This window comes from Tursiops truncatus, chromosome 1 (assembly GCF_011762595.2).
Source record: "Tursiops truncatus isolate mTurTru1 chromosome 1, mTurTru1.mat.Y, whole genome shotgun sequence".
NCBI classification, from domain to species: Eukaryota; Metazoa; Chordata; class Mammalia; order Artiodactyla; family Delphinidae; genus Tursiops; species Tursiops truncatus.
The window spans coordinates 164,520,343-164,591,402 of record NC_047034.1 but is presented as its reverse complement, the minus strand read 5'-3'; the positions used below and the strand labels follow the sequence as shown (position 1 = coordinate 164,591,402).

Genomic DNA, 71,060 nt, shown 5'->3' with positions numbered 1-71,060 from the left:
GAATCCTCTTGTGTTTTATTCACGACCAGGTGAGATTGGTGCCAGTAGCATCCTCACTTTAGGGATGAGAACACAGGCTCGGAGAGGTTCAGTTATTTGCTCAAGGCTGCACTGCTCATAAGGGGCTGAATCAGGGCTCTGCCCTGAGTCTGTTGGTTCTTGGGACTGTACCTTAAGAACTGTGCCCCACATGGCATTGTCAGGGGGCCTAGGAGCCCCATTCAGGGCCAGGGCATCAGGGATTTCGTTTAGTAGATCTGCAGTGGGGTCTGAGCAGTCAAATTTCAAATGAGTCCCCCCAGCCACCCTGGGGGATCTTGGTTCCTGATGTGTCACTCACCGCACACCCGTTAGTAACCACTGGGTGGCAAGAGCATCCGGAAATCCAGGGCCCCAGCCCTCTCTTGGTCACAGTTGATGGCTGTTTGCTGACCTGTAGGTCCCCAAGGCAGAAGTCCCGTCACCTGGAGGTGCAAAGAGCATCAGGAGGCATTGGGAATTCTGTGACTGCAGCCACCAAGGGCCCCAGTCTTGTCACTCCCTCTCCCTGGGGCGTCAGACATGGGGCAGGATTGGCAGGAAGGAGGCAAGGTTGGGTGTGACCCACAAAGGCACCCAGCTGTCCTGGCGACCCTGCCAGCTGAGCAGCCCCTGATGGTGAGACAAGCTGGAACCTGGAACCCTTTGCTTCAGTGCTTGCACCTGAACGCACCTCTCCTCCAGCAACAAAATACAAAGAAACTGCATGGGACTAAAAATAACTGTGTGCATGCGCAGTTGGGGCAAATTCTGGACAAAACATACAAAGAGACCAAAAAACCCAACTGCAACTTTTGAAGCGCCTGGAGCAAGAGCAGGGGGTCGGGAGCAAAACCAGGGTACTGCGCATGCCCCCTGCACACACCACCACTAAACGGGTGGGCAAACCCCCTAGGCCACCCCTCCGGCCAGACCCCTGGACACACCCCTACCCTCACCCCATATAAGGAACAAGCTTGACCGCACCCCCCCCCCCCCCCCCGCCATCGGGGGGCCAGCAACCAAGGGAAACTGTTGTTTGTTCTCTCTTCCCGCTGCTGCTGCAGAGGCCCCAGTAAAGCCTTGCAGGAATTTCTTGTCTGGCTTCTGATCAATTTCTATTGATTAAGGAGGCCAAGAACCCTGGTCGATAACAATGGACTGGGGAACATGACTTGCCCTGGGCTCCCCCAGAAACGGGGTGATGTTGCTGGCTTCCCTAACCCTGGCCATGACCACAACTGGGGTCTGGGGAGCCCTGGTGGAGCTGTGGGGGCGGATGGGAGGGCTTCCCGAAGCCTCCAGCTCACAACTCTTAAAGGAGCAGCAGAGCATGGAGGCGGGGCTGGTGCGGAGGTCTCCGGCCCTGGTACCACCCCCAAGCCGTCCTTCAGACAATGGACAATTTACCGCCCACCTGCCCAGAAGCTGGCCCCGGGGCTTCGGGCTCTGACCGGCACTCCCTCCTGGCAGAACCCGTTGTTAACCCGTAGCATTCACTACGGGCCCTCCACAGTTTGGGTATGTGCTTAGGGCTGGGGTGCGGCCTTGAATAATTTCAATTCTGCACTCACCAGTCTACGACTTGCCAGATTACCTGCTGTCCGCAACAAACATCAGAACCCAGTTCTCTTTCTCAATCGTCAGATAAAGTAGCATTTTGTATAACTGGGCCTCAAGGAAATCGGGCAGGGCTTCAGGAAGACCAGCAGCAGACCCAAAGCGCGCTTGGATCGTGACTCCTTCTGGTTTGTTTTGGAGGGAGAGACAGTTAGTAGAACTTCCTGGCCGCTGCCTGAGCTATGGAGGCTCAGGGCGAGGCGGGGGGTGCAGGGAACACTCTTGGTGGGGCCAGTGGGCAGCGTCAGACTGAGCCATAAATCTGTGGGGAGGCGGGATCCTGAGATTCCCAGAGAGGAAACTGAGGCTCAGAATGATCAGGGGTGAGCCCAGGGTCACACAGTTTGAGGCGAAGCTTCTATGTACAACTGAGTGGACACCGGGCATCTTTCCAGGACACCCCCTGTCCCTCCTCCTGGTGACAGAGCCCATATTCCCCCCTCCCCCCGCCCACGCTCAATGGTAGATGCTCAGACCCCATCCTCAGGGGACCCGCTTTGTCCCTGCTCTCATTCACATCCAGTTTTCCTTTCTGACTGCCAGTCTGGGTGACCTTCGGTGACTCTGGCCTCACACCAGCTCCCTAACCCTACTGCAGACCCTAGCTCGGGCCCTCGGGACAGGCCTGTTCTCTGGCGGGACACTGCTCGGCAGTCCCTCCCCGACCACGCCTGCTCCAGCTTCCTTGGTCCTCTGCTTCTCTCCCCCTTACTCCCGACCCCCGACACAGGCTCTCCCAAGGTCCCTGCTAATGATAATAACATGACATGAAAAATAATACCTCCCATTTACCAAGACTGTACGTAGCCCTGTGCTAAGCTCTTCCAAGCCTCATCGGGCCCTCATCCAACCCCACGTGGGGAAAAACTGTCTCTTCCTGCAGCGGTGGGGGGGGGGGGGGGAGGGGGGAGGGGCGGTGGGGGCCGGGTGGGGGGAGGGGGAGGGGAGGGGGAGGGGGAAGGGAGGGACGCGCTGGCGATTTTGCCCCACTCGCACCCCCATGGAGGACCTTCTGATGGTCTTGATGGTTGGTCAAGATGTTTCCCCCAAGAGGAAAAGAAAGTGGTGTGTGTTTAAATGAGTGTGCGAGTGTGAAGGAGAGATGTGTCTTCAGCCAGGCCCAACACCTACGCCCTATGGGAGGGGCAGGAGGACGATAAAGTAAGACCCGGTTCTCCACGCAGGTGACCATGACCCTGGAGGGTTCTAACAAAGGGACTCTGCTGGGATGGTTCCAGAGTTCTTACCTTGCAGGTGTGTTGTCTCCCCAACCCCTTTTTTCTCGGAGCAGATACGTGTGTGTGGCACATGTGCATTTGTATTCACCGTGATCCGATTTCCTGCATCTCCCCCGACTCCCTGCATCTCCCCCCACTCCGTCCCCTAGACTTTCCGGAGTCGTCTTCTTAGCGGCTGCGTGCTTCATCGTGTGAGGGGATTTAATGCCGCTTGTAAAACACGATGTTTTCTTTCCCCCCCTGACTCTCTCTCAGCCCCTCCGCTCGGCAGCCCGGTTTCTCCCCTGCGTTTGGCCAGCTCCATAAAATAAATACATCTACTGCACAGGAGGAAATGACCTTCGGGTCTGGGGGCCTTTTTAATGGGGCCTGAGCTCCCGCTGACAGCTCCACGCTTCCCGGCTTTACCTGCTCAGCACCTAAGGCTTTGCTGGGAGCCCGGAGCTCTGGGGCGCCTCGCGGAGTCCTCCAGTCACCCATTTCTCACCCGGCTTTACCTGCTGAACCTCTGTCACGACTTCCGCCCACTTTGTGCTTGCTTTTTTTTTTCAAGTAACGAAAGAAATGTGTGTTTGTCTTTAAGACTGTAAACGGCACAGACACAGACACGAAGGTCCTCGCCTCTTCTTGTCTGAATCGCCTGCACTGTCTCCGGAGCGGCTATGGATTTCTCACCCCTCATTTGGAGTGGAAATTGCTCGAGGCCCCTGTTGGAATCCCTACCCCAGCGGGAGGCCTGGCTTGTGACAGGCCCTTGGTAAAGGCTGAATGAATGAATGAGTGAACGAATGAGTGAATGAAGATGTGCTGAGCAGTCTGTCCCCGCCTGGGTGGTTCATCTCAGGAGGCACCTGTTCAGCCTTCCTGCTTTGGGATGTGGCCCCACTCCTTCCTCCTGTGTGACCTGGGGCAATTGTCATTTACTTTTTGGAACTTCAGTTTTTTCATCTGCATAATGGGGATATTGCCTGCCCAGCTCCCATCACAGGCCTGTGAAGTTCAAGGTAGAAGGCGGGAGGGAAACACTCCATGAAAGATGAAGCATGAGGACATCTCTGAGACGAAGTGCTGATGGGAAAATCAAGTTCAGGCTGAGCCACACAGGATGGTGATGTTCATTATTTCAACTGTCCCCCCCCACCCCCACCCCGTCCCATCTCTCCAGGTGAGGAGAAAAGTGTCTGGAAATTTCTCACCAAACCAACAGCGGTTGCTAGGAGCTCTTTAGCTTTATTTACAATGTTTTAATATTCTTGTAACAGAAATGTACTGAGGTTCTACTTTTGTATTGAAAATATTTTAATATATTTGTATATGAATAAATAACAATAATAGTCTCCATTTATTGAACTCTGGTTCTGTAGCAGGCTGTGAGGATCTGTAAGATGCCCATTTTACAGATGAGGAAACTGAAGCCCAGAGGAGTGGGTGACTGGCCCAGGCTCACACAGCCAGGAAAGGTTGAGGCCGATTCTGACCCCAAGAACAGCTGACCCCTGTGGGAGATTATTAGTCCCTTAGTAGATATTGATCGCAACAGCCACTGGGCAACTGGCTCGGTAGGACAGGATGCAGAGCGGCCTCCTCACACAAGGGGAGAAACAGCCCAAAGAACATGTTACCAGGGACAGAATTTATGACATCGTGTTGAAGAGCAAGGGTTTTGGCGTCAGAAAGACATGCTTGTGTCCAAGCTCTGCCACTTCCTGGCTTTGTGACCTCAGGCAAGTCCCTTCACCTCTTTGGGCCTCAGTTTGCTCATCTTCGAAAGGGGGTGAGAAACCACCTACCTGCCAGGCTCTTGTGGATTGAGCGTATTGTGGACATGACAACACCGTGTAAACTGTAAAGTGCTGCTTATTCATTGCGGAAAAGAGCATTTACAATGCACCTGCTTTCATGCCAGGCAGGCCCTTCTCATGACAGACGAGGTCCTGGTCCCCCAAGGTGGCCTACAGGGCTGGAACCAGACAATCAACAGGGAAACCAGTGAGAGGATTCATGGGTGGTGGCGCGGCGGGGGGCGGAGGGCTGGTGCTGGTGGGATGGAGCCGCCTCAGAGGTTGGGCCCTGCGCGGGTGGCTGGTGGAGGCCTCTCTGGGGAGGTGACATCTGACAGCGGCCAAGACGTGGGAGGTCCATGTGTCACGCTCTTTAGGGGAAGTGCCCTGGGCAGAGGGACAGCCCCAAGGAAGGGAAGAGCTGGTGTGGCTGAGGGGTGAGGAAGGCCAGGGCGGCGAGAGCAGGGAAGGAGTCGGAAGGACTCCTGAAGACAGTAGGTGGCTTTCCCAGGGCTGTGCACGTGACTTCTCGCGCCGCCCGGCCGGGGGCCCATCAGGTGGGGTCTGTGTACACGTCTCAGGAGGTGGGCCCGTGTCAGAGGACATGTGTCCTTTCCTTGAAGCCGAGAGAGGCTTCCGCACTCAGAGAGGGGAGAAAGCAGGAGCCCTGGGCAGGGCCACTGGGGAGGCGGGAGGAGGAGGCCCCTGCCCGGAGCCCCTGGTCCCCTGGAGCGGCTCCAGTGGGAAGATGAGAGGCCAGGCAGGATTAAATGTCAGAAATGGGGCCTGGGAGCAAAGCAGGGGGGACCAAGGCGCAAGAGGAGCCTGATGTCCCCAGATGCGGGGAGATGTGCACAGGCCCAGAGGGGAGCCCAGAGAGCGGAGTCCAAGGCGGTCCAGAGGCGGGTCCGGGGGGTGCCCAGGGAGGCTCTGGAACGCATCTCCAAGGCAGGTTTCCAGGTGCCCTGGGCAGAGGCAGACGTCTAATGCCCAGCCACTGATCATGATCCTTAGCAAGATGGATCTTTCCAGAAATGTCATTTTCTCCCCAGGGCAATTGGTTTGATTAGGGGTGCCCGTGGGACATCTCAGGAAGGTGGTTAGTGCCATCCACTGCCCTGCAGGGGTGGAGTCTGACAGTGTCACTCTGGCTCCCTGAGTCGTTTCCTCGTCTGGAAGACAGGAAAGCAGTAGCATCCCACCTGCAGCTTTGCTGTGAGGCTTGAGGTGCTAGTGTTTGCACAGCCCACTGCTCAGCACGTGAGCCAAAGTGAGGAAGCAGCAAAGGGGGCTGTCCCGGCCCTGGGTCCTCCAGTCACAGGATCACGGACTCTCAGGGTGGAAGGAAGGTCGAAGAATCCACCCCTCCATCCTGTAATTGATCACTTCTGTGGTGTCCTGCTGGGCAGTGCCAACCTCAGCTTGATCTCCTCTGATGACAGGATGCTCACTCCCCACCCCTCAAAGTAGTGTATTCCATCTTAGGCAGGTCTGTTGGAAGTTCTTCCTGATGTGGAACCCAGCTCTATATCCTGGGGGGTCTCCTCCCATGGGTTCCAGTCCTTTCTCTTGGGATCGCATGGAGCACATCGCACGTCTAATCCACATACGAGTTACAGTTATCTGGGTCTGCTCTCTGGTCCCCCCAGCCATTCTCCATCAGGATGCTCCAGGCCCCCCACTCTTCTTATCTCCCACCTCCCACCCTTCTCGTTTGTCCAGATCCTTCTTCCATGCAGGGCTGAGCACAAGACTCTGGCTGCAGAATGCAGAGAAGATACAGGGGCCTCCGGCATCCTCATATAGGGTGGGCTTACCTGACATATGACCTTTGCCAGCTCTCTCTCGCTCTCATTCTTTTCTTTCTCTGGGCGTCCTAAAAGCACAGGCACAGCTGTCTGAGGCCTGGAGGTCTTAGCCAGAGGAGGGTCAGGCTGAGTCAGCCTTGTGCCCAGAGACCAGAGGAGACCCTGGCAAACCACCGTCATTTTTAACTGAAAACATGTTTTCTTCCTCTCATCTTTATTTTTATTAATTTATTTTTGGCTGCATTGGGTCTTCGTTGCTGCGCGCGGGCTTTCTCTAGTTGCGGCAAGCGGGGGCTACTCTTCGTTGTGGTGCGTGGGCTTCTCATTGCAGTGGCTACTCTTGTTGCGGACCACGGGCTCTAGGCACACGGGCTTCAGTAACTGTGGCACGTGGGCTCAGTAGTTGTGGCTCGCGGGCTCTAGAGCACAGGCTTAGTGGTTGTGGTGCACAGGCTTAGTTGCTCCGTGGCATGTGGGATCTTCCCAGCCAGGGCTCGAACCCGTGTCCCCTGCATTGGCAGGTGGATTCTTAACCACTGCGCCACCAGGGAAGTCCTTCCTCTCATCTTTAAATGACAAAAATGAAACAAGCTCACTGTAAAAATGTGAAGCAATTCCAAAGTGTATAGAGTAAAAAGCAAAGCCCTTTTTCATTGCTCTCTTTCTCCCCAAATCTTAACCTCTGTCGACAGATTGGTGAGTCTCCTTCAAGGCATTTTTCTTTCCACATGGAGAACCTTTTTTCCTCCCAAAGGTAGCACTACACATAGTGATCGTTCATTTATCAGGGACAGGTTTCCATGTCGGCACATAGAGCGCAAACTCATTCTTTTTTATTTTTTAAACGAAATATGAAAAACAACTTTATTAACTCTTCTTAGAACAATGCTGTCCCTGAGGCAGCCACGTAAATAGCATAAAAGCTTTACTGTGAAAAACGAGTTATCTTCAGTCCCACCCCCCACACTGACCCCTGCTATGAGTTCTCTGAACCCCCAAACACCCAGGGGAGGGCAGGTCATACTGCATTTGGTCTAACGGCTACCCCGGGGGGCTAAGTGTGGGCGTGCCATGCTCTGTGACCGACCTCCTACTAATGTCACTTAGCTTATCTTCAGCTTTTCACTTTTAAACAAGGCTTCAGTGACCCCACTGCACTGATACGCTTAGGCTGGCGTAGGAAACCTTCCCAAGGGTGGACTGGCCGGACCACAGCATCACCAGTCACAATCAGGGTACCAGCAGACCTGAGACCCTGATTCCTGGGAGGTGGCTGGGAACAGGATGACGCAGGAGGGGAAAGAGTCCCGGGCCAGGAGTCAGGAGGCCTGGGCTCTTAGAGAGTCACTTCCCCTCTCTGAGTCTGTTTCCTCTACCTCAAAAGAGGATGCCGGCCAGAGGGCACGGGCAGCCTTTCTTGGCTTGCATCAGATGCCAGTCCACAAAACGTGGCAAGGACTCTTCTCCAGCGCCCTGCAATTCTTCCCTGCTGTCCGAAAGGACTCTCTCTGCTCTGGTGACAATGAAAGGCTCCTGGACTTTTCTGATGGCTTGGGGGTGGTTCAGTTTCTGCTCTAGGACCTCTCTGGGTGGAGCCAGTCTGTCCAATGCCCCATCAGAGGGAAGTGGGCACTGGGATGGGCAGGGGGCTGTGGACTCCTGGGTGAGAGTCGCAGGCTTACAAAGGACCTCCCGGCTCAGCCTCTGTCCATGACTTGTCAGGACAAGGCTCTTCCTGTGGCTTCAGGAAGAACTTGTGTCCTTTCAGACCCAATCGAGTAACAGACACGCTCTAGGTATTTCAGATAGAGGGACTTAAAACAGGGAGTTGGTCACCCAGGTGTATAGGAGAGCCGAGAGACCAGAGGGGTGATGAGTCAAACCAGAGGTCATCCACCGTGGGAAACTGCCACCACCCAGTGGTGGAGGGACCAGGGGAGGTGGTGGGGTGGGCAGAAGCCAGGATCCTGGGCTACCTGGTGCCAGCTGGAACCTTGCTGGGTGGAGCACAGAGGAAAAGCAGCTGCCGCCAGTGACCCCACCTGGGGCAGACTTGAACGGGGGAGGAATAGTCCAGCTTCTCTCTTCACGCCCCCCTCCTCCAGGTCCTCACCCAACTGGAAACCAGCTGGCAGGACAGCCTGGGCAATGCAGCCCGCAGGCATCAGCCCCATGCAACACAGACAGGGAGGCATTTGAGAATGGAAGCCCAGGACTGGCCTGTGACTATCTGTGCTTAAATGCTTCAGGTGCTGGGGAGCTCACTCTCTAATCCTAGAGGGAGCAGCAACAGCTCATTTCACTGCCTGCTGAGTATGAACGTTGGCTCAGGATAAGGAAAAGACGTTTGCGACTCCCACCCTGAAGATGAGGGTTTGTCTTTGGAGCAGGAGCCCTTTGTGTAAGACAGTCGCCTCATGCCTCCCGGCGTTGCTCATGCTGTCATAGCTGCCAGGAATGCCCTTCCCACCCTCCACTGCCCAGCTGACTTTCGCCCACCTGATGAGATTCAGCTCTTCCAGGAAACCTCCCAGCACACCCATCTTGGGTGACGCTACCCTTGTGCCCGTTCAAAGCACCTCGTGCCTCCTTCTCTACTTAGCACTAATTGCATCACATCACACATGAATTTCCACGTTTGTCCACCTGATTCAGCGGAGCACAGAGCTTGATGGACACGACTTTGCCTCCCCAGTGCTAACCTACTAAATGCTTTGCATGCATTGTTTAATTCTCCCAATAACCTGAACTTAGGCACTATTATCCCCATGTCTCAGCTGGAGAATCTGAGGTTCAGAGAGGAGAGGGTCCAAGCCCACTCGGCTCTGGGGGGCAGACAGGGATTTGAACCCTCTTCCCTGGCTGTGAAGACCTGGGGCCAGTCCACATGGTCTTGGCACAGCATAGCTGGGCAGTGGGGCGGAAATGCATGGGATGCCTCCCTGGGAACGTTTTCAGTTCATCTCTGGTGCCTCATTCCCCGCCCTCTGTCCAAGCCCCTACGTCAGTCCCTTACAGACGAGGAGGCCGTTCCCATGGCCACTTCTCCATTCTGAAATGACCAAGAGACCAGGCTGGGACGGGAGGTCTAACCACAGATTGACAGATGTTTCCACATGTGGAAGTGAGTTTGAGCCTTGACGTGTATTTTCACGGTTCCCTTTTCACTCTCTCCCTTGGGTGATGTGTTCCAGTCTGGTCTCGATGCTCTGATGTGTTTCATGTCCATTGCACACACTCCTTAGACTGCTCTTAACAATCTTTCTCGTTAGCAGAACACTTTCTAGTTTGCATAGCACTTACATATGCAACAGCTCAGGGGATCTTCCCAGCAAACCTGGGACTTGGGCCCATTTGATAGATGGAGGCTCAGAGAAGCTAAGAAATGACAATGACACCAATTTGCTGCCCTTTGTTGAGCTCTTTTATGCCTCACTAAAAGCATGAGACTCAATCATGCTGCACACAGCATCTCCTTTAATCTTCCCAGGAGCTGGAAGAGGTAGACAACATTATCATCCCTATTTTAGAAGTATGGAAACTGAAGCTTGGAGAGGATAAATGACTTGCCCAAGGTCACAGAGCAGCAAATCCAGACTTAGAACTCATCTCTTGATTCCTGGCCCAGTGCTCTAAACAGTTCTTGAGAACAGCTGTAAAACTGAAAAAAATACATTACTATATTTCAGTAAATCCACAACATCACTGAACATAGATACACCAGTATTTTATATACCCTAGGATATAAAAATGCTGTCAGTTAAACCAAGACACAATACGTTATCACTTAGGAATTTTTTTGTTTCCTACTTAGTGAAAGAGCTCTTTTAGACTTAGATGCATATCATATATATGTATATATATACATATATATACATATCACTCTTGTGCATAATAAAAGGAAATTTATATGAAACTAAATTTATGTGAAAATAAACTTCTTCACATTCAAAATCTGACTCTGACTCAGAGTGGCCAAGGCTGGTGCTTTTTCACACGACATCATGCTCTGTGTCGGCCAGCGCTGGTGACGCAGACCTCACTCTCTCTTTCTATTTTTAAAAACATTTTACTGCACTAAAGCTTCCATATAATAACATGCACAAATCAGAAGTATATCTGGTGAGTTTTTTTTTTATATCTTTTTTGGAGTATAATTGCTTTACAATGGTGTGTGAGTTTCTACTTTATAACAAAGTGAATCAGTTATACATACACACATGTTCCCATATCTCTTCCCTCTTGCGTCTCCCTCCCTCCCTCCCACCCTCTCTATCCCACCCGTCTAGGTGGTCACAAAGCACCGAGCTGATCTCCCTGTGCTATGCGGCTCCTTCCCACTAGCTATCTATTTTACGTTTGGTAGTGTATATATGTCCATGCCTCTCTCTCGCTTTGGTCACAGCTTACCCTTCCCCCTCCCCATATCCTCAAGTCCATTCTCTAGTAGGTCTGTGCCTTTATTCCTGTCTTACCCCTAGGTTCTTCATGACATTTTTTTTTCTTAAATTGCATATATATGTGTTAGCATATGGTATTTGTCTTTTTCTTTCTGACTTACTTCACTCTGTATGACAGACTCTAGGTCTATCCACCTCATTACAAATAGCTCAATTTCGTTTCTTTTTATGGCCAAGTAATATTCCATTGTATATATGTGCCACATCTTCTTTATCCATTCATCTGATGATGGGCACTTAGGTTGTTTCCATCTCTGGGCTATTGTAAATAGAGCTGCAATGAACATTTTGGTACATGACTCTTTTTGAATTATGCTTTTCTCAGGGTATATGCCCAGTAGTGGGATTGCTGGGTCATATGGTAGTTCTATTTATAGTTTTTTAAGGAACCTGCATACTGTTCTCCATAGTGGCTGAACCAATTCACATTCCCACCAGCAGTGCAAGAGTGTTCCCTTTTCTCCACACCCTCTCCAGCATTTATTGTTTCTAGATTTTTTGATGATGGCCATTCTGACTGGTGTGAGATGATATCTCATTGTAGTTTTGATTTGCATTTCTCTAATCATTAATGATGTTGAGCATTCTTTCATGTGTTTGTTGGCAGTCTGTATATCTTCTTTGGAGAAATGTCTATTTAGGTCTTCTGCCCATTTTTGGATTGGGTTGTTTGTTGTTTTGTTATTGAGCTGCATGAGCTGCTTATAAATTTTGGAGATTAATCCTTTGTCAGTTGCTTCATTTGCAAATATTTTCTCCCATTCTGAGGGTTGTCTTCTCGTTTTGTTTATGGTTTCCTTTGCTGTGCAAAAGCTTTTAAGTTTCATTAGGTCCCATTTGTTTATTTTTGTTTTAATTTCCATTTCTCTAGGAGGTGGGTCAAAAAGGATCTTGCTGTGATTTATGTCATAGAGTGTTCTGCCTATGTTTTCCTCTAAGAGTTTGATAGTTTCTGGCCTTATATTTAGGTCTTTAATCCATTTTGAGCTTATTTTTGTGTATGGTGTTAGGGAGTGATCTAATCTCATACTTTTACATGTACCTGTCCAGTTTTCCCAGCACCATTTACTGAAGAGGCTGTCCTTCTCCACTGTACATTCCTGCCTCCTTTATCAAAGATAAGGTGACCATATGTGCGTGGGTTTATGTCTGGGCTTTCTATCCTGTTCCATTGATATATCTTTCCGTTTTTGTGCCAGTACCATACTGTCTTGATTACTGTAGCTTTGTAGTATAGTCTGAAGTCAGGGAACCTGATTCCTCCAGCTCCGTTTTCGTTCTCAAGATTGCTTTGGCTATTCGGGGTCTTTTGTGTTTCCATACAAATTGTGAATTTTTTTGTTCTAGTACTGTGAGAAATGTCATTGCTAGTTTGATAGGGATTGCATTGAATCTGTAGATTGCTTTCGGTAGTAGAGTCATTTTCACAATGTTGATTCTTCCAATCCAAGAACATGGTATATCTCTCCATCTATTTGTATCATCTTTAATTTCTTTCATCAGTGTCTTATAATTTTCTGCATACAGGTCTTTTGTCTCCTTAGGTAGGTTTATTCCTAGATATTTTATTCTTTTTGTTGCAGTGGTAAATGGGAGTGTTTTCTTGATTTCCCTTTCAGATTTTTCATCATTAGTGTATAGGAATGCCAGAGATTTCTGTGCATTAATTTTGTATCCTGCCACTTTACCAAATTCATTAATTAGCTCTAGTAGTTTTCTGGTAGCATTTTTAGGATTCTCTATGTATAGTATCATGTCATCTGCAAACAGTGACAGCTTTACTTCTTCTTTTCCGATTTGTATTCCTTTTATTTCCTTTTCTTCTCTGATTGCTGTGGCTAAAACTTCCAAAGCTATGTTGAATAAGAGTGGTGAGAGTGGGCAACCTTGTCTTGTTCCTGATCTTAGTGGAAATGCTTTCAGTTTTTCACCATTGAGGATGATGTTGGCTGTGGGTTTGTCATATATGGCCTTTATTATGTTGAGGAAATTTCCCTCTATGCCTACCTTCTGCAGAGTTTTTATCATAAATGGGTGTTGAATTTTGTCGAAAGCATTCTCTGCATCTATTGAGATGATCATGAGAGATTAATACAGGCAACTCTATGCCAATAAAATGGACAACCTGGAAGAAATGGACAAATTCTTAGAAATGCACAACCTGTCAAGACTGAATCAGGAAGAAATAGAAAATATGAACAGACCAATCACAAGCACTGAAATTGAAACTGTGATTAAAAATCTTCCAACAAACAAAAACCCAGGACCAGATGGCTTCACAGGCGAATTCTATCAAACATTTAGATAAGAGCTAACACCTATCCTTCTCAAACTCTTCCAAAATATAGCAGAGGGAGGAACACTCCCAAACTCATTCTACGAGGCCACCATCACCTTGAAACCAAAACCAGACAAGGATGTCACAAAGAAAGAAAACTACAGGCCAATATCACTGATGAACATAGATGCAAAAATCCTCCACAAAATCCTAGCAAACAGAATCCAACAGCACATTAAAAGGATCATACACCATGATCAAGTGGGGTTTGTTCCAGGAATACAAGGATTCTTCAATATACGCAAATCAATCAATGTGATACACCATATTAATAAATTGAAGAAGAAAAACCATATGATTATCTGATAAGTTGTTGTCCACGTATGTATACATCAGTGGTGGGCTCATGGTTAAATATCTAGGAATTTTGCACACTGGCTTTTAAACTCTTGGTCACTTAAAATGAGCCATGGTGAAAATATTTACACCATGGAAATTGGCAAGCGCTACAATTCAGGGTCTCCCCTCCCCCCCTCAGAGATTGGTTTACGAGCACCTCATTGAGTGTGACCACTGTAGGGGTCAGGAGAGAGTTTTCCAGCAGCCTAAAAGGCCCCTTTGTGCTCTCCCTAGCCCACCTCCGCCAAGGAGCCTCTCTGAAGCAGCATTTCTTACAAGAATTCACAGATAAATTGAAAGCCAAGGGTCCTTACACTGGCCTTGCGTTTGTGGCTCTTCCCACATTTGATCTCCGCGTGAGGAATGCGGCTGAACACGTCTGCTTTACTGACTCCTCCACCCTCTACCCACAACCGGTTGGTTCCTAGAGGTTAAAAGAATACTCTTTTATTGTCTCTAGGGTTTTCTTCCAAGCCGCAGAAACCCATACCAGAGTGCTGGGCAGGCAATAATGACTCCATCCAGAGGGCCCCCGGCCAGCAGATACTGGGAGACGCACCCTCATTTCAGAGCTATTAAAATGTGAAAAACCATGCCTCTTAGAATGGCTGAGTTACAGTGTATTGTTACACTTTTGAACATCTTTCCTTGCTGAAGCAGTTTCCTTTGAGAAGCAGCTCGTCTTCATGATTAAGCTCCGTAAAGCAGATGTGCCTCCGTTTCCTCACGGCCAGCAGTCTCACTGGTCATCCCATCCCTAAACAGGTGGCATCTGCCCATATCTTCAGGGTGTTACTACCTCTGGCCCTGACCTGGAAAGAGAGGGAAACCGTGGCTCTGACACCAGGCTGCTTCTGGACCATCTTTTCTGGGTGCAGACGAAGGTGGGGCTTGTGCTCTCTGGGGATGGTTCAAGGTGTTCTTTATGGGGTCTCACCTCAGACAGACCCCTCTAATGACTGTTTCGGGGTCAGTGTCGTCTTCCCAACCTGGCTGTGACCTTCTGCAACTTTGTGTTCCCTCAAAACCCAGCACCGGGCTTCCCTGGTGGCGCATTGGTTGAGAGCCCGCCTGCCGATGCAGGGGACACGGGTTCGTGCCCTGGTCCAGGAAGATCCCACATGCCGCGGAGCGGCTGGGCCCGTGAGCCACGGCCGCTGAGCCTGCGCGTCCGGAGCCTGTGCTCCGCAACGGGAGAGGCCACAACAGTGAGAGGCCCGTGTACCGCAAAAAAACAAAAACAAAAGCAAACAAACAAAAAACCCCAGCACACCCCTGACACGGAGCAGGTGCCCCGGAAATATTTAAATGAATGAGCCAATGACAGACCCTGGTGGAGGGACGTCATCCTGCATCCTGTAGCCTGCCTGACTCCCTGCCCTTGAGAAAGTCCCTTTTTGTGAAATTGACAGGCGCGACTAGGATGGCATGCAACATGGCTTCGCAGGAACTCTGAGGGGTTCACTGAGAGCATCGTTATGTGACCCCTTTGGAGATCTCAGGACCACCCCTCCTTTCTGTGACTTGGTTCAGGCTGCTCTACCCCAACCCTGCCTGCTGGGACCAAGGACTGGGTCTCTGGTGGGTAGGGCAGGGAGGATAAGGCTGAGACCTGGTCTGGGGCTGGCGGAGGCGGTGGCCGGAAGCAGCATCCAGATTGAAGGGGATTGAGAGCAGAGGGTTTAGATAAAACCCCAGAATAGCAGGGAGATTGCAGTGAGTTTGCTGAAGATGGAGCGAGTGGATTGGATCACTGGGAGTCTGGAACAGACCTAGCATGTGCTTCAGGAACGGTGGGGAATTCAGAGGGAAGTACACGGACCAGAATATCTGGGCTCGAGTCCCAGTCCTGCCACCTCCAGTCCTCATGACTCCAGGTGGTTACTGCTTTCTCTAAGCCTCAATTTCACCACCACGATAATAGCCCTGGTCCTGCAAACCTCCCAGTTATGGTTATGGGAATAATTAAAATGTGCTTACGTGATAGTGAGTCCTTGCTCAGAGGCCAGACCCGGAGCGCTTTACAGGAATTAATTCAGTGCTTCTCCAAGTGTGGTCCAGGGACAGCAGCATCATCAGCGTCACTTAAGAACTCATTAGAAATCAAATCCTTGGGCTCCTTCGGAATCTGAAACCCTGGGAATGTGGCCAGCAGTTGGTATTTTAACAACCTCTCCAGGAGATTCTGCTAAAATGTAAAATTTGAGAATCACGCATTAGCTTATTAGCCTGCTCATCCCTCCTGTGAGGTAGGTGCCGTTATCATGAAGAGTAGAAGCCTGTCATGCCAGATTGTCCCCAGTTTTTCCAGACTCAAAAGCATTTTTCTGAAAAAAGCTATGATTCATATATCATACAATTAACCCTTTTACAAAGTGTACAATTCAGTGGTTTTTAGTATAGTCATACAGTCATGCAGCCATTACCACTAATTCCAGAATATTTTCATTGCCCCCCATAGAAATGATGTACCTTCTAGCAGTCACTCCCCATCCCCCTTTCTTCTTAGCCCTTAGCAACCACTCATCTATTCTGTTTCTATGGGTAGACATTTCTAAACATTGTGAACAATAGACAACGTTAATGTCAATGTCTCTTCTGGACATTTCAGATAAATAGAATCATATAGTATGTGCTGGTTTGTTTTACTTAGCGCATAATGTTTTCAAGCTTCTTCCATGTTGTACTTGATTCATTTTCATGGCCAAATAATACTCCATTGTATGGATACAGCACATTTTGTTTATCCTTTCAACCACTGATAGACGGTTGGATTGTTTCCATTTCTTGTTAATTTCATTGTATACTGAATGTACAATTCAGTGACATTTAGTTCATTTACAAGGTTGTGCAACCGTCACCTCTATCTAGTTCCAAACATTTAATCACTCCCAAAGGAGACCCTGTACCCACTAAGCAGTCACTCCTCAGTCCTTCCCCCCCAAGCCCTGGCAACCACTCGTGTGCTTTCTGTCTCTATGGATTTAATTATTCTGGATATTTCATATAAAAGGAATCATATAATATGCGATCTTCTTTGTCGGACTTATTTGACTTAACATAACGTTTTCAGGTTCATCCATGTTGTAGCATGTGCCAGTCCTTCACTCTTTTTTATGGCTGAATAATAGTTTATTGTATGGGTAGACCACATTCTCTTTACCCATTCACCCACTGATGGACATTAGGGTTGTTTCTACCTTTTAGCTAATGTGAATAGTGCTACTACGAACATTCATGTACTTGTTTGAATACCTGTTTTCAATTCTTTGAGGTATACATCTAGGAGCAGAAATGCTGGGGCATGTGGTAACTCTGTGTACAACTTTTAGAGGAAATGCCAGTCTGTTTTTTCAAAGTGGCTGCACCATTCTACATTCTCACCGGTAATGTATGAGCGTTCCAATTTCTTCACATCTTTGTCAACACTTGCCATTTTCTTTCTTTTTTAAACATTTTGGCCATTCTGGTGGATGTAAAGTAGTATCTCATTGTGGGTTGGATTTGCATTTCCCTAATGATTTTTTTTTTTTTTTTTTGCGGTACGCGGGCCTCTCACTGTTGCGGCCTCTCCCATTGCGGAGCACAGGCTCCGGACGCGCAGGCTCAGCGGCCATGACTCACGGGCCCAGCCGCTCCGCGGCATGTGGGATCTTCCCGGACCGGGGCACGAACCCGTGTCCCCTGCATCGGCAGGAGGACTCTCAACCACTGCGCCACCAGGGAAGCCCTCCCTAATGATTTTTGATGTTGGGTATCTTTTCATGTGCTGGTTGGCCATCTGTATATCTTCTTTGAAGAATGTCTTTTAAGTCCTTTGCCCATTTTTGATTTGGTTTGTTTGTCTTTTTGTTGTTGAGTTTTAGGAGTTCTCTATATATTCTGGATATTAATCCCTTATGAGATATGTGATTTGCAAATATTTTCTCTCATTCTGTGGGTTGCTTTTTTATTCTCCTAGTAGTGTCTTTTGATGCACAACATTTTTTATTTTGAAGAAGTCCAGTTTATCTACTTTTTTCTTTTGTTGCTTGTGCTTTGGTGTCATATGTCTAAGAAGTCATTGCTAAATTCAAGGTCATGAAGATTTAACCTCTATAAGCTTTAGTGCTTACATGTAGGTCTTTGATCCATTTTGAGTTGGTTTTTGTATATGATGTGAGGTAGGGGTCCAACTTCATTCTTTTGCATACGGATATCCAGTTGTCCCAGCACCATGTGTTGAAGAGACTAGAAAGAGGCAATATTTTATTTTATTTTTTTGCGGTACACGGGCTTCTCACTGTTGTGGCCTCTCCCATTGCGGAGCACAGGCTCTGGACGTGCAGGCTCAGCGGCCATGGCTCACAGGCCCAGCCGATCCGTGGCATGTGGGATCTTCCCGAACTGGGGCACGAACCCGTGTCCCCTGCATCGGCAGGCGGACTCTCAACCACTGCGCCACCAGGGAAGCCCCAAGGCAATATTTTAAAGAAAAATGTTAAGTAAAACACCTGTGTAGCTGATATGGGCCAGATATGGGAAAAAGTGGAGAGACAATACTTGAGTGAGTGAAGTTTGGGAGATGCTGTTTCTAGTGGATTTTTGTTCCTTGAAGATTTCCTCTGGCCTGGGAAGATGCTCTGTTTAGTGAAAGATGCCAGGTCTGAGGTGATAGGGCTGTTGGTCTCCCACCCAGAGGGACAACTTGGCAAGGTCCCAGCCAGGTTTCACCTCCCCTGCTCTTCCTAGACCTGCATTCATGGACAAGGGGTCTCCAGGAGCAACGAAGAGCCATCCCTCTTGCTTGCTCACCAGGTGCCCGTCTGCTCCCTCCTCTTCCCCCAACTGGGCCTTGGTCCAGCTGCCAGGCCCAGCACCTCTCCCATCTGGCCAATGTAGTTCCAAAAACAACCTCAGGAGCATTTGGATGTGTTTCCAGCCCAGACTAATGGTGCTCCTGTCCACAGCTCAGACCCAGGTTCCTGTCGGGTGGGGTGGCAGTTCCTCACCTCCTGGAAGGTGATGGAAGCGTGTGGTTTTTCCTTTGCTCGTTTTGCTTTTGGAACGTAAGTCTCTTTCCAAGTCTCTCTGGCCAGATGATGACAGTGCAGGCCTGCTGGCCTCCTCATCAAAGACCCGGGCTTCCATGTGCTGCTTCTGCTGCCCGTCACCCAGGCGCTTCCAGGTGCATTCATTTCCTAGGGCCGCCGTAACAAAGGACCACAAACTGGGTAGTTTAAAATGGCCGAACTGTGTTCTCTCACAGTTTCGAAGACTAAAAATTCGAAATCAGGTTGTTGGCAGAGTTCGTTCCTTCTGGAGGCTCTGAGGGAGAATCTGTTCCGTGCTTCTCTTCTAGCTGCCGGTGGCTGCTGGCGAGCCTTGGTGTCCTTTGACTTGCAGATGCATCATTCTAATTTCCGCCTTCATCTTCACCTGCTCTTCTCCCTGTGTCCCTGTCTCTGTGTCTTTTCTCCTCTTATAAGGGCACCGGTCATAGTAGATGAAATGCTCACCCTACTCATCTGATGATGATCTTACCATCTCGTCTTAACTAATTACATCTGCAGTGATCCTGTTTCCAAATAAGGTCTGAGGTTCCAGGAAGGACATGAATTTTGGAAGGGACACCGTGAAACCCAATGCTTGAGGTGAGAAGTTGTCGCTCTTGGGAAGCTGGCTAGAGCTGACACAGGGAAGGAGGCTGGAGCTGACATTCTCTTTCTGTGACCCTCCCGGGTGCCTTTGCTTCTAACAGCCTGCACCTGTGGCTCTCTTCAGGGGCCTCCCCTTGAGCTACTAGAGCTGTTTTGCTGACACACACATACACACACACACACACACACACACACACACACACACACACACACACACACACACACACACACACAGAAGTGCCTGGGCATTTTTGTCCCCAGGGCAGCCTTAGCATGATAATGACTGGCTGGTCCTCATGCAGGAGTATGAAAGCCCAGTTCACTGGCCTCCAGTTGGGAACAAACTCTGAGGTGCAGCTGACACTTCAGAGGCCTCCATAGGTCAGGGTTGAGCTGACTAGTTCACTTTCCAGGTCCAGATACCCCCACTCTGTTCATGGCTTGTCCTGGGAGCACTTCTTTAAGAAATTCACTTGCACATAGAACCTCTTCTAAAAGTCTACTCTGGGCAGCCCTACCTGAGACAAGTACCCATACCTTGAGCCTGCTGTGGCCAGGACTGATGCAGGAACCCAGCCCAGGGGAGCCACGAAGGGACCCACCTCACAGGGTCCCAAGATCCAGTGATTTGTGGCTGGTGACGCTTTGTAAATGGACTCACCCACTGGGGCCCCTGAGGAGCCTTCCACACATCCTGCTCAGGCCAGTCTTCCCAGCCGTGCCATCTGAGATCTTCTAATTTTGCAGTTTCAGGCTGCTGACCACCCAGCTTGGGAGTTAGTGCCAACGGGTAGTCCTTCTTCCTCCACATGAAGGGGACAACCACATGCATCGCTCATTGCTGTGTGCCAGCCCATGACCCAGACTTGAGTCCTTGACTCCTCTGACAGTTGACCATAGGGAACTATGACCATGAAGTCACAGGAGGGACAGGTATAGATGCAACACAAGTGGGCAGCATGGGCCTGGCACACCTCTTCATGGAACCTGCTTGGATCTTCGGGACCTGATCAGTCCCAATTCCAGATATACCATTTCCATTCTATAATGGATTGATGCTGGGCCCTCCTAATATTATGACTTGGTGGATTTGATAATACCCAGCTCACAAGGGGAGCTCAGATGGTATAGTTGCTGGGTGTCTCATGGTCAGGCATGCAGTCTCTATTAGGATCCAGGAGAATGCCAGAAATTATCACAAAACAAGAGTAGTTCTCTGCTGCAGAAAACCCAAGGAGTGTGCACCAGCACTCTTCTACTGGGGATTGCCAAAGACTCTGCCCAATATCCTTATCTAGCACCGTGGAATCTTCTTAGTTACATGGCTTAAATAACAGGGCAGCTTGCATTGCAGACTGAACCTCCGCAGAGTTATCTCTCTTTTTGTCTCAAAAGTGATAGTTTTATTTTTTTTAATAACAAATGTTGGTGAGGATGTGAAGAAATTGGAACCTTTGTTCACTGTTGGTGAGAATGCAAAATGGTACAGCCACTGTGAAAAACAGTATGGCAGGCCAAAACAATCTTGAGAAAGGAGAACAGAGCTAGAGGTATCACATTCCCTGATTTCAGACTATACTACAAAGCTACAGTAATCAAAATAAATGGTACTGTCACAAAAATTGACATATAGATCAATGGAATAGACTAGACAGTCCAGAAATAAACCCACACAGTTATGATCAACTAATCTACAACAAAGGAGGCAAGAATATACAATGGAGAAAGATAGTCTCTTCTATAAGTGGTGCTGGGAAAACTGGACAGCTACATGTAAAAGAATGAAATTAGAACATTTTCTCACACCATATACAAAAATAAACTAAAAATGGATTAAAGGCCTAAATGTAAGACATAAAACTCCTGGAAGAAAACATAGGGATAACACTCTTTGACATAAATTGTAGCAATATTTTTTTTGATCTGTCTCCTAAGACAAAGAAAACAAAAGCAAAAGTAAACAAATGGGACCTAATTAAACTTAAAAGCTTTTGAACAACAAAGGAAACCGTTGACAAAATGAAAAGACATCCTATTGAATGGAGGAACATATTTTCAAATGATATGACTGCTAAGGGGTTAATACCTAAAATATATAAACAACTCACACAATTCAATTAAAAAAAAAAACAAAAACACCCGATTGAAAAATGGGCAGAAGACCTGACTAGACATTTTCCCAAAGAAAACATACAGATGGCCAACAGGAATATGAAAAAATGCTCAACATGGTAACCATCAGGGAAATGCAAATCAAAACCACAATGAGATATCACCTGACAGATGTCAGAATGGCTATAATCAAAAAGACCACAGATAACAAATATTGGCAAGGATGTGAAGAAAAGGGAACCCTTGGACACTGTTGGTGGGAATGTATATTGGTGCAGCCACTGTGTAAAACAGTATGGAGGCTCCTCAAAAAACTAACAATAGAGCTACCATATGATGCAGCAATTCCGCTCCTGGACATACATCTGAAGAAAATGAAAACACTAATTCGAAGAGACACATGCACCCCAATGTTCATGGCAGCATTATTTACAACAGCCAAGATACGGAAGCAACTTAAGTGCCCACCAACAAATGAATGGATAAAGAAGGCTTGGTGTATATATACAATGGAATACTACTCAGGCATAAAAAAGAATGAAATTTTGCCATTTACAACCACGTGGATGGACCTGGAGAGTATTATGCTTAGTGAAATAAGTTAGCTACAAGGATATATTGTACAACATAGGGAATATAGCCAATATTTTATAATAACTTTAAATGAAGTATAGTCTATAAAATTTTTGAAACACGATTTTGTACGTCTAAAACTAATATAATATTGTAAAGCAACTTAAAAAATACCCACCCCCTCCATCCCCACTATGGCAGCTTCTCAAAGAATTAATAATAGAATTACTATATGATCCAGCAATTCCACTTCTGGGAGTATACTCAAAAGAATAAAAAGCGGGGTTTTGAAGATATATTCTACACCCATGTTTATAGCAGCATTATTCACAATAGCTAAAACATGGGAGCAATCCAAGTATTCATCGACGGATGAATGGGTAAGCAAAACGTGGTATATCCACACAATGGAACAATATTCAACCTTAAAAAAGAAGGAAATCCTGTCATATGCTGCAACATGGGTGAACCTTGAGGACCTAATGCTAAGTGAAATCAGCCGTCATAAAAAGACAAATACTGTATGATTCCACGTATATGGGATACTTAGAGTAGTCAAAAATCATAGGGACAGAAAGTACAGTGGTGGTTGTCAGGGGCTTGGGGGTTATCATTTAATAGATACAGAGTTTCTATTGTGCAAGATGAAAAGAGTTACGGGGCTGGATGATGGTGATGACTACACAACAATGTGAATACATTTAATACAACTGAACCGTATACTTAAAATGGTAAAGATGGTAAATTTATGTTATATGTATTTTAACACGCACACACACATACACACAAAGCTGGTAGCTTTCTGATCACCTAATAAATAGGTCAGAGTAGTATTGCCAAGTGTGGAATATGCTGCTTCAAAATTTAGAGAGGCCAGAGATGGTGGCTTAAAACAATAAGAATTTGCTCTCTCAAAGTTCTGGAGGTTAGAATCCTGAAATCAAAGTGTTGTCAGGGCCTTGCTCCCTCTGAAGGCTCCAGGGGACGAACCATTCCTTGCTTCCTCCAGCCTCTGGTGGTTCCAGACATGCCTTGACCTGTGGCTTCTCTACTCCAGTCTCTTCCTCTGTGGTCACATTGCTTCCTCCTCTGTGTGTCACTTATAAGGACATTTGTCATTGGATTTAGGATCTGCTCGGATAACCCAAGATTATATTCTCACCTCGAGATCCTTAACTTAATTACATCTGTAAAGACCCATTTTCCAAATAAGGTAATAATCGCAGGTTTCGGGGATAAAGACGTGGATGCATCTTTTGGTGGGGGGACTTTTTTGCCTGCTGCGTGGTAGAAGGTGCAGAGTGCAGCGACTTCTCTTAGAGGTGAAGGCGTGGCATGCCTCAGCTCCCTTTCCCTTACTGTCTTCATTAACATGTCGGACCCCTGAATCCTCACGGGGTGCATCTTCCACCCTCTGGCACCCATGTTCTTGCCACTCCCTGCTCCTCAGGTTCACAGCGGCAGGGGAATGGGGCACCGGCCCAGGGAGGGGGGTATGGGTAATGTTCTGGAGGCATCGACACACTATGGTGTGTCTGATCCTCTAAACATTCCAGACACCACCCTGGGCCACCAGGTTGGCTCTAGCAGCTTATAGATGCCTCCTTCCCTGGAGAATTGCTCTCCTCCCAATAGTAGGGATCTTACCAGGGGGGTTACTCCCCTCTGGCGGGGGCAGGTCAGCCACACCGGCTGCCTGGGAGGCAACTCAGTGGTGCAATTCACACTTCAGAGGCCCCAGTGAGATCAGAAGGAGGCCAGTCTCCAGCCCAAAGACATCACGAATTAGCTTTCTTCCCCTGCTCTGTCCTACTTCCTTCATTCCACTTCTGAAAGCCCACCCCACAGAACTCCCTACCTCTGGATCTGCTCCTAGGGAACCTGAGCTAAGACAGCCCCTGGCAGTGTTATTATGATGGGGCTCAGGCAGGGCCGGGAAGGGGGTTCTGTGGTCCCTGCCGTGTAAAGGCAAACTGCTTTGTCTCCTCTCTGCCGCGGGACATCATGAAGAGAGTTTGCCAGATCAATAGCTGTCTGCCGGACTCCAGACACGCTGACCTGCCCCAGGGAAGATGCCACCTGTAGCGGAGATTCAGCCACACCTGGCCGAGCTCCTGGCAGGCTGTGTCCCCTCCTCAGAGGGCCCTTCCCTGACTACGTTGTCTTCTAACACTCCGTCTTCCTCCATCATAGTCTCCCATTTTATTTTTTGTAGCCCTTATTCCTTTCTGAAATCATGGCATGTATTTGTTTGTTTACAGTCTTTCTCTCCTACTAAGGGCGTCAGCTCCATGGGGCTCAGGATTTTGGCTTATTCACGCTGCCTCCCAAGCCCCCATCACGGTAGTAGGTGCTGAACCAATATGTGTCGAATGAATGAAAGAGCGGGCCTGTGTTCTTTCCCTTGAAGTCGACAGAAGTCAAACGACAGGGTTTTCTACGGAGGTTTTAAAGTGGAGGCCACTTCTGGGGGTCACCGGGGTGGGAGAAAGCAGGTCTAGGTGGGCTGTCTTCCAGGTGGTGAAAATCCCCTTGGCCTGGTGAGCCCCTCCCTGGCTGGGCTTCTTGTTGGGTCTGGGGCAGACCTCAAGGAAACATAACATTTTTAATAAAACCTCAGGGTCAATAAAGCCAAATGGTCTCGGGTGCCCCTCCTGCTGGCCCCAGCTCTTGATGTTAGAAGTCAAGAGTCAACTTGACTTCTAGTAGTTAGAAGTCAACTACTCCCTGTGTAGTTCGGGGAGACGTAAGCTAGAAGGGCCTGGCCCATTTTGTACGAAAAAAACAAAACAAAACAAAACTCACTTGTCCTGGAAAGATTCCACCGCCAGCCAGAATCAAAGGTCCATTCAGAGTGACAGAACCGCTCACATTCGCCGCTAATGAAAACCAAATTTCTCGTCCCCCTGAGCGTTTCCAGGGGCTACAACTGGAAGGGGCTGCTGTGGGCTCTTGGCCACCCCTCCTGCCACCCAGAGGGCCCCACCGTGTTAAAATAGTTTTATGATAATACCGGCCACGTATTTTTCTAATTTCGGGCGTCGGTGGTTTAGAACTGGGTTGTTTTCATGGAAAAAGAAATAGCACTTGTTTGAGGCAGGGAACTGCCCCCTCGGCTGGTGGTCCCACTGGGTGTGCCTGTCCAGGGCGAGGGAGCCCTGCCACCAAGGGCCTGGGTCCCCTCAGGGAGGCCTCATTCACAGGGCGTCTGTCCCCTTGAGTATGCAGGACAGGCTGGGGGTCGCCAGAGGGTCCAGAGACGGTGATTTCTGTCTTTCGATTTCACACTTCTGTGAAATCTTAGGTTCACAACTCAGAAAGGCAGACACATCGCTCTCAGATGAGAAGAAAGGGCTGTAACGCCTGTGTCCTCCCTGCTTCTGTTTTGTTTTGTTTTTTTTTTAAAAGACATTTTCTCATGGCTTTTCCCTTTGATGGGCAATCTTTATGGCCAAGATGAGTCATGGGGCACAAACTCAGGTGTGCAAGAAATTACACCTTTTTCCTAAAATGAACTTAATTCTTACTTTGAGCCCCCAATACGTTTAGCTAATGGGAAACTTAAGCTCAACTTTTTCAGGTATTGCTCTGTCCTTGTTAGAAATGGAAGGGAATTCTTTCCTTGTTCTTCAGTTTTCTTATCTGTAAAATGGGGATAATGATAATATAGACCTCAAAGAGCTGATTTAACATGGCAAAATATTTATAATAGTGCCTGGCATGCAGTGTTAGCTATTATTATCATTCCAAAGATAAACTCACAGAGAAGGCACCAAACCCAGCATGAGGTTATCAGGGAAGACTACCTGGAAGAGGTGACACCTCAGCTAATGTCAAAGGAGTTGGTCCAAGCATGATTTTGAACTCCTCTGCTTGGATATTCATCAAGGTCTAGAAGTTTAATACACTATGCCCCTAACAAATGTGCTCACTTTAGAAAACTTGAAAAAACACTGAAAAATATGAAGAAGAAAACAGAAAACAGCTATAACCCACAACCTTCCAGTGAGTTCACTCTAGATTCCTTTTATTTCTATTTTTTAAATTACATTAATTGATATACTGTATATACAGTGTGTACCTGGCTAGAAAAAATTTATTCCAGGAAAAATATTTATAGAAAATAAAGATCTGGATGGGGGAAAATCCCTGAAAGTATTAACAATGGTTATCTTTGGAGAGGTGGGGTTATGGGTAATTTTTCTTGTCCTCTTTTTGGTAATCTGTATAATCTATTTTTTCTCTGTAATTACTACTAATTACACTAGTATTATTTGATGTAATTTTAAAATGTGATTTTATATCTGTGAGTCTGTTTCTGTTTTGCACATGCATTCATTTGTATTATTTTTTAAGATTCCACATATAAGTGATATCATACAGTATTTATCATTCTCTGTCTGATTATTTCACTAAGCATAATATTCTCTAACAAACTAGCAGTTACCAAAGGCGAGAGGGAAGGGGGATGGACAAATTAGGTGTATGGAATTGACAGATATAAACTACTGTGTAAAAAATAAGTAAGCAACAAGGATATATTATATAGCACAGGGAAACAGCTTTATCTTGTAATAACTTTTAATGGAGTATCATCAGCAAAAGTACTGAATTACTATGCTGTACACCTGAAACTAATATAATATTGTAAATCAACTATACTTCAATTTAAAAAATTTGATTTTAAAATTTAATACATCGAATTTGGGAACCTCAGACTCAGGATCGTACAACCATTACATCTTTGGGCTACAGAGGAGAGTGGGGTGGCAGGACCAGACTCTGAGCCCTGGACCCTTTAGTCTGAGAGGCTCCATGTGGCCTCGGGGGTGGTGAGGGGGTTGTCACGAGCCAGGACATAAGGCTTCACTAAAACATGTGTGGGGGGTAGGGATCAGGGAGAGGGCAGGGTTGTTGTTATTACACACTTGGCATAACAAAAACTGTTATCAAGACCTTGTCCCCAGTGGCCCCATCAAATGCCATGAACCCAAGAAATTGAGAGACGCTTGAACCTGAGGTTTGGGGCATGGATCCATCCTATGACTTTTGTGCTAAAGATGCCTTGGGGAACACTTAGCTCCCCCTCTGACCATTTTGCACAGGCTTCACCCTCCTTTGCCTGGACTATTGCAGTAGCCTGTGAGCAGGTGTCTTCTCTGCACCCCCATGCAGTTCATATTCCAGGCTGCCATGGTGACTCCCCCCAACAGACGCACAACCATCTGAACCTGCCCCCACTCCGCAGTGCCTGCAGGACCAAATCCAAGCTTGACCTTCAGCCCCTGTGACCCCCTGGCCTGCTCGTCTCCCATATCCCCTCGCCATTCCTCTACCTTCCCCACTGTCCTCCCAGCTTAGACACACTCCTGTCCTCCAGGCCTCTGCACGTGTGGTTCCCTCCACCTAGAGGCCCTCTTGCTGCTTCTCTGAGTAGAAATTCTGCTGGTGAACTTCTACTCATCTTTCCATCTTGTCTCGTCCGCACCGTGTATCCCACAGGTTAGCCCTCCTGTCTTCCTGTCTGTCCTCTGAGCTCCCCGGGAGCACAGCTGTGTCTTATTGGTCATTTTTCTTGCTGTCTGGCACATGAGGGTGGATCGAGGCCTGGGTCTGTTTGGTGAATGAGTGAATGAACTCTGGCCAAGGCCTCACAGACACCAGGCCCAAAGAGCAGAGTGGGGTATGTGGCCCAAACAGCTGCCACCCATTAGGACGACAACGAGGTCACAACGGTTTCCAGCAGCTGGCATGGGCACAAAGGAAGGGAGGCTCCAGAAAGCCAGCTCGGGGGCTGCTCCTCTCCCCTTCGCTCAAGGGCTTCCTCCGGGCTGGCTCAGGGCAGGCTCCCTCTGCGGGTGAGTATAAATATATAAAACAAACAGCGTGCCGTTAACTGCAAAACTAAAAATAGGAAGCCTGGAATCCGGCTCCCCGGGCTCCTCTAGCTGCTGGACCACATCGGTGTGGATGTGGGTGTTGAGGGGATGCGGCCCCTCGCCCCCTCCCAGCTCCCCAGCCCTCGTGGGGAGGAACGGGGGGCACCCTGAGTTTCCGCAAGGAACAGTTCATTCTTTCACTCCGGTGCCCCCCCGCCCCCGTCCTTTGGACAGCTCATTTCATTTACGACCCCAGAATGAACCGACCCACTGAGGTGCCTTCCCTGGTGGCCAAGCTGCGCGTCTGCTGCAGCTGAGAGCTGCCCCCTGGGCCATGCTGGGGGGGCCTGGCTGGCTGTGTTTGTGGGGTGCAGTCTGGGGAAAGGGGGGAGTAAGGCAGGCCTGAGGCCCTTCCCCAGAGCACCGGTGCTGGCCCCGCACCGGGCAGCTCCTCACCGCAGCCTCCTTCGGCCCTCACAGCTCTTCCCTTGGTCACACATCATCACCTGGGGCCTGTAGACCCCTGCCGGGACATCCACCTCTCACTACAAAAGCCAAAGCCATCCCCATGGCCAGACGCCCAGCACTTTCAAGTCTGTCTGGGACCACTTCACCCCTCAGGAGGTGCCAAGATCAGTCCAGTGCCCAGGGAGACCACCCCTTGGAGTCCCAAGGCCTGGACCACCTCTCTCGGCCTCTGGCCAGGCCGGACACAGGCTGTGGCCTGACACGGCTGGTGAACCTGTAGGCACTGCCCAAACTGCACCAGTTCCTCGAGCCTCAAAATGGAATTCTAGAGTCCAGGGGCTCCCAGACTCTGGAACAAAATGCCCTTTTACCCTTGATGGGAGGTGCAGGAGGTGGGGGGCTCGGGCCTGGGCTCCAGCAGGCTGGGGATGCTGGGCCAGGGATGTCAACCTTTCCTTCAAGCCGAGTAAACCCCTGTCCCAAAGCAGGGCCTTTGGGGATCACGGGACTTGATACTACATACCTGGCATACAGTAGGTGATCGTGTAATATCTGAATAAAAAGGGAGGCTCAGAGAGGGACAGGGACCTCCCACAGGCACATAGCTAAAGAAGGAAAGAAAACCCTTCCTCCACATCAAGATATTTTCCAGGCCCTTCTGGGATGAACCCCCTGAGGTTAGGAAGTTCTTTCCAACACCTAACCTGAATTCTGGCCATAACTGAGGCAAGTCCCTTTTCCCCCTTCTCTGGAGGGGCATGTTCACTCTCCCCACCTGCTGCCACCTGCAGGCTGATATGGTTACTGCAGCTCTTCCCCCAGCAGCCTGTGTGACCTCAGGCAAGTCCTGGACTTCTCTGGGCCTCAGTTTCCCTTTGGGAACCTGGGTGTGCTGGTCTGTGCTTGCTAGGGTTAAGGTGATGGAGCTTTGAGTCAGGGGCTCTGGAGGCCTCACCTCCTCTTGTATCAGCTGTGGCACCAAAGTGTGGCCAGCGGGGAGGATCTTGAACTGTGCTCCCTCATAACCTCCATCATTCTCTACAAAGGGCCCCCAAATAAACACACATTACGGAAGCAGAGTGTTGACTTACAGATGCTGCTTCAGGACCATCTTGCTCATCCGGGCGACAGCACTCAGAGCACACCCACAGAGCAGTTCTGCAGCTCTGGCCGGGATCCTGCCTAGAGAAGACTCTGCTGGCCCTGGGGCAGAAGCCGTGCTTCAGCGCAGAGGGGCGGGGATCAGGGTTTAGGCCGGGGAAAGGGGAACTTCCTGTTGGGTGTTGGGTTTCAGGCAGACCAACCTAACTGAACAGGGCAAAGTCTTGGGATTAGCTTTTGAAGTATTTTCACTCAAAACTAAGGTGTTTTATGAAATTTCCCGTCCCCAAGCCCCAGCTGGACAGGCACGGTGGGCCAAGCCTCCGTGCTGGCAGGCTTGGGGAGGCTGTCAAGCCAGGGGCCCACACCCTCACACCCGTCGCCCTCACCATCAGCCACAAACTCCTCCGCGGAGCTGTGGGGCCAGGTGACACCCCCTCTTTGCACCTTAGTCGCCTCATCTGCAAAATGGGGGAGCTGACGTGGCTGATTGCTTTGCAGTGCTGACTGCTGCTAGTTTATCAGCATGGCAGCGAACAGTTCCCAGAGATGGGCTCTCACCAAGGCTGCTTCACGGTCCACCTGCCTATGTCCCAACTCAGAGCCTGGGCGATGAGCTGGAACAGGTGTTCCGCCTATCCTGTTGACTTGTGAAAAGTCATGGGCCGCCTGCGAAGGGAGAAGCGACGGTGCCACCTTGAAGACCTGATATTCCTCTGGGGTTCCAGCCACACATGGGAGAGCCCTCGCCAGCTGTACTTACCCAGGGTGGTCTCTGCGGCCCTTCCGGATGGAGCCGGATGCAGGGAGGCCAAGGCGCTGGGGAATCTCCAAAGCAGTGCGGTCAGTCCTGCTCCTGTCCCCAGGCCCGGCCCCATTCCTCCCTGGCCATGGCGGGAGGACTCCCATCCTCTCCCACCCCCCTGCATACAGCTCTAGAAGTCTGGCACTGAGATCCTTCAACACATCTCAGAGTTATATTATTGTAACAAATCAGCCAAAATTCCATTTTACTGTTAAATAGTATAGAAGACAGTTTACTGTACATGGAAGTTGTGCATTAAAAACAAACACACCAAGCAAATTATAGTGCAAAGCAGTTTCCATCCCTCCCCACCTTCTTCCCAGCCCTGGGTCGGTTTTACGGAAGATATGAGTATAGCAGGTATTAACTCCTCAGCATGACAATATGTCACAACGTATCCGTACCCACCACCAAGAGGCTTACAGTAACATGGTGCCCAAACCCCTTCGTTTCCTTGTGCTTTCTAAGTCAGTGTGTTTGCCTAGTACAACTTCAAAGCAGCCTTGTAAATAAGGACCCATCTTTACCAGCCCAAGCTGTCTGTACCCACTGTGGGCCTTAAAAAACTCAGCACGGCTGCCATCACTTTGAGTCAGGGAGTTTCGGGGAGGGGGTCGATTTATTTCCTGTCCCTGCCCCCACCGGGGCTTGGATGTCAGGAAGGGGGAGTAATCTGGGGAGGGGCTACAAAGTGCTGGGCACTGGGAACCCAAGGGTGCCTCCCACTGGGGCCTGGGGCCAGTCTACAACCAAAGAGAATAGGAGAGGAGGAGACACGAGGGCAATGGATTTGTAGCTGCTTCCTGAGAAGGGGTGGAGATAGCTCCCCGCCCCTCCCCCGGCTGAAGGGAGTCAGCAGGATACCCCCAGCAGCTATTTTGAAGAGATAAAAGCAGGGGACTGCTTTTTCCAGTGAGGGCAGGACAAGAGAAGCTGTAGCTCCTAACCTGTCTGAGCGTGCATCCCATGTGCCTATCTGGCGGTTGTCACAGGTGCGGTGGCAGACAGGTCACGTGCTATTCCAGAGACAGCCGCTAAGGAGCATTTTGTAGGGGAGATTTCCACATCCACAGAGGATGGGGCTGAAACGATGGCTAAAAGCCACATGCTGCCCAATGCTTATAAGAGTTTTGTCCTTTTCCACTTATGCCTTTCGAGAACTAAAAAATTCAGACATGGGTTTTTTATGCCTTTCTAGAACGAAAAATACTCGGACATGCTTAAACCCTTGGGCAAGGCCTGCTTTCCCATTTGTAAACTGTAATACTTCCCCTGTGAGCAGAGCAGGGGCTGAGCTGAGGCTGCCAAGCCCTTCCCAGCTCTTGTGTCTGCCATCATGCAGCCACCGTACTCCCCCACATCCTCCCACCTCTACCGGGACACCCACACGTCCTCTCGGACAAATGCCAGAGAGCCACAGACTTGAGATCCCTTTGTTCTGCACCAGGTTGGCCTTTGGTGCAGGCTGGTGGGATGCTGCTGAAGGACTGTGGCCCCTTGAGGAGGTTTTGGGATCCTAACAATTCCACACTCTCAGAGGGGTACCGTTCACTATCATGGGGGCTTTTTCTGTAAGAGATTGTGTGTCTGAAAATGTTTGACAAGCTTCTTTCTCTAAAATCAGCTTTAAAAACTGGTGTTTTGTTCAAGACTGCTTTGGAAGCAGACTGGTTAAAGACGGGGAGCTGTGTGTCAGAGACTGGAAGGTTAGGCTGGGCCTTCCCACGAGGCTGCGGGTCCGGGGCACAGCTTGGCTGTGCACAGCTTGGCTGGACCTAGATGGGCCAGGGATGCTGACATCTGACCCCATGACCCCTTACCCCAAGGCTTTCTGGTAGGACCTGTCTGGTCCTGGTGCTCTCTCCAAAAATGGCAATTTTGAGACCAGCCTAGGGGGAAAGGGACCCTTCCCAGCCCCCACTGAGAGAACAGAGGGCGAATGCCTTGGACTGGTAAAGTGCATGGAAGACCTGTCCGCAGGTGTCTTTCCTGGTTTTAGGGGCCTGCTGCCGCAGGCCAGTCTGCTCTGGGGCCTGGGACCCATGGACGGCTGGGATGGGGTCGGGGCCCTTAGCTGCCAGGAGTCGTAGGGAAACAGAGCTGAGGGGCGGGCCTGGGGGTATCCTCATTCCATCTCTGCTAGCGATTCCCTGGGGCCTCTGGAGGGGTTCCTTCCCCATCCAAACCATAAGTGAGCCCCTCTCAGGGCTGGGGGACCTTCCAGTTGTGACTCAACTTGTGTAAATGCAGAGGGAAGGCTGGGCCCACAGGGTGCGGGGTCTCTGAGGAAGGCAAGGGTGGGGAGGTCTTTCTAGGGTCCCGAGGATAAGAGGCCAAACCGTGTGGGCAAATGCCACCTCGCTCTAGAACAGAGATGGTCTCTGTCCCAGGAGGCCTGGGCCCCGTGACAGCAGTGGGCATAGCTGGGGACAGCCAGGTCATTCCAGGGGAGGTGGCAGGAGGAGGCTACTTCTCCCAAGGGGACGTGGGATGAGATGAGTAGGATCTGGGCTGGGGGTGGGGTCCTGGGGGAGGTCCCGACCCCTCTGTACAAAGACGTGGCTGGACCAGATGCTCTCAGAGCCAGCTACCAGCTCTGGGCCCCAGGACCACGGACCCTGGGCCCACAGCTGCCGTGAAGCGTTAAGTCCCATGAGTGCCCTGAGCCTTGGAGCTGGGCCCGCCACTTGTCTGGAAGGTTCTTGGGGTCCCCGCCACCAGCGGGAGCAGTCCACTTGGACCCGGGCGGTCAGTAGGGCCGCCACACGGCCTCGTCCATGCGGCCGGGCGTGCTCAGCGCGGTAGGCGAGTTGCTGTGGCTGCCATCGGCCTCCACGCCGTCACTCTGGCCACCCAGGCTGGGGTTCATGAGGTTGCCGGTGGCGACAGAGGCGGCGCTGCTGGGGCAGGAGGCCAACATGCGGGTGGGCGAGCGGTCGCCAGCGCTGCTGCTGCCGGCCACCATGGAGAACTGGTAGGAGCCGGAGGACGCGCCGTAGTAGAGGTGGTAGGGGGAAGGGCTGGCCTGGAAGGGCCCGCTCTGGTTCTGCGGGGCCCCCGGGTAGGGCGGTGGGAGGTAGGTGTGGTGGAAGCGGCTGGTGGCCGGCATGCTGGCCACGCTGAGGCTGCCGATGCTCGTGCCCGAGGGTGTGGCGCTGTAGGGGAAGGCGGCCGACATGGCCCCTGGGTAATGCATCCGGGGGTCGGGGAAACGGCTCTCCGGGAGGGTCGGCAGCGCTGCGAAGGAGCGGTCAAACTGGCGGGGGTCGGAGAAAGGATTCAGGTCGGAGGTGCCTGGGGGACAGCAAGGAGGATGGTCAGTCACCGCCCGACACCACTCCGGCGGCCTTTCTTCAAGAATGACCTCGGGCTCTGGTTTACAGGCCCATCTAGGGGGGATCCCTGGTGCTACATGTGGCTCTGCTCCCACCGCCCTGAGCTGCTCGGGGGCTGGAGCCTGCTGATTCCCAATCCGGTCCCACCTGGGAAGCAGGTGCGAGCAGGGGTCTGGGCTGTGGGTGGCCCCGGGCTCTGCCGGGGCAGGCAGAGGAGGGGGAGGGCTTTTCTCTCCTCCCGGCATCCTCTTCCCAGCCTAGCCATGCAGAGGCCTGTCGAGGGGGCAGGTGGGCTCCCCGCTGGGCTGTGGGTGCATGGGGAGCCAAGGGCAGGGCCAGCACAGGCCGCCCAACAGCCTGGCCTGGCAGGTTCCCCTCCCTCTCTCGCTCTCGGTAAAGAGGGTCTCCAACGGTCCCGTGAGATTGGGAGTCAGGCCCTGCTCTCGCAGACGAGGAACCAGGCAGAGAGAGAAAGGTGGTTTCTCCTGATGCTGCACAGAAAGGACTGGAACTCATCACGAGGCCTCTGCTTTCTGCTCCCGCTGGGGTGTACGTGCGTGTGCGCCTGCACCTCTCCTGCCCACGTGGGGCTCAGTTAGGTTACGGGAGCTTCCGCCTGTGCTGTGGCAGCTGGGTCCACGGCAGCTCTGTCCATCCCCCCCACCCCCACCCCGGCCTCAGCCTGGGCCTGTGTCTCCAGGGCTGCCCTGCAGGCTGGAGCTGACTGGTGGCCAGACAAGGATCAGATGCCACCCTCACCCGCCTCCACAGCAAAGCGAGACAGATGGCAGCCAGAGGGGCTTGGTGGCCTGGGCCCTGCCCTTGTCACAGAGAGACCCAGTGTCCAGCCCAGGCCTCACCCTGGCTCCCCCAGGAGTTTGCTCCAAGACAAAAGCATCCCAGCCTCTGCCCCGTACTTTTGTAATCACAGACCCCCCCAAACCTCAACACTCAAAGGGGTTCAGGATTGAGTCTAAACCCCTTGGTAGGAAGACTGAGACTCAGAGAGGGTGAGGCACTTGCCTAAGTGTCACACAGCACATTGGACCTACACAGAATCCTAGGGCTCTCAGTCCTGAGTTCTGACACGTGCCTGAAGGGTAACTGTCCCATCTTTGAGGCAGCACAACTGTGTGGTCTCTGAGGTTGGATACTTATCTTAGTTCTGACACTTACTAGCTGTGTGTCTTTGGGCAAGTCACTAAACCTCTCTGTGCATCAAGTTGTCCCACATGAAAAATGGAGACAATAACAGTTCCTAGGGATTAAATTAGTTAATACATGTAAAGTGCCTACACTGGGCACACAGCAGGGGCCTGATGAGGGTTTCTGCTGCCACTGCAGCTGTGACACCTCCTGTTCTGGGCACTCAGGAGAACCGGCTCATTCAGGGCCCTGCAAAGCTGAGCCCCTGACCCTGGGCCTTCCTTGTACCCTGGCCAAGGGGTGACTCTGGGCATCAGTGGGGAGGTGGATGAGCCCCCAGCAGCAGTCTAAAGTCTGTCTGTTCCCAAGCCCTCTGTCCACCAAAGACTAGGGGCCAGAGCGGGCTGAGGAGGAGGCCAGCCTCTGCCCCTGGCCAGCTCCAGGTGTGCACCGCCTGCCGTGCCTGAGGCGTGGCTGAGCTGCAGGTGCCCTCAGGCCTCATTCCCCAGATCTGCTTGAGGTGCTGTGCGACCTCAGATAAGACTTGTAACTTCTCTGGACTTTGGGGTCTTCCCAGCTCAGCTGGGGGGGTGTTTCCTCAGCAGCAGGCTCTGGTCCCGGATGTGGATGATACGGGATGAGGCTCCGGGCTCCAGGTGGGGAGATGTGGGGGCTAGGGGCCGGGAGACGGGGGCCTTCTGGCCCATCTGGACCCTCCCTCACAGATCCCTTGGCTGGTCAGTGCTGCCCTGAGGCCTAGGGGTCGGGGGAGCCTGGCTCCTGCCCTCATCTCTGAACCCCAGGGGAGGGGCCTTGTTGGCAGCGCCTGGCACCCCGAGCACAGCCAAGCATGAGGCTAACACTTGCCCTGAGCCCAGGGGAGCGAGCGCTGCCGCCTGACAGGAGGGAGCCCAAACAGGGAGCCCAGGATGCGACGGCAGGGCTGTAGCCTGGGCCTCCGTGCCAGGTGGGCCCTCGGGGGTCATGTGGGCTGCGGGCAGGCCTGCCCGGCCCTCTCACCGTCCTCTCCTGCCTCCCTCCCCGGGTGGGGGGAGTGTCTGCCCTCAGCACCCCCTCAGCTCCTGCCCCCAGCCCCGCCCCCTCCAGCCCAGTAGCCCCAAGAAACCCGAGCTGGCCAGGCCTCTGTCGAGCAGCCAATCCCAACACTGGAAGGAAATGTTTATTTTCTTCTCCAAATTGCCCCAGCTGCTGTGTGGTGGCTGAATGAGGCCTTTGAGCTGTGAGAAGCCCCCATTGTGGGCGGTCACAGCCAGGGGGCTGGGGGCTGGGGTACGGAGGGGTTGGGGCCTCGGCACTGCTTGCCAGTCACCAAAGCTGGGGGGTCAAAGCTATTAACAGGAACCAAGAGAAGTGGTGGTGGGGTATCCTGAGGGGGACCCCCAGGATGGAGTCTGAAAGTAGAGGCTTGTCCCACCAGGAGGGGAGGGCCAGTGAGAGGGACTCCCCAAGCCTGGCCCTGCCAACACCCCTGTGACAGATACCTCCTTCTTCCCACTTTACAGATGAGAAAACTGAGGCTCAGAGAGGTGAAGCGACTTGCCTAAGATCACACAGCCAGCGCCTGGCAGAGCCCGAATTCCTAGCCAGGTCCACCTGACTGCAAAGTTCACGTTCCTTCCTTGGTCTTGGTTGTCAAAAGCCCTTCCTCTCACTCCAAAGGGGACAGGCCTGAGGACGGGGAGGCCTGGCTGGTGTGAAGGGCCACAGAGGCTGCCTGAAGTCCAATGCTGTGGGTGGCTAGCGAGCACCCTGCCTCAGGATACAGCAGAAGGGGAAGGACTGGGTCAGCCACTATCCCACACAGGCCCGACCTCCTCTCCTCCCAGCCTCGGGGGAGGCAGGGGCTCTGCCTGCTGCTGGGCTAGGCCTGGCCCTCTGGGGCTGGACGGAGGGTGGGTAGGCCTGCCTCAGGCTCCAGCAGGTGCTGATTCCCAACCTATGTCCACACAAATGGAAAGAGAGGTGGGTTCTCCTTCCACGGGAGCTGCTGGACAGGATGCCACTGTTAGCCCCCACCTGCTGGGTTCCAGGGCCCCCCGGCTGGGCCCCAGCTCTGCCCATGTCAGGGAAAGGCCTGGAGTGTTAGACCACTGTACCTGCGCAAAGGCTGGCCTGCCAGGAAGGGGAGCGTGGACAGCTTCTGGGCAGGGGTGGGCATGAGCCCAGAGGACATCTTACTGCCTCTTGAGCTCAGACCCCTCTACCCTGCAGCCCCCCTGGCTCAAGAGTTGCTGAGTGTTTCAAACTCAACAGCCCGTGGCTAAGAGCCTGGACCTGGGGCCTCTCCCCACCTTGGGGGCTCAGCAGGGCCAAGGCCCAGCTTCCCAGGCCAGAAGGGAGGTACCGTCTCTTCACACCACGGGGCTGCATCAAGTCCCCCTGCCATGGCATTGTGCCTGGCACACATGGCCAGGGCTGGGGGCAGGGCCTCCCTTAATGGAGAGACCCAGCAGGGACTCCCTCTCTTGTGCCCTCAGAAGTACAGGAAGTTCCTGGGGGCAGGTGCTGTGGACACTTTGAACCTGGTCATTGATGCGCTGTGTGACCCAAGAGTGGCCCTTAACCTCTTTAGCCTCAATTCACTCATCTGCCAAATGGGTTCTAACCAGGACCTGGAGGACCAAGAAAGAACAGACACCCACGGTGCATGACGGCCGCAGCCAGCCCTCCCGGCCGCGTCCAGCACTGCTGCCGAGCACTCTCCACCCCTGCCTGGCCTGAGGGTCAGCTGCGCACTCAGCCTCCTGCACCCCAACCCACCAGCCAGGAGAACCTGGACAGCAGCGTAGATGTTCACCATCTGACCACCTACCGAGCACCTGCTATGTGCCAGGCCCTGTACACCCGGACGGCCTGCCCGAGACAGGCTCACACGTGCCTGCTGTGTCCATCTGGCCAAGGGGTAAAGACTCCATCCTGGGCCTCCGCCCACAGGCCTCCCTCCTCCTTCCTGTTTGGGAAGAGTCTCTGGGCCAGGCGGGGACCTTTCTCAGGAGATGCTCTGTCTCTCTCCAGGGACAAATTCACTTCACAGTTTACAAAGTTTGAGTGCAGTAACGTCATCTGAATGTCGCCCGAGGCCCAGGCAGAGGCATCCACCACCACCCCGCTTTCAGATGAGAAAGCTGAGGCCTGGGGGGCTGTGACGTCCTTGACAGACACGTGTCTGTCTCAGGCTCCTGGGGCGAGGCCTGCCCAACTGTAACGGGTGCACTGGGGGACTAATACCCATTTCCCGCCGGGCACAGGGAGCCCGTGGAGGGCAGGGACTGTGCCTGTCTATTCATCCCTGGGGCCAGGCACCACGATGGCACAGGGTGAGTGACAGTAAATGTTTGCTGAATGAATGAAGGAAGGGCTGAGCCCAGGACCGGGCAGAGCAGGCCGCGTTCCTTTATACCAAACACCCGGGTGGTGCAGCCGGAGACCCTGGGATGAGCTTTGGGTCCGGAGCAGAGAGACCGCTTCCAGGCCGCCGTCCCCTTCTCCCACCGCAGCCCCCCTCCCTGCGACGTACCTTGGATGGGGGTCTGGGCCTGGCTGCTGAAGGGGCCGGCGGTGCTGAGCGAGCCTCGGGGGCTGGGCGCGCTCGGCGTCACCCGCATGCGCAGGCGCTCCAGCTCCCCGAAGCGGTCGGGGAACGCCTTGGTCTGGTCCTCCAGCTTCTGTCGATGCCCTGCAGAGCATGAGAGCCCGTGAGAAGCTGGTCCCCGTGAGTCTCAGGAGGCAGAAATGCCTTGCTCTGCTGGGAAGTTCTCCCTGAGGTCTACCCTTAGGCCTCTGTAGGGAGAACCCAAAGGCCACTACCGATGTCTCTTCTGAACAGAGAATGGTCAGTACGTGCTGCCCTGGGGCTGCCATCATCTCACTCGTACCTTCTTATGCCACAGGTGAGGCTCAAAGAGGTTCCAGGCCACAGAGCCAGTAAGTTGTGGAGTCAAGATTTGAACTCAGCATTCAAATCAAAGCCTGCGACCTACACCTGTACGTTACGCTTTTTGGCAGAAGGGGACTCTGAGGCAACAGGCACGGGAAAGGGGCTTAAGCAGGCTCCCATGGGAGGCAGGGAGAGAACCCAGGCATGCTGCCACTGTCTGCCCCCCAGCATCCATCCTGCCTGCCATTCACATCTGCAAGAGGAATGGGAGATGGCCCCGGAATGGGAATGCTGGCTCCTCCAGCCCAGAGCTACCCTGGGACCCCCAGCACATGCCTTCTCCCTTCTGGGTCTCAGACAGGAGGGGAAATTCACCACGATGCTGGGAAGTGGAGTGGGGCGCTGTGTGAGGGGCTGGACTCCCATCTCTGTCCCGAAGCTGGGAACAGGGGACCAGGGCACCTGGCTTGGGCATCACACTTGGAGAAACCGCCAGCATTTCCCAGTATCCCTCTGCCACGGCCCACACAGGAAGGACCCCAGCCTCGTCAAGATGGCCATGCCCCTGCCTTTAAGCAGCCAGCCGAGGCCACCCTCAAGGCTTCTCGAATGACATCAGGCTTGCAGGGACCACCACCTCTCTCTCTCTCTCTCTCACACACACACACACACACACACACACACACACACAAACACACCACTTTTTCAATTACTCATTTTACATTTCACAAGCAAAGTATGAATAGCTACAAAAATAAAAGCATTACAGGTAAGGCTAATGGCCCCTCTGACCCACCCTAAATCCCTGCCCAGAAATCCCCACGTGATCAATTTGGAGGTCTTTCTTTCGAGCCGTTTTTTGGTTTCACGTGCATGCAAAACAGAGCAAGTTTCTCACAGAACTTTCTTGAATGGTCTCAGCCTGGCTGTATCATTCTCTAACTTGCTCTTTCAGTAGCACACCTGGGGGGCCACCTCAGTTTCCTTATCTGATAGCTGGAGAGAGTAACCCAGCCCCAGAGAAACAACAGAGCTCCCGCAAAACCTCGGGAGCCCACCCCGGGGCACAGTGAGGGGCAACAGGTGGGGGTGGGACGGCCTCACTAAGCCTGTGGGTGTCCCTCGTTCCTGCTCGTCACATCCCCTGGAGGCCGCAGTCCCCTCAGCCGTTCCTCTCAGATGGACACTTAGCTCACTTCCAAATGATCCCCCTGCATGCAGGACTCCCAGGAATATCTCTGTTCACACACCTCCTTGTGTCGGGGGATTTCTCCAGGGCAGACCCTGTGTTATAACAGACTCCTCACTGAGAGGACCGGACATTCCTGGGCTCTCCTGATCAGCCTGTCAGCCGAGGTTGGCCCGTTGGGCTCCACCTGACCCTGAGGGAGGAGGCCAGGCAGACAGGTGGGCCTGGTCCTCTTTTTACAGACAAGGGAACTGCAGTTCAGAGAGGTGAAGAGGCTTGCCCGAGGTCACACAGCGAGGAAAGAGGGAGGATGTCTTAGACTTGGGATCCTTGGAAAAGAAGTGTGGGGAGGGGCTAAGGGAGAGGGGAAGGCTTGCCTGAGTCCTGGGGTCTTCAGTGACACGAGGAATCTTCTAGATTGACAGAGAAAGAAGAAGGAGAGAGAGGTAGCGGGAAGTAAAACAAAACTCCTCACCAGGCTTGCTGAGGCTTGGAAAATGGTGTCCTAGGGGCCTGGAAGGTGTGAGATGACTCTTCACTGCCACTGGGAGTGAGGGGACAGAGGTGGGGACTTCAGAATGGGCCTGACTTCTGATTTTCAAAAGGGGGATGCAATGCATTCTGGTACCCACAGGCCCCTAGTCTTGCTACACACCACTGTCACAAGCTCAAACAGGCATGTGAGAGCCCTTAGAAATGGAACAGGTTGTCCCAGGAGCCTCAATGGGCTCAGCAAGTCACCAAGAACCAGGGACCCAATTTCCCCTCCGAGGAGGCCCCAGGCCTGAGCCCATGGGACATCCAGCTGCCAAAATGAGACCACCTGGCTCCCAGCCGGGCCCCCCACTGTGCCTCCCAGGACCCTTGGCAACAGGAAAAACGTGGGCTGGGGGTAGTTTGGCTGGAGCTGGGGCCACCAGGTTAGATGACTATGGGGGCTGGGCAAGTCGCATAAATGAGGCACATGGGATGCGTAGGGCCTGGGGCAGACTGGAGAGGGTGGGCCTCGTAGAAGGGGCCGTTGCCATCCAGTCCAGCTGACTGGTGCCCTGGTGGGGGTGGACCCAGTGTTGCCAGAGCTTCCAGTTTACCGGAAGCCATAAACCTGCTTTTATGTGAAGCCTCCCATATTTTATGTGTTGGCAATTCAAATACTGAAAACAACAACAAAATAACTCGACTACTGTGTAGAACATGTCCTGTTCAGGGGCTGCCGGTTTGCATCCTCCAAGCTTGGGATTTCATTTGCTGGTTGGTTGTCTAACCTTAGCCATCGAGGACTGGCTCATGGATACCCCTCAGGACGTGGTCTCTAGGGAAGTGCCGGACGGCCTGGCCTCAGTCCTGATCGGCCTTGGAGGAAATGCTGTTGCCCTGGCTGCCGAGGCCACTGAAAATGGCAAGGCAATGTGGATGAGCTGGGGCATGAATGAAGTCGGAACAATCTCAACAGGCAGGAAGCCGGCTGGATAGATCTGGAGACCGCAGACTGACCTGACAGCAGCTCAGGTGCAGAGGATCTGGGTGTCTTAGTCAACCACAAGCTTGAAGTGAGCCAGTGGGGTTACACGAAAGCTGGTCTCGTTATCGCCACTGGCTAATAAAGTCCTGTTTCTGAGTCACACTGTGCACTATGTGTCTAGAGATACTCCTCTGGGCCAGTGGAAGGAGGGAGGGGTTCGCAGCCAGCCTGGGTCCGAGGATGGGCTCTGCCGCCTGGTGGCCTCACTCCTTTCCCCCACCCACCCCGAGCCACGGTGTCTGCATCGTGGTGCCCTCGCAGGTCGTGGTGCTGGCCAAATAAGGTGACCGGACGCTCTCCACCCACCTGGGGCCCCACCATCTGCACGGTCACTTCTACCCCAGCCTGTGCCAAGGGACGCAGGATCATCATCCCCACATAGAGACCAGGACACGGAGGCCAGGTTGCTAAGTCCTGTCCGGGACACAAAGCCAGGACAGTGGAGCTGGCGTCGGCACCCAGACCCCGACTCCAAGTCCAGTGCTCTTTCTCCTGACACTTCCCTTTTGGTCCCATTGTACAGATGGGGCCACTGAGGCTTCAAGATGAGCCCTACACTAAGCGGTTGGTCTGGGATATAAATCAGGTAATGTGGTCCCAGAGCCCACGCTCCCACCACATGCTGCTCTGCCTTCACACAGGGCAGACTTCCTGGAGGAGGAGTTTTAACAGCACTTGGGGAACTGCTTCCTTGTTGCTGTGGAATGCTGGAGCCACGGCCCAGGAGGGGCAAGGGGAGCTGAGGTGACTCCACGTGGCCAGGGCGCCACAGAGTCTCAGAGCCACGGGGCCTGGGCCTTCACACTGGGAGCAGAGCGGAACTCCCTGTGCCTGAGGAAAGAAGATGTGCCTTCAGAATAGACCTCTTTCATTCGGCTGCCCACAGTGAGAGCTGGGTGGGGAGCCCTGGCCCAGCTCACTAGGTCACCAGGGGCCCAGCCCTTTCATGCTGGGACTCAGTTTCCCATCAGCACACACTGCTCACTGAGGCCCCTCTAGCTTTGAAAGTCCCTGACTTAAGACTGCAAGACTCAGCCACTGGCCAGGATGAGCCCCCCACGGGCACCCCCATCACCGCCTCCTGCTGCTGCTGCTCCCAGGGTTTCTCTAGTATTTATTCTCTGCCTCTTCCAGGAAGCCCCCTTCTCCCAGCACCTTGCAGGCTAAGAGCAGTAGCTAGCAGGAACGGAAAGAAAAACAGTGGCCGACACTTACTCAGTGCTTCCTCCACTCCACTGTCTAAGCGGTTGACACGCTCTGCCTTGTTTCACCTGCATTATCCCCATGAGGGGGTCTACCACTGTCCCTAGTTCACAGGTGAGAAAACTGAGGCTCAGTGAAGGCCAGGGACATGCTCGAGGTCACATAGAGGCACCTGGCCACCTTGTCTTCCCGGAGCCCATCTTGTAGGAAAGGAGCCTGGGTTTGGAAAGTCAGGGGCTCCAAACAATGGGTGTTAGGACCCAGCCCGGGCCCAGGGCCCAGAGCAGGTACAGGATTACAGGCCTGGAAAGAAGAAGATGAGAGGGTCTCAGTGGACTCCACCAGGAGCCCTGCCCTGCTCGGAAGCTCAGCGCTGAGCGTCCAACCCTCTAATCACACCCTGCTCTAACCCACCAAGTCCCTCTGCTCCTCTGGGCCTCAGTTTCCACAGCTGTCAAGTGGTTATCATAGTGTCTAACCCCTGAGTTGAGGATGAGCTAGAGGACAGGCCCCAAGTGTTTCAAGGCAGAGCACTTTGTGCAGAGGAGGGGGACTGCCTGGGGACGGCCCCACCTTGGCCCTCTGGACCTCGCTTGGGCTGCCTGTCCGCCTGCGGCGCCTGGGCTCAACTCACTGACAGCCCGTGGGACGGCACCTGCTCCGATCCTCACTTATGACCCTCCAGGACCCAGAGGCCCAGGCCTGTCCCAGGCAGCTCTTACCCACTGGGCCACAGCTGTGTCACCTGTGAAGTGGAGCTCACACTCTAACTCCTGAGTCTGGGGACAGGCCGGGAGAATTAAACAGCCCACCTGGCCGTGGCACTCAAGGAAGGCACTCTGGGTTTACAACCCCTCCTCAATGGATCTGGACAGTGGGAGGGCCCAGCCTCGCAGGTGTGTGAGAAGGATAAAAGTTGGGGGAGGAACGCTGGGGCCCAGCCAGGTGGGTGACTCACCCGGCATCTCTCAGCACCGGGCCAGCACCAGGTCCCCACACCTGCCAGGTACCTGATGCTTCAGGGGGAAATCCAGGGGCCATCAGGGCCACGCCCTTGCCTTCACACTGGCCTGACACAAGCCCCCGTGATGAGAGTGGCAATCGCTTGAGCAGACATCTACGACGTGCCAAGCACTGTGCCAGGCAGGCCACGCGTGTCGTCTACAAGGGCCACGATCCTCCGAGAGGCCGCTATCATCACAACCATTTTACAGATGGGAAAGTGGAGGCACATGGTCAAGGTCAAACCTGGACTGGTCAGCGTGTTGCATGGAGCTCAGCTGCTAAGGTCTTGACTTCCCAAGACCTCCAAGAGAGCAGAGCTGGGTTCCTTGGCAGTGAGGCCCGACTGGCAGGAGGCCAGCTCAGTGTCCTGCCGCGGTGGGGTGAGGGGGGCAGGAGGCCAACGGGAGCAGGGAGCGGGGAGAAACAGAGCTGGGCGGGGCCCCAGGAGCAGCGTGGTCTGCAGGCAACAATGTGGGCTCCAGCCATGGGGCCCTTCTCCCATCGGAAGCCACTTGGCCACCTCCTCGGCTGCCCGGCCTGGCCCTGGGGCGGCCACATCCCATACACAGCAGCCACTGTCTGTCCAGCCGTGGGGTGGGGCACCCGGGCCCCAGGCCCGCTCTGCGGCCTGTCAGGAGATTTACCCCTGGTTCCTAACAGCCGAGCAGAGTCGTAGGTGGGGGCTGAGCCCCAGGTGGTCTGCCGTGAATTGGCCCCCTGTGAGCAGATGAAAGCCAGTCGGTGGCTAGGCAAGGAACCAGGCGGGTGGGGGGCCAGCGGCTCTCCCAGGGGCACAACTGGGGCTTCCAGTGGCCTGGAGTTGATTAGGGGAACCGGGGAGGTCCAAGGTTAACCCCTTCCCTCCTGCTGGGTGCACTCCCCCTGGAGGCGTGGGGTCCTGGGAGCCAGGGGCCAGGAGCAGTTGCCTCTCCTCAAGCTGGGCATCCCTCCAATCCCACCTGGAGCTGAGGACAGAACTGTGGCAACTTTAGGACGGCCACAGTCCTAAAGTTGCAGGCTCAGGGTCACTTTTCCTGCCCACGTCGTCTCCCGCCCCCAGCAGCCCCAGTGGCTGTCTGCTCACCTCCTTCAGGCCTCTGCTCAAATGTCACCTCTTCAGGAGGCCTCCCCTGTCCCCCTCCCACTGTGGGTCCCCGCCCTGCACTCTCCACCGCTCCCCCCCCGACCCCCAGCTTAGATTTTCTTTGCAGGGCTTCTCACTACCTGAAATTAAACTAGCTAATCATCTGTTTACCTCGTTTATTTATTCAACAAATATTTACTGAGCACCTACTAAGTGCTCACGTCCGTGTTCCAGGGTCTACATCAATGTCTGGCAAAGCAAAGAACCCCCACCATGGAGCATATATAGTAGTCAGGGGAGATGAAAAATATGTGAAATAAATGAGTGAACTATATAGCATCTTAGGAGGCGATAAGTAAAATGAAAGCTGGGAAGTGTAAGGGCGAGAGGGGGATGCCTGTGTGTTTGATTAAAACAGCGTGGTCAGGGGAGGGCTCACTGAGAAGTGTGAGTAAAGACTTCAAGGTGGGAAGCAGCGAGCCACACGTCTGGGGTTGTTGGGGGAGGCGTGTCCCAGGTAGAGGGAACAGCAGTGCAAAGGCCCTGAGGCAGAAGTGTGAAGCTGCCCAGTTTGAAGACTGGTCAGGAGGCCAAGGTGGCCAGAGTTGGGTAAGTGAGGAGAAGGGTGTCAGAGAGGAAGGCAAGGGGTAAAGGGCACAGATCAGGTTGGGCCTCGTGGGCCATGGTGACCATAGCATGGTTTACCATTTCTCCCCACCCCTAGTGTGTGAGACCCAAGAGGGCCAGAGCCCATCTGTTGGTTCACTGCAGTGTCCCTAGCTTCTAGAATAGTGCCTGATACATGGTCGGTACCCAGAAAAATATTTGTTGAAACCATCCCATGTACACTTTGGGGAAGAAAGGGCCCTCAGGCAAGATGTCAGAACAGCCGCCGGCCCATGGCCTCAGGCAGCATGGAGAACTTGTGTCCTGCCCTCTCAGCTACGGCACCTGCTAAGCCTGGGAGACAGGGTGAGCAGTTCCCACGCTGCAGTCTACCCCAGGCTCGCCAGGCGCTACACCGCCTGCTGCCCCGTATATTGGATCCTGCTCCACTGCTTCTTTACCAGCCCCCGGTGACTCTGAGGGACACCAGCACCGAGAACCTCAGAAACCAAGGCCACACAGGCAGGAAGCCACCAAGCCAGCATTCAAACCCAGCCGGCCACCTGGCTGCAGACTGGGCACGCTCTGCAGGGCAGCAGAGGGGAACGACCTGGCCACAGAACCCACAGCCGGGCCTCGGGGATCTGCAGGCGCCTCTCCCCGGCTCCCGGGACCAGCCTCTGCTCCCACCCCTCCCCACGGAAGGCTCAGCCCTCACACGGAGTCGGGGGTCACAAAGCAGAAGAAAAGCCCCGAAGGGAAACCCTGTGACAATCCATCAGGGTTGTTGGGTGCCTCCTGCAGGCCAGGCAGCTGTAATTCACGTAAAGCTCACAACTCCCCGGAGCAGAAGCTAATACCATCCCCATCTTACAGACGAGCACACTGAGCTAGGGAGGCCCTTCTGAGCGGCCCTTGTTTCCCTGAGCCCCAGGCTGGAGCCCCTGCGGTGCACCGAAGCTCACCCTTGGGCAAGTGGCTCGGTCTCCTGGCCTGTCTCCTCCTGGGGTTGTCGAGGATCAATTAAGAGACTCCGGGGGACTTCCCTGGTGGTCCAGTGGTTAAGACTCTACGCTTCCAATGCAGGGGACGCAGGTTCTATCCCTGGCTGGGGAACTAAGATCCCACATGCCGTGCAGCACGGCAAAAAGAAAAAGAGACCCTGCACAGGGCCTGGCACACAGGGAGTGCTCGTTGACCAGCAGCAGCTGAGCTGCCCTCTGACCACTTATAGGTGGGGAAACGGAAGTTGGGAAAGGAGGAAGATTTGTCCAAGGTCGCAGAGTGAAGGGCAGGTTGGGGCTGGAACCCAGGGTGCAGGTGAGACCTGCCCTGGGGGCCGGGCAGGGGGAAGAGCAAGCAGGTGCTCAGATGGGAGACTGGGAGATGTGCCGCCTCCCACATCTACTCTTTTCTGTAAATGAGCCTCTGCTAAGATTTTGTTTCCAGTCACTGATCTGGCCCGTACCGCCTTGCTTCTGACTCCAGCTTCTCTCCGCTCCTGATTTCTTTCCCTTCCTCTTGCTGCCTCGACCTATGCCACCCCTTCCCCTACCAGCTCACCCCGAGAAGGGGCTGTCTCATGTCTGGGGGACCTCAGGAGAGACGAGCAGGCAAGGACTTGACCGGGGGCTTCCAAGGGTAGGGCTGAGCCTCCACCCTTAGCCAGTGGCCTTGGCTGGGGAGGGTGGGCAGCTGCTCTGGGCTGGGCAGGGCTGAACGTGGAGGGTTCTGAGTGATTCCAGGCATTGGCCGGTCCCTGGGTGCCTTCCCCCCAAGCTCCCAGCGCCCTCTGCCTCTACACAGTGGGTGCTCACTCTTTCGTGGAGTGGCTCCTAACAGCTCATCATCACGTTGAGCCCAACCACGGCTCCCATTCATCCTGATTCTGCCCCTGGAGACTTCGAGTACGATACCACTTCCCTCAACGGAGACCTGATACCTCTATTACTATGGCCTGCGTTTCTCAGCAGCCACCCTGCTGCCGACCAAGAAAGGTTCACCATCGGCTAACGGTGCTAGTGGTGGGAGTACAGAGGGGGTGCCAGGTACCAGGGATAAGAGAATACCACAGATACAGACTCACAAGGACCCTCTGCTACAGCCAGATGCTATCCACAAGCCATCACTGATCTCCAGGCCTGCAGGCTGGGTGGTATCATCCCACTTCCTGGAGGAGGCAGCTGAGGCCCACAGAGATCAGACCTTGCCCAAGGTCTCCAAGCCAGGCAAGCTGGTTCAGAATCTGCTCTCTGCACCAAGGGCTTATGGCTCACAAGGGCTTCCCAGCCATCACCACCTTGAGACTCTTGGGGTCACTGACCCGGTTCACAGATGACAAAACTGAGGCCAAAAGGGAGCCACAAAGTCCAAGACCAGGGGCATGGACCCATCCACATCCAATCCCAGCAGGAAGGACTCAGCAGGAATCTGGCCAGGGCAGGTGCCAGCTGGGAGGTGAGTAACTTGGGCCTGATCACCAGGTTCAGGAACCCGAGGCAGGGTGGAGGAGGTGTGGCCCTGAGAGGCCTACAGGGAAACTCTTCCAGGGCCACCGGGCCCAGCTCTGAGCCTTTCCCAAGTGGCCAGGTACTGGAGTGGGCCCAGGAACTGGACAGATGGGGAGCCAGGCCTGGGTGGCCCTCACTGGCGCTGCCCTGGTACAGCCACACCCCATTCTCAGCCTCCTGCCTCAGGCCCACTTAGCCCTGGAACTGGAATTGAAGGCTGCCTCTGGGAAGACTGGCGCCTCCCTGCACCTGAGACAGTGTGACGCCCTGGTCAGGTTCTCAACATCCCCAGGGCTGGATTCTCTCCTCCCTGGAACTAGTGACCCTTTGGTTCTGGATCCCATGAGACAATAAATGTGAGAGGGTTTTCTAAACTGTAAAGGGCCACAGTTACAAAGAGAAGGACACGGCAGCTCTCAATACACCAGGCATGAGCATGCCGTGAGTGGGGGCCAGTCCACACAAGAGCTCTGCTCAGAGCTCAGGAAGCAGCCAGTCCAGCGATGACCAGCTGCTTCTTTGTTTCACTCATTCATTCAGGGAACACAGGCCTCAGGCCCACTGTGGCAGCTGCCCCTCCAGTTTCCCCAGTCTGAATCTGCAAGCTCTAGGTCATTCAGCAGGCAGAAGCAATGAAACACAAACTTTCTTTGATGCTAAAGTGCATGGATCAGGGCTCCCTGCACAGAATATGTGCTCAATAAATATTTGCAGAATCAAATTTGCATTCCTGATCTCAAGATGTGGGTCCTGGGGTCAGAGTGTCTGGGCTCTATGTGACTTAAGTCACATGCTAAGACTCAAAGAACGTTTCCAAGGAGGGGATCTGGCCTTGCAGCCCAAGCAGCCCCTACTTCTGATGGCTCCCTCCCTCCGCCACTGGCAGAGGAAGCTGGGGTGGAGTAGAGCAAAGCTGGCCCAACCTCCACCCTCACACACACACACCACACACACACCACACCACACACACCACACACACACACACACACACATACACCACACCACACACACCACACACACACATCACACACACCACACAGACACCACACACACACACACACACACCACACCACACACACCACACACACACACACACACACACCACACCACACACACCACACACACACACATACACCACACCACACACACCACACCACACACACCACACACACACACACACACCACACCACACACACCACACACACACACCACACACACACCACACCACACACACCACACACACCACACACACACACATACACCACACCACACACACCACACACACCACACACCACACCACACACACCACACACACACACCACACACACACCACACCACACACACCACACACACACACACACACACATACACCACACCACACACACCACACACACACATCACACACACCACACAGACACCACACACACACACACACACACACCACACCACACACACCACACACACACACACACACACACACACACCACCACACACACCACACACACACACATACACCACACCACACACACCACACCACACACACCACACACACACACACACCACACCACACACACCACACACACACACCACACACACACCACACCACACACACCACACACACCACACACACACACATACACCACACCACACACACCACACACACCACACACACACACACACCACACCACACACACCACACACACACACCACACACACACCACACCACACACACCACACACACACACATACACCACACCACACACACCACACCACACACACCACACACACACATCACACACACACCACACCACACACACCACACACACCACACACACACACACATACACCACACCACACACACCACACCACACACACCACACACACACATCACACACACACCACACCACACACACCACACACACACCACACCACACACACCACACACACCACACACACACACCACACCACACACACCACACACACACACCACACACACACCACACCACACACACCACACACACCACACACACACACACACACCACACACACACACACACCACACCACACACACCACACACACACATCACACACACCACACAGACACACACACACCACACACACACCACACTACACACACCACACACACCACACACACACACACACCACACCACACACACCACACCACACACACCACACACACACACCACACACACACATCACACACACCACACAGACACACACACACCACACAGACACACACACACACAACACACACCCATCCTTTTCCTTTCCTTAAAGGTTGCAAATCCATACTCCCGCAGCCGGCCCCCAGTGGGCAGTCATCCCTTGGGGTACAGGGAGCCAAGGGCAGGTCAGGTTGGTTCAGTCATCTCCTCTTCCCAGAATGGCTTCCTACAGCCTGGGCTAAGCACAGGCACACGGTCGGGGCGGGGGTGTGGAGCGGAGGACTGCCGTCCGCCACCGCTCCCAGGATCCAGTGCCATCTGTCTGACCTCGGCGACCGCCCTTCCCCCGCTGGGCCCTCCTCCCCGACCCAGGGGGCTGAGTGGCTCCGGCACTTACGTCTGGGCTCCCGGGGTCCATCCACGGTCACCTTGATGGCTCGGTGGTAGGTGGCCACTTGTGTGGGGTTGGTGAACACGGTGATGGTCAGTGTGAAACTCTTCCCTGGGGGGAGTGGGGAATAAAGAAGAGGTTGGCACCTGGAGCTATTCACAACACCCTGAAGCCCTCATCTTCCAGAAGGAGCAGGTCTCTCTACTTTGAACCTGGGCAGAAGATAGGGTTCTGGGTAAAATTCAAGCTGCTGGGGTTGGCATTCAAGGCCCCAGGAGGTCTGGCACCAACTTTACCACATTCCCCTGCCCCACGCTCTGGCCACCCTGGCTTGCTTCCTCCCTGCTTCTTGGCCTTTGTTTGTGCTGTTCCTTCTACCTAGAGACCCTTGCGATTTGGGGGTGGGGAGCTCAGATGAGTACATATTTTTTTTTCATGAAAATAATTAGTGATCTTTATAGAAGACTTTGAGAACACAGAACATATAAAAAAGAAGAAAAAAGAATCACCCACAGTTCCACTAGCCAGAGATAAACACTATTAACATTTATTTGGGTGTTCTTTCCTGCAACCCTTTTTGGGCGAGTGTGTGTTTTTACATAGTTGCAATGACACTAAAATAAGTATTTCCGTACCCTCTTTTTTGTTCACTTAACATCACATCATAAGCACTTATGTCATTAAAAATTCTTCATAAACTTCATTTTTAATGGCTGCAAAACATTTCAACTCCTGGAAGCCTCACCTTTGACTTATCCACCTCCTTACTCTTGGGTGTTACCTTGCTGCTAATTTCTTATTGGCGTGTGCAGCTGGGGCTGAAAAAGGACTGATTTGGGAACTGCAGACATTTCATTTGTAGACACAACTGTTATTTCCAGGGCTCTGTTCTATTTTTAGATAGACATTTGGCTCCAAAGTCTCCATTCAAAATTCCTGAGACGGGAGAAAACTTTTAAAATCATCATTTTTGTTTTACCATTTAAAATAAAACGAAAATGGCCTTCTGTTTATAAAAGTCTTTGTCTACATCTCTGCTTACTTCCTTAGAATAGATTCCAAGAAGCGGTGAGTGATTTCATCGCGTCAGAGGGTTGGGAGGGATTCAGGGGCATTAATCTCTCCGGTGAGATGACTCTCTGGAGAGGATCGTCGTGATTGGTGTGGGCCCGAGTCTACCGTGATGCTGTCAGCATCTTCGTGACCCCATCTATCAAGGTGGAAAGATCTCTTAAACACTCTTGACTTTGTCGCCTTTGTTCTATTACTAGTGAGACTGAAATTTTTTATATGTTTATCATCTATCCTAATCCAACACAAATCATTGCTTCATGGTCTTTCATACTTTTCTATTAAGGTTTCAATGCCTTAAGGAAAAATCACTCTATCAAGCTTGTTAACACTCTCCTGTCCTGTTTGTGGCAGTCGGTTTCCCACTCCACTGGCCTTTACATTTCGCTTTCTGACACAAGCTGATTTGCATTTTCAGTTCTACCTCTTGCTGGTGATTTCTCCTGTCATTTTGTCTTTAGAAAGGTTACCTTCAATAAACACCATCCTCTCTACCTTCCACGTTGAATCCTTTGATTCTTCTGGGGGTTTTTCTTCAAAGGGCACCCCAATTTTCCCAGCACCTTTACTGAAGTGAGAGCCCCCTCTCCCGCCCTGTTCTCTACCAGCATCAAAGTCTCCATGCGTGTGAGGCTGGGGAGGGGTGTGGGGGGAGCTTCGCTGATCCTCAAGTCAGATTGGCCTCCTCCTGCCCTGCCCCCGAGCACCCCTATCTCTGGTCCCCAGTTACAGGCCTGGGGACTCCCTGAGGGCAGGGGCTGATGGCCCTGTGCACCTGTGTCCCCCCAGGGCTGTTCCCATCCTCCCAACACCTCGCCAGGGCAGGCAGGCCTGATTCCATATTCCCACTTCACAAGTAGGAGACGAAAGCTCGGGGGTGGGGGGGGGGGCGGCGGGGTGTGAGAAACGGTAGCTTAGCATGGCTGGTACTCGTTGATCGGTGATGGAGGGAAAACTCCAGCCTCAGGAAGAGGACAACCCAGCACAAAAGAAAACCAGCCAGGCTCCCGGGGCCACACCCAGGAACCCAAGGGCTTCTGAGACTGGGGGGATGTAAGGGGGTAGGGGGACAGAAGGGGTTTAAATTGAGGTGTGACTCAAACTGGGGAAGAGTGGGGCCTCTCTGGAGGGATTTGCCAGAGCTGCCAGCTGGAGGCAGGGGTGGAAATGCAACCCACTCCCGACCTGGAGCTCTGGGCCAGACACCCACCTGGCCCTCACTCAGACCACAGGGGCGCTTTCCATGCTTTCTGGAAACAGGAAGTGCAGAGGCCTCCCGCTCCAGGCCCCACTCCTCCTGGGACCCTCCTTCGCCCCTACTGCTTCCCCTCACTCTGAGGTCTTCTCCCTCCTGGATCCTTCCCCCAACCAGTCAGGCCCTCTCCAGGGGTCCCTGGGCCTCTGACCCTTCCGTCACCTCCTTGGTACCGCAGGGTGCCAAGCCGCTGGGTAGTTGAGGTTGACAGCCCAGGGCTGGATGGGCCCCTGTGCCCCGCACTTGCCAGCTCCCTGGAGTGCTCTATTTCTCGCCTTCCTTCCTTCAGGTCATCACTGAAAAGTCACCTTTCCAGTGAGGCCCTCCCTGCTCACTTTATCTAAAGGAGGCTTTTTTTTTTTTTTTTTTAAGGAGGCATTTTTAACTTGGCATCCCTCTTAGAATTGAGCGGGCTCAGAAACTGGGACAGGAAAAGAAAAAAATGACAACTGTATTGTCCCTAGCCTCTGGCTGAAATTTAGCATCTCTCTTAAGTATGAACGTAGGCAACAAACCACAGAGGCATTACAGCGGCCCCTGTGACCTTGTCACCAACAGACGTCACACATATTTACATATCACATTACAGACGTTGCAGATTTCTTTAAATATCTTTCATGCTCGTCACAACTTCAAAGTCACGGTCGTCATCAAACCCGTTGCTAGATCTTGTTATTTAACAAGCTAACAAGGCAGCGCATTTATCACAATTTTTAAAAACGTTTTGCTATGTTTTAATATAATTGGTTTTCCTTGCCATCCTTTGTATTTTATTTCATTCTTTAAAAGCACAATTCTGAGACTGTCAAAGGGGTCCATGGGGTAATGAAAGGTTAAGAAGCTCACTCTGAAGCGTCACAGACCTTCCCACTCCCACTCAATCTGCTTGAGTTTCCCCCTAATGCTTATTACTTCTAATAATCTACCTACTTATTTATTTTATTTTGTCTCCCTTTACTAGATTATAAGCTCCCTGGGGGCCAGAACTTTTGTCTTGTTCACTGCTATGTCCCCTAGGACAGCATCTGGCATATAGTAGGTGCTCAATAAATGTTTGTTAAATGAATTAAGGGCAGAGGTTACTGCTCCCATTTTACAGATTAGGAAACTGAGACTCACAGAGGGGCAATGAGTTGACCAGGTCACACAGTATCCAGGCAGAGTGCCCAGGAAGGTTAGAATGTACTGGAGCCTGCCCCTTCGCACCGACCCTAAGCACCTACTCCTGGGGAGTGAGGAGCCCCCACCAGGCAGCAAACCACAGGCTTGCCCTGAGGTCACCAGCCCACCTTAACAGCTTCCTCCCAGTTTCCAGGCCTGACACGACCCCTCCCAGGTACCCACAGAGACCAGGGAGGGAGGAAGGGAGGGGCTGGCACTTGGGAGCAGGAGTGGGAGGGAGGGGCAAGTGTCAGGTGCCACAAGAGGCAGGGGTCCCACGAACCACAGGTGGGGAAAGCTGTCTCCCTGAGCGCCCATCACCTCTCTCTCCACCTGGCGGCAAACCCATCTGCCCACCTCTCCACTCTCTTAGAGCAGGAAGCTGAGAGGACAAAGGAGGTGGACAACTGTGCAGGAACCCCGGGCAAACTCTCAATCAGCTGGGAGCCCAGGAATTGCAAATCAAGGTGCTCCCACCGGCCCTGGTAGGAGGCGGAGAAGTTCTGTCTGGAAATAGTTGCTCCTTGGGGCTGAGAGTGGCCGTAGGCGTCCCCACAGGACCTGGGTCCCTGGATGGAGCAGCAGACACAGCAGGGTCTGGCAGTGCGCCCTTGGGCAAGTCCCTGTCTCTCTTTGCCTGGGTTCCTGTGGGACAAGCCCCACTCACTGGGGCCTCATGGACAGCGGGAGGGGACATCTCTGGGGGCCTCTGGATTTGTTCAATGTCGACCAGGAAGCCATCCACTCCTCCCCCACCAGTGGTCCCCCTAAGCCTGCACCTACACGTTGGCTCCCAAATCTGTCTCCACACACTACGGTTTCTTTTTCACCAGGTCATGACAGTTCAGGAAGTCACGTTGTTTTCATCTTTACCTAGGCCAGTGGCCCCCTCCTAGACAGCATTTTGGGGATGTGTGCTGCGTGGTCCTCAAGAGGTGGGATGTGGAAGGCAGTGGGGGGGATGCAAATGTCTAGCACTGCACAGGGCAATCAACTATTCACTCTTCCCATGTGGGAAAAACTTGCTTATGTAGATTCTCTGAGCCATGAGCCTAACTCAGTTTTAGATAAAACAAGGAAAAAGTTTTTACACTCTTTTGATATGTACTGAATTTTCTGGGAGGGAAGACAATTCTTTTTTTTTTTAAATTTTGCTCAGAATTTTGCCAAGAATTGCTCACAGCTTCAGCGAATCATGTCATTGACGGCAGTGCCACGTTCAGACTGAGTCATGTACACCTGGCCTGTCGGGTTGGCCGCAGGGGTCACGGGGCTTCAGCTAGAGGTGCAAACACCCATCCACCTCACAGTGTCTGTCATCTCGCCCCAACATTTACATATTCAAATAGATACATCATTATAAGTTACTTTTCCTTTTTCTCTCCATTATAGCTATGGAATTATATAGATTTTGAATATGCACACAGGTGGATAGATTAAGTTATCTTGCGCGTTTCAATTGTAGGATGGTAGAGGGCGTGCTGCAAAAATTTGGTGTAAGAAGGGGCACTGCGGCCGGCAGGGCGGGGACCTTGGCCCTAATCACTGCAGGAGAATGACTTGGTTTCCTTCCCTTCCTTCTCTTGGTTTACACCTTCAGGCTTATCGTGAGAGCTCTGGGGTGGTATCGTGCGTACGCCTTTACGGAAAGCTACCTTCTTGGAATTAAGACAGATTCAAGGAGTAAAATGCAAGGAAACAAGCAGAAGTTTCCATCTGGTTTCTTAGCTCTGGCAGAAGTCAGAGAGCCAGGGAAAGGCTCTGAGTCCAAAACCCCAGCCTGTCCTGCCTCCTAAAGTGGCCCAAACTGCCTGTGTCAACCACCGATCTGTTCCTCAGAGGGAATTTCCCAGTGGGCAGGAGGGGCACGGCAGATGCGGAGCTGCATGCCACAGGACCCCTGTGTCCTCCTATCTCACTGCCAGCCGCCTCCACTTCTCCCACTCGACACTTCACACTTTCTGGGTTTCCCCCACCCCCGCCCAAACCACACCATAATCAGAAAATCAGTGACTGTCACCATTCAAAGGGACTGCAAAGATCTCCTCCAGTCCCAGGCATTTGAAGTAACAAAATCTCTGACCTGTATCCAGCTCTCAGCATGTGCCAACTGATATGCTAGTACCCGTCTCCTTGATGCTCACAAAAATCCCACGAGGTAGGTAACATTATCATCCCCATGTTACAGATGATGAAACAGAGACACAGAGAGGTTAAGCCATTTGCCCAATATCATCCAGCAAGTCACTGGCAGAGCTGGAACTGAAATCCAGGTCGGCTGGTTGTAGAGCCCAGGCTGTTGAAGACCATGAGCCTCCAAGGTCTGAAAGTCCCGTCAAGTTCCACGGGCATCGGAGCGCCCACTCAGGCCTCTTCTGCCTCCCAGGACCACTGAGACTGGCAAGAGAATGGCTGTGAGGATGCCTCATAGACCCAGCCTCCTGCATCTCCCAGAGCCATGACCCCAGCCTCAGCCTTGCCTGCTCCAGGAACACGCTGCTACACAATGCTTTGGAAACCTATCTCCCTCCCGGTGGGCCTTGCAGGGTGGGTGCGGGTCTGTGGGTATAAATACCACAAAGAAATCGTTTTCAGCAGCAGAAGGGCCAGGCAGGGTCTCAGTAACACAGAATCACCGTCTCTTCGCTTTCCGGAGTTCACCTCCCAGAAGAGGGTGTAGGTGCTTCACTGGGCTCCCAAGACCGACCTCCCCTTCTGCTGCAGCTGTAGGGGGCCTCCCTCGCCACCGCCATCTGGGCCTGCGGACCTGGCCACCACCCCGCCGTCCAACTGCATCCAAGCAAGCTACCACCAGCCAGCGGCGAGCGACTCTCCACTCAGGGCTGGGGCTGGGATTAAGTTGCAAAAGGCTTGAGAGATTGGGGATGACAAAAGGGGCTTGAAGACTAATTAGGAGCAGCAATGAAAGCTTAATTCATAAAAGCAAACATTTTCCATCTATCAACCTGCAACCAGTTAAGGGCAACGTCTGAAAGAAATCTGGGCGTGGGGAAGGGAGCCAACAGGAACAGGAAATGTTTGAAAGAATGTAAACTATTTCAGTTTCATAAAAAGTAACAAGTAAACAGTTATTACATGCAAATAATGCCCTGGTTTTAATTAATGCTGAAAAGTCAAAATATGTTTGACATTTGTATGTATACACTGAGCGGCTGGAGAGGAAAAAATGGTGCCCAGATGCCCTTTTCCGAGCAGGACTGGCGGCTCAGAGGGAACTAAAACCTTAAGCAGGTCTTGTTTATTGGTGATGAAAAGTACCATTCTGCCTCCGCCTCTGTCGCAACTGGAAGCAGAGGGAACCTAGCTCACTTTCTTAAGCGGGAGGGGCCGGCTGGTGCTTGGGAAGGACACTCCCCCCTTTTCAGCAGGCTGGTCTTAAAGGGCCAGCGAGCCCTCAAGTCTCCATTTCACCCCGGCAGGGGTTCTAGAACTTCTCCACCCAGAAGTGATGACGGGTTTCAGGTCCCAGCAGCCTCCCACTCAACAGCCCCTGGCAGCAGCCACAGCGGCGTCTGGTCCCGCCTTCCTTCATATTGCCTGAGGAAGATCAGACAGGCAGGGTGGCACACCAGCCATGATTCTAGGGTGGGAGACGGCAGCCTTCAAGCTATGCTTTCCAACATTCGGCATCCTGCACTGCATTCGTTTCTTTTCTAAACCACCTTAAGGCTCGAAGAACTGGTGAAACTGTGGCTTCAGGAGACCGCAGCTGGGGAGAGGCAGCCTCAAAGTGTGGGGGAGATTCCACCCCAGTGGGGAGACTGGCTGGGGCGCTGGGGACCTAAAGACCAAGGATTTGTCTAAATCAGCCTCGAAGCATCCTGCCAAAAAAGACTGACGAGGCCCCATTCTGAAGACAGTGATAGTCTACTATCTTCTCCCAGCACCTTTGTGAGACAAGGGTGCTTAACCGGGAAAGAGGGGAGGTGTGGAAGACTTCACAAGTTAGTAAACCCCAGAAATGGGAAGAAAGTTGTGTCTTTTCCGGCAAAAGACCCTAACGTTCTTCACATCCTCAAAAGGGTCTGTAACACCCTAAGGGGTTCCAAACCGCTGTTTTCGACAGAGCTGGCCCTGAAGACCTGTTTCTGGGGCTGCCACAGGGACCCCAAGACCTCGCTCTCAGCTTCCTTCTCCCCGCCTTTGCCATTGCCAAAGTTGGGCTGGCGCGGTCTCCCTCCCGCTCACCTCGCCCACTGCGGCCCACGAAGCGAAGGTCGTTGAACCTGGCCACCTGGTTCTTCATGACGGCTGAGGCGTTGCGCAGCTCAGCGGAGTAGTTCTCATCGTTGCCGGCCATCACGGTCACCACCGTTCCATCTGGCACGTCCCCCAGAGCCACCACCTGAGGGCATGGGGGCAGGGGGACAGCTTAGGAAGGTAGAGGAGGCCAAGGAAAGAAGGGGAGGAGCTGGGCGGGCAGCTCCCCTAGGTCCCAGGCGCACTGCAGATTTTTCAAATGCGGGTTGGAGAAGAGGTTAAAAACAAGAGCGACCTGCCCCCCAATACAACAAAAATCAAAGGACAAAATCTCTACCTTCCACACCCAAATCCTAGATCAACTGGCTAAGTCACGTCCTGAACAATTTATCCTTTGAATGAAATTTAATCTAAGCGAAAGCAGTGAATGAGCGCAGGCAGTATGTTGTGGGGTGCAGTTCCTCTCTTCCCTTCGGCTTGAGCAAAAGAGGAATCAACACGCTCCTAGCAACCAAGTCTCTAAATGAAAATAATATCATCAATAATAACGGGACTGCTCCCCACATTCAATTAATGCCAGAGCCCTTTGGGGTACAAAATGTGGCCCTGAAATGCAGCCCAGGCCCAGTTTATCTGCCTCTGCAGAGCCTGAATTCGTTATGCAGGGAAAATGCAAAATGCAAAACAAACTGGTGTTTTCAGAGGGGTTTGTCCAGAAACCCCCTTTAAAGTGAGAGAGGGGCTTTTGATAGCAGGAGGATGCACCTGCTGGGAATTGCAGGATGGGGGTGGAGATGCCCCCCTAATACAGTCTCCCCCACACCCCATCCCAAGGAGCATGGGGAGGCAGATGCCTTTTGAAAAGGAATCAGACTGCAAAGGCAGTCACAGCCATTTAAACGTGGCCACCGCGTGCAGGGACTAGGGATCCAGATGGTAAAAATTTCAAGGAGAAAATGTTTGGGGTCTGATTAAAAAGGCCAGATTTCCTGTCAACATCCTGTCTTCTTTTAATTTCAAAGATTCCTTTTAAGCTCCAAGTGACAGTAAAACCTCCGATCTGAGGATTAAAGTCACACGGGCTTCCCCCTCCCCCTTCTCCCCGGGAGATTTTCCCCACTGGTATTTTAAGATGTCACCCGGGAGACCTCAAAGAGCCACTCATCCCTTTTTCCAATTTGGAGTCGTCTTAATGGGACCAAGGGCGGCCTCAGCTGCCAGGAGCCGCTGTTTCCAGCCACCTCAGGCACCCGCCACCCCCAGCCGCTGGCCCTTCCTGCCTTGCCCTTTCTCACGGCAGCTGTGAGAGGTTTAGGGGAAAACCAAGGCGTTTTCGTTTCATCTCGCTGCCCCCTTAAAAAAATGAAAATGAAACAGTCGCCTACTCCCCAGCAAAGAGAAAAAGCTCCTCTGAATGACTGGGGGTTGCCAGGGGTGGGAGCGCCCCCAGTCTCTGCCTGACATTCGGGATCCCGGCCGCAACCGTTTAGGGTTCGTTTAGGCCCCCGATCCCGGCATAGAGCCTCCCGGTGTAAAATTTCAGAAGCCGGGAGTTGACGGTGTGAGCAGGAAGTGTTTCTGAAGCAGTGCAGAAGGAGGGGTGCTGCTCCTCTGAGAGGAGGGTAGGCCCTCTCCACCCTCCGCACCCCGCCTCCGGTGTCCTCGCCCTGGTCCCGGGGCTCCTCTGCCCCGCTGCCCGCAGGGCTGTGTCCGAGGGATCCGGGCTGGGGAGGAGCGAAGCCCCATCCGCCCGTTTCCGCATCAACATCTCTCCGCAGGGCTCCCCAAGGGTGGAGGGGCTAAATCCTCTAAAAGTCGTCCGTGTCGGGTGCATCCAAGAAGGAACGCCGAAGTCCCCGGCCGGAGCGCGCAAAGAGACCGCAAGCACCCGTGGCTCGGCTGCTGGGCTCTAGCCGCGGGGTCGCGGGCACGTCCCCGCCCCTCCCTTTCTGGGGCCCTGGCTCCAGCAGCTGAGACGCCCGAAGGCGCAGGGCCGGTGTCCTCCCGCCCAGGGCCCCGCACTCACCTTGAAGGCGACGGGCAGCGTCTTGTTACAGCGCCAGTGCGAGGGCAGCACGGAGCAGAGGAAGTTGGGGCTGTCGGTGCGCACGAGTTCGCCCGCGTGGTCCGCCAGCACGTCCACCATCGAGCGCACCTCGGGTCGGGCGCGCCCGCCGGGCCCCACGGCCGCCTGCGCGCCCAGCGCGCCGCTGTTCTCGCCCATCTTGCCGCCGCCGCCGCCGCCGCAGGGGAAGGCCGTGGAGGGAGGTGTGAAGCGGCGGCTGGTGCTCGGGTCTACAGGAATACGCATAACAGCGGCCGTCAGGGCACCGGGCGGGCGGCGGCGGCGCGGCTCCCCCGGGGGTGGCTGGCGCGGGCGCCTGCTCGGCAGCCGCTGCCGCGAGAATCGGGAAAGCAGAAGCAGCCGGGCCGAGGCCTCAGGGCGCAGGGGGCGGCGCCCGGGGACGCCTCCCCTGGGCCAGCCAGCCGCGAGGCCTCGCTGCCCCGACGGCCGCGCAGCCTGTCCGCTAGTCCCGCATTCTGGGCGAGCGGCCCGCGTGTGGCCGCCCTCGCGGCGATCCCGGTTGCCTTGAGCGCGGCGGGGCCCGCGCGGGCTGTGCAGCCACCGCCGCCGCCGCCTCCCGCCCCCGCAGCCCGCTAGCGGCCTCCCCACCGACTCCGCAGCCGCAGCCCCAGAGCAAATCCTCGAGAATCAAGCGGCGGTGCCGAAACCGCCCGCGAGGGGTTAGTACCCCGGGGCCCGAGGGGGCGGGGCCGGCCCGAGCGACGCGTCGTGCAGCCAATCGGAGCCCCCATCGCGGGCACCTCGGCGGCGCTCGCGGGGGAGGAACGGGGACCGCAGAAGGCCGCCCAACGGGGAGGGGCGGCAGGCTCCGCCCCGCCGAGGACGCCCGGGGTTGGGGGGCCCCCAGCGCGACGACCCGGGGCTCCTTGAGAGTTCTGAGGAGCCGGAGCCGAGGCTAAGAATTTGTTTAAAACGTCTAGTCCCTACAGAGGCTCATTTGCCGCCGCCTCCTGACCCGGGGGCTGCAGCTGCTCTTCTGTCGCCCTTCCCGGCCGCCCGCAGCCAGGCCTCCCCACTCCAGCTGCTTTCGGCCTGTGAAGCTTGCACTCTCAGCTGGGGGCCGTGGGGGCCTCAAGGCCGGTGACATCCAGCGGGGAGCTGCCCCAAAGTGGCTTCTCACTGCCCCTACCTGTCCCGCAAATTATTTTGACCCAAGAGCCTCCACCGCATACGAGATTACGCGCGAGCCAGAGGCCTCTGCAGCTCCCAGCTCTGCGCGACTTTTCTCCCGGCCCCGGTGGCCCCGGTGCCAACCTGGGGACAGAGGGAAGGGTGTCCCTTATGCGCCCTCATCGGCTTGGGGGCGAGTAACCCCATTTCTCTCCGCTCTCCCCTCAAAATAACTTTCAGCATCGCGCAGGCCTGTGTCGTTCTTCGTTGTGGCGGCCTGAGGGTCTTCGAAAAACGCGGTGGGGCCTGAAAAACGCGAGTGTTTACTCCCGCCCCCCGCCGACCCCGCGCGCATGTAAACACTGTCCTGCATCGTGGAAGAGGACGCGAGTCCCTGGTGAGAGGAAAACTGTGCAGATAACGCAGGAATGGCTGCAAAGCTAAGGGCCCCTTCTTCCAAAGGAGGGAATTTTCCATCCACCATGTGGATGCAAACTGGCTCCCGCGGGTCCACGCCCACCTCTGCCCGGGCGGTGCGCTTGGGCCACGCGGGCAGGGACCAAAGACAGCTCTGCCGAGGCACTGCTCGCCGGCCTTGGGTCCTCGCTCCCACTCCTGGCCGCGTGGCCCAACCATTCCCCGGCGGCAAGCAGGCAAACAATCCCTTTCCCGCCTCCTAGGCCGGGCGAGGGGGCGTAGGGACAGGCTACATCGAGGAGGGGAACTGGAAAGATCAAGCCGCCATGCACACTGGATTATCGCCACAGATGCGCTCCCTGGAGTCTGGGGAACGAACGCGTGCAGAGCCTCCCCGCCGTTTTGCAGATCGGGTTGGATATTCGTTGTTTCCGGCACTCGACAGGTGCAAAACGACCGATTCCAAGCCTCGGGAGCAAAGAAGCATAGGATCTGAAGGTGGCTGCAAGATCTCGCCCTGGATCTGACACCGGCCCATCGCGTGCCATTTCGTCGTTACCAAACGAAATCAAGCCCTGCGTCCGCTCCAGGGTGGACCGGCTCTGGCCCAACCTCGACCACCTGGAGAGCTGATCCCCACCTCTGTCGGAGCCTCACATCAGTCCCTCGGGCCATTTAGAGAACAGGGACGACGAAGGTCCATCACTGGACCTTTTTATAGCGCCTACACGTCGGAGTTGCAGATCGCCGGGGCTCAGGCCCGCTCGCTCACGTGAGCACAGACACTAGCCGCAGAACTAGAAGAAAGTGAGGAATCGGGACCTTGGCGCATCCAACCTCTGGGAGCTTCCTGCCAGGTAGGGCCCGGGGCCAGGGAGGACGGGCGACGCCGCACTGCCCTGGAGCGGCCAGGACCCGCTGCCTCTGAGGTTCGTAAATCCGGTTTGTCGAATGGTTTTGGTTTGCAGCCATGCCCTTCCTTGTCTCTCCGCCTGATTTCTCCCTCTCATCCTACGGCTGGTTTACAAATGGGTTTCCTGAGAATAGGACTCCTGTGGATCTTGGCACCTGGCATAGGACCCGTCATGGCTCCAGCCCTAAGGAAGGCGCTCGCTGCCAGTGGGCGCCAGAACCAGGGAACCTGGGTTGTAGACGTAGGAGGTCGCCGGGGCCGCCGGGGGAGGAGCAGTTCCGAGATCCACCGCTAGTTGACGCCTGCACTCTGCCAGCCGCGGAGATGCCCCGACAGGCTCTGCGCACAGATGTGCGCCAGCTGCGGTCCCGCGTTCAGGCGCTGCCGGCCGCCTCCTGCAAGCTGCCCCTTCTGGACAGACCTCCCGCCCTATTCCTCACTATCTGTGCGCTACGTATCGGACAAACCAGTGGCCTTGTGGTAGACCAGAGGCTGCCCTCTCCGCCCCCAATGGACAAGGACGCTCTCTGCCTTCGCATCTCGGACACCGGAGGGCTCCTGCGCCCTCCGACCCGCTGCAGAACGTTCCCTCTGGCAGAAATGCACAGTACTTTCCTGTCCTGTTCCGGAGCGCCGGGGTTGAGGAGCACTCACAGAGGAACAGACCAGCTCTTTCCCAATTTCAACCTAAGGCAAACCTGCTTTGTCCCCACCCCAGACTGACAGACCTAGGGTCACACCTCTCTCTCTCCTTCTCTTCCCACCCCCTCTCTCCCCGTTTTTCGAAGGACAGTTACAGTTGGAAAGCTCCCAGTCCCCAAGCTGGGACACCCAGTTACCCTGTCCCTTCCCCATCTTATGTGGACAGTCATCTCCTCTCCTTCTTCTCTGGGACCGATGGACAAACAGCCCACCTAAGGGAACGCCAAGTTGTCCACAGCAGGGGGAGGAAGCCAGGAGGTCTGGACCTACCTTGGCCCAGAGCTGGGTAAACACGGACACAACCTGGAGCCTGCAGAGTCTGGGTTCTGGGAGCCACTCCTCCCGCCAAGTGTCCTCCACCCCTGGAAGGGGATCCATGGGGTCAGAATGACCCTGTGTCGGGCACCCACCTCCTGCTGCAGGAGAAGGTCTAGGAGTGCGCTCCTAGCGCACTCCCGGTAGTGAGGTGCCTGCACGTCTCTCCCCTCCCACCAGAGAGAGCGCTTCTGAGGGCAGGTCTGATTCCTAGGGAGTCCCAGTGCTTGGGGAGGGGTGAGGACCCCCCAGCCGTGCCAGATAGTGGACGTATATGCTCTGGAAAACCTAAGAGGTCCATTGGCTGTGGAAGGAGCTTTGGTCTGAGGTTCCACTGCCTGAGTTCTTCCACCACCTACTGTGATCTAGGGAAAATTGCTTAAAACCTCTCTGAGCTTCATCTGTTTCATCTGTATAGTGGGGGTAATAACAGTGGCCTCCTCATAGAATTGTGTGTAAAGTGCTTAGCACAGGCCTGGCACATAGGTGGTGCTCCATCCATTCTAGCTGGCACTGTTGTTTATACTAAAAAAATAAGTCCTGATCACCCCTTGTCCGGGACCTTTGGCAAGTCCCTTCCCCTCTCTGGGCCTCACGTTTCCCATTTGTGAAATACCCAGTTCCCAAATTCAAAGCTTCCCCAGACTCGGAACCTAGTCCTTGGCAATCCTGTCCCCCTTGGTTCTCCTGGGGGCGGCCTGGGGGAGCTAAGGAATGTCCAGCCAGAGACAGCTTGCAGGAGGGTTTTCCAGCAACCATCACAGGGCTGCCGGTGCCTGGACCTTGAGGACTCACCTTCCCCTGGGCTCTCAGACCCTCACTCTGGAAACCCACTCGCCTCACCCCCTACCTCCCCACAGACACTTTCCCAAGTAGAAACTGACCTCAGCCAGCACTGTCAGCCCTCACGCCCTCCCCAGGAGGCGGCTGTTCCCTTTATCCTGAGTCTCATGGGAGCCCCAGTCCAGAGAATAGACAGAGGACAGTCATGCAGAAGCTGATGGTTTCTCCCAGCCCGACCTGCACACCCACTCCAGAGAGACCCATGGTGAAAGCTGTTTCTTTCCTAGTGCCCTGGAACCCAAGGTGGAACATTCCTGTCCCTCACTGAGCCTCAGTTTCCTCTTCTGTGAATGGAGGTCATTCTAATCGCTCCATTTCACAATCTGGCGGGGAGGGGCATTGTGTTTCACCATATGAAAAATACCATCAATTGTTCCATGTGAAAGAAAAAGAAAGAGAATGCTGCTGTTTAAACTAGGACTTGTCTGCATCCTTATTTCAGATATATATTTATACATATGTAAGTTTTATTATATATGCTACCTATATATCATATATTAAAACATACATATATAATTAGTGAGAAAGGGTCATGAAAAACAGTAATACGGTTGAGGGGTTGCTGCCTCCGGAGTTGGGAGCCTTCACCCCCGAGAATCCATCTCTGAGGCTGTCCCTCCTGGGCAGCCTCTCAGGAAGGCTCCTGCTGATGGGGCTGGAGGAGGAGGACAAGTGGCTTCTCAAATTGCAGGGTTTTTTTTTTTTTTTTTCTCTTTTGGAAAGGGCCAGACTCTGAGGGGCGGGAGAGGGAGCTGGGGAGAGCATGGTGAGTAGGACACAGCTACAGCCTCTGCCGTTAACTGGCTGTAACTTTTGCCCAGGGTCTGCACCTCTCTGGGCCTTGGTCCCCTGGACGATAAAGTAGGAAGAGAAGTAACAGCCATGTTGGCTGAGGTGTTATCACGTCCAGGCACTGTGTTTGGGCTTTAAGTGCGTCTTTCGATCCTCATGTGTACGTGGTGGGCGTTACGCCCATTTAAATGAAAAGAAACATGGCTCAAGGTTTTCTGGGCTAAGGAGGACAAGCACCAGATTAAAAGCTCAATCTGACTCAAAATTCGGGGAGGAGGCACCTCAAATGGTTATATACGTTCCTCCTCCCTCCCCCCACCAGTGGTTAAATGAAGAAATGGGAAGAGCCCAGTGTACAGATATTGAAAGAGCTCAGTACGGTTAGCTGTGATGATGGTAGGGGAGCTAGAGGCAATACAATTTGTTGAACAACGGTGGACTTGGAAATCAGCAGACCCTGCAGACTCCGGGAAGCGGGTGCAGGGGTTGTCCGCTCCCACAGCCTGCTCTCTTTTCATCTCGGAACCGACTCTCCTGGGAGGAGGCTGACTCAGCTGTAGTCCCCAGTATACAGATAGGAACACTGAGGTCCAGAACGGGGAGAGACTTGACCTGAGTCACCAAGGAAGAAGGGAGACTTGGACGGAGCTCCTGCAAGGCCAGGGGGCAGCACCACAGCCGGACGGCCTGACTTCCGCCCACCCTGCTGGAGCCCGCAGACGGAGCCGCGAGCCAGGGCTGCAGGGCATCCCTCCAGCGCCCCCTCCCGGCCAGGTGCGACCCATCGCTCCAGGGGAAGTGCCCCGTCTGGCTGCAGGCCTCACTTTCACCAACCTTCTAGGCTTTGGGCCGGCTCCCCGCAGTACCCCAGATGATTTTCACTGTGACCCCGGGTTGGAGCCTCAGGACGTGCCGGCTCCCCTCTTGTCCCTGCAGCCGCGGAGCCCCCCACTCCCACTCCCACCCTGCTGTAGCTCCCCTGGGAGAGGGTGCCCAGTTTTGGGAATGCGAGAGGGAGGACGAAGGATAGAGGGGTGGTCTCAGCACAAGTGTGGCCAGGGGAGGGGAGGCGGCCCCAGCAGTAGCCAGGGAAGTGGATTCTGGCTTTGGCTCCCACCACTGGGTCTGGTCTTCCTACCACCCTCACCGTTCCTCACTTTGGTCATCTATAAAACGGAAATAATTCTGGCGGAGCGCTGTGGTCTATGACTAACAATTGCCCTAATTGGTTGGACTCCTGCTGTGTGCTGGGAGTGCTACGCCAATTACCACTAACCCTTATGAGGCTTCCGCAGGGTAGAGATTTTGTTTTCTCCACTTTACAGGTGGGAAAATTGAGGCTCAGAGAGTAAAGAGCTTCTTCCCTTTGGGCCTCAGAACCTGAGAGGTTCAAACAAGAAAGTCTCGAGGGCTCTTCTTTTTTCTTTTTTTTTTTGCGGGATCATAGTTCCCCCACCAGGGATTGAACCTGGGGCCACAGCTGAGTCCTAGCCACTGGACCACCAGGGAAGTCCCTTGAGGGCCCTTCTTTTAACATGACTCCTTGACACAGAGCAGGGCTCTGTCTCTGCTCTGCTGGCTGGTCACAGTGCATCCATCCACAACACTGGGTGGGTGCCAAGCTCCTTGCTGGCAGAGCCGTCAAATCAGAGGACTCCTCTGTGGGGGACCAGGGAAGAGCAGGAGAATGGGGAGAGGGGCCTGGGTATCCTGGAGCCCAAGGGGGCTTCAGGGAAGGGCGTGGCCTTTCCCCAGGCCCTGGACGGAGCTCTCCACTCTGGCAGTTAAGGAAAGGGCTCTTCTGAGTGGCTGTTGCCTCTTGCATCCCCTATAGTAGAGGAAAGACAGGAGGGCTTTCAGGTTCAAAATGCCTGCAAACCTTAATCAGGTGGCAAGAATAGGAGTCCAAGAGATTGGTAGTCCAAAAACCAATGTTCGAATAGGATTGGAACCACAGGGTTAGAACGCTAAGCTTTATTAATCATTACTGACAACAGTTAAAGTTCATCTAACCTCACAATATTTTTATGGGAGAGGTACAGTTATCACCCCCATTTTACAGGTGAGAAAACCGAAGACAGAGAGGTTAAGTAATTTGCCCAAGGACACACAGCTGGGAAACTGTGGAGCTACGATTCCAACCAGGCAGCGTGGCCCCGGAGCCCACGTTCCTGACCACCACACTCTTGTTCTCATGGACCAGAATCAGTTGCTTGAAGTTACAGTCATGGAATAGAACTAGAATCCTGGCATGAGAACTGTGGGCAGGATTCAGAATTTTATGTCAGACTCCACAGGGCTCTGAGGTATCATATCCAAATCTCCTATTTATCGAATGGTGGAACCAAGGCCGAGGGAGGGGAAGGGTCTCACTCAAGGTCGCAGCTTTGGCCAGGGGCAGAGTCTGGAACCCCCTCTCACCGCCTCCCACTGACTGTGCTCCAGGGTGCCTTTCTCTCCATGCCACCTCCCCCCATGCCTGCCCACCCAGTGCCTCCAGGGCCCAGCCAGTCCCATTAGGGATTTTCCATCGCCCCAAATAGGTCCTAATGACTATCAGTCCTTGTGAAGCCTTAATTAATCTCAGAGGCCGATGGCTCTGAGGAGACTGGGGGCTTTGGCCTTACGCAGATGAAGATTACGGCTCCATTTCATGTGGTAGTAGAGGAACGCCTCAGACATTCCTGACAGCAATAAAAGCCACATGGCTTTCCAGCGTCGCCCTTGGAAAAGAAAAAAAGCGCAGCCCTTTGCGGAAAGAAATCAACTATGTGCTGTATGCATGGCATGAGATAAAAACAGGGCAGAATGAGGTGGAGAACAGTTGGTCTTTTATGTGGCCTCCAATGGCCACCGAGAGTGGCAGGGCCCAGCGGTCGTGATCCCAGCTGCAACCCCGGGGGACAGGGGTAGCCCTCCGCGCGGTGGTAGAAGCCACAGTGGCAGGGCCTCAGTCCCTCAACCTGAACTGAGTTTGAGCTGCCCCAGATGTCCCACAGGCAGGGCCAGCTTCCTGGGCCCGTGACCCATGCAGTCACACAAAAGGGCCTTGCAACTGGATTCATGCTCTGCCGTCACTGCCTTGACATTCTTAATACTTTTTGAAGAAGGGGCATGCATTTTCATTTTACACCAGGCCCCTCAAATGATATGACTGATCCTGCCCACAGGTCACCCCATCAGCCCATTGCCTCATGTCTCCTGGCCCCTTCCATGGGCCCAGGCCTGGGGAGAGTGTTTTTTGAGCACCTATATTGTCTGAGGTGAACTTTAAAGCAACCTCGTGAATTGGGCAGATGTGGAAACTGAGGCTCAAAGAGGCGTCCATGCGGCAGGGAAGCCTAGATTTGGAGTCAGGTCCCTCCGCATTCTGCAGTCTTTCATGTTCATCATGTCCAGTGGGGATGGTGATGCACACGGTCAGGCTTTTTTATTTCCAAATAACAGAAGGGATAATTGAGGCCTGACAAGTGAAGGTACTCATGGTCATACCCAGTCAGTGGGGAATGGGTCCCTTGGTCCTGGACTGGGCAACAGTGGACCTGGGCCCAGACCCATAGGGCTGAGGGGGAGGGGTGTCCCAGTTTTATAGTTGTTTGTTGCACGTGTACATTTTTAGCTCTTCTGTGTGGGTCATTGCCTTGAGTCTGGCCTTGGATGTAGTGGGAGTCCTGGCCCCCCTCCCCCACTCTCCGTCCTAAACATCTAGAAGTCCTTGTTTGTGACTTCACTCTCTCATGCTCCAGTTTTCCTCTGCTACCCTCATTGGCTGGGGAAGCAGTTGTGCCTTATACCTTGATAAACTCAAAGGGCTTCCAATCCTCTATGAATCATAGAAAGTTGGGGCTGAATGGAGCCTAAAGGTGGTCATGACTTATGACCTGGCTGCTGGCCCCAGGGGAGCCGTCCCCTTATTCCTTGCTGGGTAACCTCAGGCAAGCCCCTTCCCTCTCTGGGCCTCAGACACCCCATCAGGGAGAGAAATGTATTAGCCCACACTTGATCCCCAGGAGGACTGTCCATCTTCAATGTTCTAGCATTCCATGTTAATCTATGACTGGGGAAACTGAGGCCCAGGCAAGGTCATAGACTTGCTCAAGGTCACACAGGATGCTCACTGGCAGCCGGACCCAACTCTGAGGCTCCTGCCTGATAACCTAGCTTTTCTCTGCACAAACCTTTGGAGGGACCAACTCTGGTCTTGTCCTCCACAGGTCACCATGGCCTGTCAGGCACCTTAAGTGCCCAGGTCTGGAAGCCTCAGCTAAGGGTCCTCTTTAGGAAAAAATGTGCCTGGTGATGGTAATGTCCTTTTTTCCCCACTCACGTTTAGGTTGTGTCATTGTTTCCATAATAAAGGCCTCTATTCCAGGTGTTATAATTTGGCTAGAAAATGGGGAGGAAGGGTCAAACTCTAGGACCCAAGGGGCAGGTGAGGGATAGAGCGCTGGAAAGCCAGGAGAAGAAAGATCTTACTGGACCCAAGGCACACAGGGTACGTGTGCGCGCACACACACACACACACACACACACACACACACACACCTCTTCTCATGGGCACACTCACACGCAACACACATGCTCATGCACACACTCTCACACACACTCACTCGCAGCTCACACTCACACATCTATGTGGACAAGTCCTCATGGAGGCCAACACTGCTACGTCACAGCCACACATGTAAACAGTTAAGTGTATGTGTGTGCAAAGACGCTCACAAGGAGACACATCTGTCTGTGTCAACACTCACAGACCCATTAATGTAGACGCAGATAGGCCTCCATAGGCACACGTCAAGTGCGTGTAGACACAGACCATCCTGTGGACAGAGCTACACGCAAACTTTGAGGCAGGTGTGGAGTGAGGGCTTAGAGCTTGAGTTTGTTCTCTAGCTCAGCTCTGGGAGGAGTTGAACCCTGGCTGTGGGAGTTTCTGCTGCTTCTTAGTTCAGGGGCATTGACTCTCTAGGTGTTTTGTGAGCCCAGGGCTTTCAGACGCTTGCCCAGTATCTGACTGTTAACCTCCTTCCCTCCCAAATGCTCCATGGAGGTGAGGGGAGCCTGCCCTCTTGGTCCAGAAAAAGGTGGCTGTTATATGAGGGTTGCAGGGAGGGTCCCTGAGGCAGCCTGGGCTGGAGGGCAGAGCATGAGCCTGGGGCCCCAAAGCCCTGGGGTCAGGTTCGGGCTGAGAGGCCCCGGACATGACACATCGCCTTCCTGAGCTTCAGCCCCCTCACCTGTAAAACAGGCCAATTACTGCTTCTCAAGGGGTGTCGTGAAGGGGCTTCCGGCTCACATGGGAGCTCAGAGACAGCAGCTGCCACAGCCTGACCACCCCTGCAGGGTGCGTCACCCTGAGTCCCCTCTTTTAGGGCCTAGGTGACACCCCCAGGAACCTCAGCACGGGGAAGAGTATTGACGCCATGTCATTTGATGAACTGTTAAAGCAACTGGGAACTTTGTCCTGGGGAAGAGCAAGCCTGGGGCTGAGAGCTCTGCTTTCAGATCTCTGAAGAGCCCATGCGTGGCAGGGGACCATACGAGTGCTGGGGATGGAACTATGGCCAGTGGCTGTTGGGCTCCATATGAGGAAAAGAAGCAGAGACAGAATGAGACATTCCTCTAGAGGTAGAGAGCTCCCCGTCATGGGAGGTATTCAAGTTGAGGCCAGGATATTGTAGAGGGAATTTAAAAGTTGGATGGGGCTGGAGGCTGGACCAGGTATCAGTGTCTAGCCTAGGTTTGGCTCATAGTAAACATTTATTGAACAAATGATAGAGTGAAACCGAAGTTCCATTCGTGACCTGACAGTCTGTGATGCAGGGTCTACCAGCTCTGAGTTCTCACCCTGGCATCTTTACCTGCTAGTGTGTGACCTTGGGCCTCCTCCAGCCTCAGTCTCCTCATCTGTAAAATG

The 71,060-nt window shown here is 53.4% G+C and overlaps 1 protein-coding gene across 1 annotated transcript; it reads right to left on the bottom strand.

The window, feature by feature from the left end:
• Positions 1-30,329: 30,329 nt before the first annotated feature.
• RUNX3 (RUNX family transcription factor 3) lies at positions 30,330-60,685 on the bottom strand. The gene is made up of 5 exons (XM_033840860.2): positions 59,989-60,685; positions 57,951-58,107; positions 50,261-50,365; positions 38,199-38,357; positions 30,330-33,473 (listed from the first exon to the last, which is right to left on the bottom strand). The coding sequence occupies exons 1-5, from the start codon at positions 60,271-60,273 to the stop codon at positions 32,929-32,931; spliced, it is 1,251 nt and encodes a 416-aa protein (XP_033696751.2). The 5' UTR covers positions 60,274-60,685; the 3' UTR covers positions 30,330-32,928.
• Positions 60,686-71,060: the final 10,375 nt, after the last annotated feature.

Excerpts from the sequence above, each read along its gene's own strand:
- RUNX3 (XM_033840860.2), bottom strand. The coding sequence starts at position 60,273 with ATGCGTATTCCTGTAGACCCGAGCACCAGCCGCCGCTTCACACCTCCC. Across the intron at positions 58,108-59,988 it reads CGCTGCCCGTCGCCTTCAAG|GTGGTGGCTCTGGGGGACGT; the intron begins GTGAGTGCGGGG and ends CCATGCCCTCAG. Across the intron at positions 50,366-57,950 it reads CGTGGGCCGCAGTGGGCGAG|GGAAGAGTTTCACACTGACC; the intron begins GTGAGCGGGAGG and ends CACTCCCCCCAG.